This window comes from Cottoperca gobio, chromosome 3 (genome assembly GCF_900634415.1).
Source record: "Cottoperca gobio chromosome 3, fCotGob3.1, whole genome shotgun sequence".
In the NCBI taxonomy this organism is placed as follows: domain Eukaryota; kingdom Metazoa; phylum Chordata; class Actinopteri; order Perciformes; family Bovichtidae; genus Cottoperca; species Cottoperca gobio.
In genome coordinates this window covers 16,939,594-17,011,682 of record NC_041357.1, presented here as the reverse complement: position 1 = coordinate 17,011,682, position 72,089 = coordinate 16,939,594, and the positions used below count along the sequence as shown (strand labels likewise).

The window sequence follows — 72,089 nt, the reverse complement described above, 5'->3', positions numbered from 1 at the left end:
CAAAAGCCTTGAATCGCACAATGTAACATTTCCAGAGGTGAGTGTGTGAGGGCGGGAGGTGGTTGGGTTACTGCAGCTCTGCCTTCGCCCCAGTCAGCCTCCACCAGGGTGGGTTGCCAATTAGAGCCAACACATATGACACACTTGACTCCCCCGCTTGAACCATGGCTGGAGATAATAGGCCTCTTCCTGCAGCTCAATCGATGACATACTGTCCCAGGGTGGATGTCTGCCTCAGTACACTCACTCACACACACACACACACACACACACACACACACACACACACACACACACACACACACACACACACACACACACACACACACACACACACACACTCTCTCTCTCTCTCTCTCTCTCTCTCTCTCTCTCTCTCTCTCTCTCTCTCTTTCTTTCCCTCTTATCTGTCACAGAATAAAATGTGAGCTTTTTGTTTCTCACACAGAAATACACAAACAACACGTACACACCCACAAAATGGCTTTCTTTCGCCCTCTTTTTCAAACCATAAACAATAACTTCTAACCACACAAAATAGATCCTGTTATTCACGGTGAGATAACAAACTAGTGCAAAAAAAATGTTGATGCCCAGTGAAGTTATGTGTACATAAATAGGTAATCCATCAGCTAAGTGTGTTCATACGTCTAGCTAACCCCACAGGAGGCGTCTGGGCTGTGTGAGGGCATCTGAGTCATGGGGATTACAGACATTACGGTAATATATATCTGCTGTGCACAGTAATAGGCAAACACCTTGCTCTCAGTTGTCAGGTCTCGACATTGTTGTTTCTGACTTGCATCTTGATTCGGTTGTTAGACCTTGGCTATCGATATGGCTGGGTCATAGCTGGCTAAGCAAAAGCATAAACATTGCATCAGTACACATTTACAAAGCTCTAGGTGATGCAAACCCATCATCCCCTCTGTGCTGAGCCTGTAATGCTCACTTTCTCTGGAAAAAAATGTGTGTGAAAGTGTGTGCGTCTGTGTATTTGTCTCAGTGTTTTTGTGTATGTAGACGAAAATGACTAAAGGGAGAGATTTTGGGAGTCAGTGCTGCTCTTTGCATGGCCGGGGGAGGAGGGATGAAGAGAGCAGAGGCAGCTGAGGGACGGGGAATAGTGGAGGAGGGCCTCTGCGTGGCTTTTTGGATGGGGGGGAAGAATTGCGGTGAGGGGTGGGTGGGGTTGGTTGTGGGGTGGGAGATGGTTGACAGTTGTGTGCGTGTGTGAGCTTAATCTGCCTCCATCAGCTGTCAGAGTCAGGGATGTCAGGGCTCCTGGTCCTCTCTCTCTCTCTCTCTCTCTCTCTCTCTCTCTCTCTCTCTCTCTCTCTCTCTCTCTCTCTCTCTACTGGCAATGTCATGTTGTCAGCCCACATATGCTTGTCTGCGGTGGAGGGGGTTGGGGGCAGGGGGTGTAAGGGGGTCGGGTGGAGGAGACATAGGCACATGGGCAGCTTCCGTCTTTTTCCTGTCGCTGTCGACACTTGTCTTCTTGCCTGTTTGCCGCTGACGTTGTCCTCTCTCCTCTCTCCGTCTCTGTGCACGGATAACATCAGAGGCAGGGCTTTTACTTCCGGCATGATTTTGTCCCCCTGCAGCTTTCTGTTTACTTAACATCACAATAGAGTTCGTAGCCGTTATTTGGGCAGCAGGGTGGTGTATTGAGTACGGGTACTGTCCTGTAGCTGACCCTGAACTCTGACCTCCCACTGCTGAGGGGCAGCATGGGGGGCATTTCACCATGGGAGGTTGGAGTACTGGTTTCTGGTTGACAAAACTTCCAGTGATAGTGTCCATATAAAGTCATAGATGTCGCTTAGCCTCAGTTTGTGCCACTCATGATGTATTAACATTACATTTGAGTCACAGAGACGAGCATCTGATTTTCGATCTTACCCATAAGGCTGATAATCAACATCTGCCTCTGTTCTGAATGTATTTCAAAAATCGTTAAAGACTCTTTGTAGTATTTGGATGACAAAATGTTCATTCTGCTACATGATAAAGGTTTTGCCTCTTTTTTCTAATCCATAAAGAGATGGTAGCCGGTAGTGACATGCAGTATCTCCTTGCTCAATTTGTACAACATCAACCAAAATTATTTTTTTATCATCATTATATATATATATATAATAATATATATAATATATATTCATATATGTATTATACAATTTTCTTTTCAATATTGTATATTTTCATATAAAATAAAGCATTAATATTTTGCTTGTGTTTACAAAAACGTACATTTTCAGTGCTTTGGAAAAAACACATTTTCATTCACCTCAATTTAAAAACATCTTAAAACCTTTTATTTTTCAATTATGAATCTCAAATACTTTGAGATATAGTACAATCCAATCTGCGGTGTTTGTTTTTTCACTGATAATTTTCTGCTATTTTGTCATTTTATTAAATTAAAAGTGGTGTTTAACATTTTTGATGAAAGATTTGTTTGCTTGTTTTAATTAGTTTCATGTCTTCATGTCTTTTTTACACCATACAGGGATTTAGGAACTATATAGGTCTAAAATGTCGTTTTCTTTGTCATTTCCCTTTCCCTTGATCTGTATGTACATTGTACAATGCAAGCAATTTCTTTGCTGAGTTAATTGTATGTAACTGAGACAATTTCATAGCTTTGAGTAATACATTAAGTCTCTATGGAGCCTTTTAACATCTGAACAGGGACTCAAGATGAAAAACTGGCACATTTTACAATATTTCTGCGCATCAATGTGAGCTGTCCCTGAAAGATAAATGATTAAACTAATAAACCAGCACTACTGAATCTCTCTTCTCTGTGGAATTCTGTCATCTTTTTTACTCTAGATGACAAACCATTGGGCTCATGTGTCCTGAGCAACGAGAGGCCCATATGCCAAAGACAGCAGTCAAGCGTTTATATCTATATGGGTAACGGTGCTCTCGCCCCAGTGACCTGCCCCTGGCATTTGCCACAGGGGGCTTTGAGACTACCTGTCAATCAAACTCAGATGACCCCCTCCCTCCTCCTTTCTTAGGATTCACGATGCAAGTCTTGGCTAACTCATTACCTCCCATCCCCCCCCCCCTCCATCTCCAACTCACAGATTCCACACAGCGATGATAACTCTGTACGTGCCCACTGGAGCGCGCCGCCTCCCTGTCTCTGCATGCATGTTGCATGTTAACCATAAATCCCATGTACTCTGTACAGTATGCTGCATGAATGGATTAGAGTTCTGTAGCACGTTCAGCCACAGGCGGCAGTTGTGGTTCCTTATTGAGCCGAGTTACAACCCTGTCTGAAGATTTCTAGTTCGCAGGATATTAATGCAGAGCAGCTTTAACCAGGAGCAGGTCAAGTCTCACATTAAAGCCTTTGCAGACTGCTCGTGAAAAGAGTGATTTGTATTAAAGAATTAGAGTGCTGTGCTGCCCTCAGTGATTCCAGAAACTAGGAACATGTCTGGATCAGACCGAGAGGTATTTCTAATTAATGTTAAAAATGTAGCCTTAGCAATAATATGTATGATTCATTATGTGGGATCAATGGCATAAGCTTTCGTGAGCAAACCCCTTACATTACATTTGCACACCCACACCTGCACGCACGCACAGGAAGTACAAATTGGCTCAATGAAAACTCTCCCTGTCACACACTGACACACACACACACACACACACACACACACCACACACACACACACACACACACACACACACACACACACACACACACACACACACACACACACACGCACACACACACACACACACACACACCACACCTCCTGGCTATGAGTACCCTTGCCCCGAGTGCTCCCTTGCTGTAGTCTCCATAGCAGGTAGGGAGACTGTCTGAGTGCTTTATGTTTGCTGTAACACAGAGTCATCACTGTCAGAGCCATTGATTTGTCAACAACATAGTGATACACTGTAGATAGATAATGGCCCATCTTGTGCACAGTTGCTAAAAAATTTCTGGACAGCCAAGGAGCATCTGCTATTGTTGTTTTTTTTTCTTCCTCTCTTTCCTTCCTCCTCCTCCTCCTCTTCTTAAACCCCCCTCTCCCAACCCACACACACATCCTTGCAGTTTGAAAACAATAAAAGAAAAGCAATGTGTCTTGTTCAGCTACTAAATAGCTGTCTGGTTTGTGTCTCCTGAGGTGGCTGCACATCAGTGGCTAGCCCATCTATCAGGCCAATGCATGGCCCTCAAACCTCCAGGTATAAAGATGATAAATACCCCACCTCCTGAAAAGGGCATGGAAAAAGATGGATGGACATAAAAAAAGAGAGAGACAGTTAAGCATATTGAAATGGAGTGATTGAGGGAGAAAGAAATGTGAAAATTCAAGAGGAAGAATGAGGAGAAATTCAAGATGAAATAGAAATTGAAGAGCAAGAAAGACAAAGACCTTTAACCTCAGCAGGAGCATGTTGCACCCACTCTCTCGAAGTACAAACTTAATCTAGTTATAACTATGTCTTATGTAGAGTGTAACTGTAACCTAGCTACATGAACCAACTGACGAAGCCAACGTTAGCCTACTGTGTATGGCTGTGTTTGAAATACGTACGCATACTACGTACCGCATACTACGTACCGCATACTACGTACCGCATACTACGTACCGCATACTACGTACCGCATACTACGTATCGCATACTACGTGACAATTAAATATTTCTGTTCACACTGAAGTAAACTCAAGCAAGACAGTCACATGACTGTATCATATGAATGCAGCTTTAATATCTGCGGCACATGTGGCACATTTTCACACAGGCGTTATTTGGATAAACTGACCACATATTGGATGTAATATGGTAAGGTGCAATCCAATTTAGTAAATCACTAGTTTGAAGCTAGCTAGTAGGCACTAAGAACTTAAGAAGAGCTTTACACACTTGGATGTGTGAATAGCTGGTATATCTCAGTCCCCCTGCGCTTATTCCCTATTCCCTCCACTGTTTGATTAAACAGTACTTTCCCCACATTCCCACTTATCTGGGTTGTCACTGCATGAAGGAGCTATCTGCTGTGTGACTGGCAGACTACTGCCTGCTGCCTCTGATAGTATTCCACTTTGGTTAGGTAAATAGGAACTTAACTGAACTGAGACTATTTAAACAGTCTAAATGTAAGGAGATTAAAACTGGCCAAACAGAGGTTGAGCACAGGGATGCATCGCTGCTAGTTATGCACTGCTGCAAGAATGAATAACACACATGCTGGTTTGTGCGCGGCAAACACACACATTTCACAAAGTCAAACAGAAAGACACAAGCGTCAGAGACGCTCAGCAAAAGACGCACAGAGCGAAAGGACACATAGAATCAGCCTTTAGTTGTTTTTGATGCCTTGGTGCCCTCTGACCTATAAAATCACTGTCTACACTCGCAAAATCGCCACACACACAGATACAAATGACATGAGGCGGGCAAAGCAGGATGGACCTGGGGACAAGTTTCCGCCTGGACGCCCTCATATGCGAGCCAGTCCTGCCCTGCTCTGCCCACAGGCCTTTCCAGACTGGCCAGTCGAGTGAGCGACCTACCCTGACTCTAACACTGTGTGGCAGGGGGACCTAGAGACAGATGTTCCGTGCCACTGGCATGGTGCAGAAGAGGAGATGGTGCCCCATGTGCACACAGTATATGTGTCTGTAAAGACGGAGGGAGAGAGAGACAGAGAGATAAACTGAATGCTCAAATGGCGTTGTTGGGAGAAAGTAGGAGCAGTGGTGGGTGCCTGGGTGGTGGAGCTGGTGAGTGGGGGTGGGGGGGAGGGGTTGTAAAAGGAGAAATAAATCAAGTCAAAGCAATTTGTGGCAATGGCTGCTGCAGTGTCATTAGGAATCCCGTCACGCAGCAGCTCCTCTGAGCAGTCAGCAGACGCAGGTTGACAGCAGGCCAAAGAGGAATTTTAATTTTCCCCCTGTCTCACAGCTCCCACTTCACATACATCTCCTAACTACTGGCCCACCCTCCCAATAGTAGCCTTCAAACTCATCCTCAACGCTGCTGGCCCCTCCTGGATTAAAGACTTTGTGAATCCACTAATAATATATAGAGAAATATGGTTACATAATTATAAAAGCATTACATTTTCTTGTAGAGTTTCATTCAAAAGTGACAAATATTTCAGCCAAAGATCATTTATCTTGTTTGTAGTCCAGCCTCTGAATCAGTAATTGTCAATATATTGAATACCAAAGATGACATTCAATATAATGATGATTAAAGAAGAACAAAAGAAAATCTTTCTTCGCTTTATTTAACAAAGGTTAAGGTCCACATTGACTATCTGCTATGTTAACTACTTATTAATGTCACCATTTTTGCAGTAAAAGTTGCCTGTATACAGACATGCAACGCTGTTTTATAAAAACAAATTATGCATAAACACAAACAAGAGACATTGCAAAGAGCCGGTGTTATCAGGTGATGTCATTTTGATATTCTGACTTTTCCTCATTCTGCCTCTTAAATTACTTAAGTGTGCAAAAATGATTTCTAACATTTCCCCAAATGGTTTCTGACACGGTAAACGTGGGTGAAGTAATGTGTGAAGAAATATAATACATCCATGTCACAGAGATGAGTCAAAAGCTGCAATAATTGACAGCGATGTTGTTAGAATTGGAATAAACTGTCCTTTAAACCAAAAGTAATCTCACACAAATAACTCAAATTACCGACATTACACGGCGCATTTGACCATTAAACAAAAAATCAGTTATATGTGATAGAGATAACATCTCTTATCGAAGCCGTGTGTGCTGCCCGAGCAGAGCAGGGCAGAGTAATGCTGAACATTTCTCTCTCAGCTGCCACTTTAATGAGCAGACAAAATGGCCACCGTTGAATAATTAATATGCGGGTCCATTAACAAGGCATTAGAATGCATTCTATCTCTTATTGATTTTTTCCTGTTTTTTTTTTTCTTTGTTGAAAACTTTTACTCCGTAGACCACTCTGCGTCCAGCGCTGGCGAGAGTGAAATATGGCTGCTGCTGTTTAAATGTCAGCTTTGTAATTACACATGGAGCCGTGAGCTGGGCAATCCCACGGCCTGAGGGCCTCTGATTTATGGTCAGGCACTGATGGCAACAGCACAGACACGTAGAGACAAAACACATTCACATTAAACATCTCCTCTCCCCTCACACGTACACACAACCAACATAAACTCACATTACGCCCCTTTTTATTTACTAAATAATTTATCCATTAAGTTAATGCTTTCATGTATAAACAGTAAACACAACAGTGAGTATAGTTGATCTAAGACTTATTATTATAACTCATTTCATTTGTTGCTTACCCTTTCATGCCTACCTCGGGTCTTGAGAAACCTTGAATTTTTTTCTTTTCAACAAATTGCTCACAATTTTCTGAAAAAAAATGATGCTTATAATATTATTGTTTTGGTTATTTTTTCTCTAAAAATCTTATGCAAGTGTCTTTTTTTGTGACCGTGACTCATTTGAATAGTGATAATAGGGAATGTGTAACACAATGCAACATGTATACAAACATAAAACATAACAGGCTACATTGGAAGATATTTTTATGCAGTATATTGTTAAATGATGTCTTCAGAAAAGTGTTCATTTCATTTGTATCTAAATCTGTGTTACTTAAGTTTCTGGTCTCTTAAGGTATATTAAGGTAGGAATGTTAGAACAAGGTGCATTCACCCACATCCTGAATCAATAAGTCATTTTAATCAATTCAAATCAATTTTGATAAACCATTAACTGTTAAAATAATTTATCAAGCAAAATTGTCGAAGCGTATCTGGTTCCAACTTCTCAAATGTAAGGATCTTCTGCTCTTCTGTGTTTTTTATAACACTGTGAATTAAACATATTTGGATTGTAGACAGTTGGTTGGACGTCGAGAAGTCGGCTTTGACCCAATCTGGAAATTGTGATCGGCCATTTTCTTTAAACTATTTTCTGACATTTTTACTGAGTAGACTAAACGACTAATGAATCCAACTGTGATAATGGTTGCAGCCATACACACCTTTATCTTTGACACTGCATAGATTCAGAAACTGATAAAATGTCACTCTTCCTCCCACTGTCTGTTAGACTTGTATAAAGTGTAACCCCCCCCCCCCCCCCCACCCTCTCCCCAGTGCCTTTTGCTTAGCGGTCTAACACACTGTAGTGGCATGTGGGACACCCTGGTTCAATACACCCTCCCTTACGCTCTCCGCCCATCAGTCAGATTCTAGGCACAGATACCTGCTGGGAAAACCAATCTATATCTGGACCAATAGAGGAGGAGAGGCGATGCTAGATCAATGTACAGATATTGATACACGCAGCCATGCGAGGAGACTACACTCCTTCTGAACTCATTCTCTCTCTCACTGAAAAGATTAGGAATCGAGATGTACTGCTGAGTAAGGTGTGTGTGTGTGTGTGTGTGTGTGTGTAGATGACAAAAGAGACACTGTAACACACTGGCAGATACTACAGATAGAGCAGGGAGAAAGAGGAGAGATGAAGGAGGGAGTGCAGATACGTAGTAGGGACACAGATTACCACCACAGGGCTCAGTAATGGTGTGAGCACGTCAATAATAAATACCTCCCATTACAGCATGGTGGACTGCTGCAGCAGGCTGTACAGCACGACACCTGCTGACTCCCTGATCTACCTCAAATTACACCGATGCTCTCACACTGAGCTTCTGTGGACGACAACACACACTGACTGCATTAAACACAGAGATGTACGCACAAAGTCATACACGTGGCAGCGGCGCTGAATTCATTTTCCAGCACAGTACAGAGGTTGAGCGTCAGAGTTTGATCCCCCTCTGACGACTCCCTGTTGGGCTCTGGTTATTTTTTTAGGCCCTCCCTCCCTCTCTTCAAAGAGACAAGGCTTGACATCCAGGTGTTTTATAGTATTTGTGGCTCTGATCATCCATCAAGCCGATCGATCACTCTCCCAGCAGCTTTTATTAATGATCTTGTCAGCCAGCCTGCTCTGGGGTGTAGCCGCTTGTCCAGGATGATAGATCATTAGCTAGTCCGCCTGCTATTTATTCTCTCATGACCTTGTCTCTCTCTATTGTTGAGTGGGCCGAGTTATGAGAGCTAGAACATGATAATTCACTATTGATTCAGTATGTTTTTTTATTTTTTACAAAAAAGTTTTTTAGCTGTGTTCAAGTGCAAAGACACATTCAGGGGTGGAAGAAGTTTATTTAAGTAAAAGTAGCAATACCACAAAGAAATACTGCAAAGGTCTTTTAGTCTCATATTAATATATCTTTGGATCATTATTGCTGATGTATTAATATGTAAGCAGTATTGATGTTGTAGAATCAGAAGGTCGAGGTGGAGCTAATCTTTACTACTTCCTACAGTTTATTCTATAAATCCATATGTTTACCATGTACAATCTTAGTTTGAAAAGTAGCTAGTAACTGCTAGTTTCATTTAGTGGAAAATGAAACGGGAAATTCTCAAGTAAAGTACCTTAAGTAAACTGTAATTAGTTACTTTCCAAAGTAGTGGTTTAGATTAAATATGCATGATAGCTCGATTCGTCACCGCCTTCATTTAAAAACATGTTGTGGAACATCACAGAAAAACGAGACAAACATAATTAACAGATGGTAGTAAGGGACAGACAGGAGAAGAAAGGAAAAAAAAGAGTGGTAGAGAGCGAGAGAGAGGGGGAAAAAGGTCAACAGAGAAAAAGGCAAAGAGAAAACAAAGAGCGAGTCAGCGGGAGTTTCACAGGAACGAAGCCCGAGGCTGAGCCAGTGAGGTGTAAGTAGCTTTAGAATAAACATGAGCTCCATGTAAACAACAACCTGCCACTACAAGCATGGGTTACGCACCCGCGCGGACCTGGTGGGGTTCTGGATTCACTGATGTGTGTTTGCGTGTGTATGTGTGTGTGTGTGTACTGTATACTCAGGGTGTCCCTGGGGCTGAAGAGCCTTGCCTGTCATCCTCCCATCACTCCTCTCTCTACCCACTTACATCCATAAAGCTTGTCATGTTGATCAAGTAGCTACAGGCCCGGAGCCTTCTGTGATTGTCAAAAGTGTGCACATGTAAATGTTTGACTACATAATTGTAGCCTTATTTCCTGTTTGTTACGGCAATGCACAGACAACAAACAGAGCAGCAGTGTATAAGTACTCTGCCACAAATTCAGAGGCCACTGTGCTTCTGTGGCTCATTACTTCAGTCTGACCTGTTTATTATGCAGTCAGTGTTCAAAGAGAAGAGGGAGGAACTTCTTTCTCCTCCAGAATCATTCATGATGGACGGCTTTCATGTTCACAGCAGAATGACGGGCAGGTTGACACCTCTGTGGAGTCAGAGTGACAGAGGATGAGCTTCAACGTAACGTACTGTATGCACAAGTCAAAATGCAAATCCTCAGAGTACAGGGAGCAAATTACAGTGTTGACCTCTCTGCATTGACTGCATATATTGGAATAGTTTACTGGTTAATATTAGATCATCCGATTCAACTGACATTAAAAACGAAACAAACACTTTTACAGTCTCACTTATATTCCCTTTGTTTTTCTTAACTAATGATTTTGTTTTTATAATAATTACATTGCTATAAGAGATCCTCAATACGCTTATTTGCTTCCTTGCTGTGAGTACGATGAGAAGAAGACTGTTCCCTAAAATGTCATGCTATTTCAGCAGCATCACTGCTGGGTGTAGTCAGAAGGCTTCTGTTGCACCTGTAAGCACATCCAACGCCTACAGTGTACCAACATACCCTGGAGGTTAAATCACTGGCGATCAACTGGTGTTCAGTTGCTCTTTAATTGCTTTTATTCTGAAACCCATTTGAAAACAACGAGATGAGCTCCAACACTCTCTCTCACTTACTGCTGAAATGTATATTTGGTTACAACGTTTGGGTCTGTCGGACCTACATCGGGTATATGGGCAGCGTCACAACACACATAGACAGAGTGTGGGAGTTTTTCTTGTTGTTTTCAAGATTGCACCTTCCTCCGACGCACCTGTCACACAATCAGGTGTGCAGAAGTTTTTCTTCAAAATAATCTGAAGCACTAACTTTTATTAGAAAATGTCCATCTATAGATAGTTCATGCCCGTCTCCTTGTGTCCTTTGTTTTGTTTATAGCAACTTAATTGACTGCCCATAGGTCTCTGTTAGCCCTGTGACGAAGTTGCAAACTGTCAAGCTTTTCTGTCTGCCTTCAACCAGGTGTATGCTGGGATACGACTCCTACGACAAAAAGCAGGTGCGGAAAATGAAACAATGATTGAATGAACTGGCATTCAATCATTGTACTCGATGTAATATAAAAATCTCACTTTGAAATGTAATACAATTTCAACCCTTTGTTAGTTTGTGATGCCAGCTGGCTCCTCTTATAACCTAATGTGTCCATCATCTGAACAGGAAGCTAAACTAGTCTCGAAAAAGTAAATCACTATTATCTTGCAGGCAGACCTTCAACAAAAGTGAAACTGTGACAAAGCAAAGAGACACCACGACAACTATACTCTGCCGTAATCTCTTTATAACATCACCTGCTTCTTTTAAACCTTTGCCATACTACCCAAACTCTCCACTTGTCTCAAACACAAAAACAAAATCACCGGTGTCCCCAATAACCCACCCTCCAGGACCCTGGGGCCCAATAAGCAGCCATCTGCAGACAACCTCTTCCACCATGCTCCAGCAAACACAGGCAGGGAGTGTTTGAACGTGTGTGTGTTTGTGAGAGGGAGGTGGATGTGGTTCAAGGGCACAAGTACTCCATCAAGCTCAGTCCAGGGAATATCCACCAGCCTCCCATCCCCCTTTCATACACCAGGGAGGCACTGGAACCCTGAGTGCCCCCCTAAACACACTCACCTACAGTAGAATGTATCTATTACAGCACACCAGCTTCACTCTTCACTTTTGACCCTCTGCTGCTATCGCTACAGCCTCGGTGTGGCAGGCCCAGCCTTCTTGCCCGTGGCCCTGGCCGACTCCCAGCTATGGCGTGGGTGGTTGGGTGGGGCGGCGGGGGGATTTGGGGGCACTGAAGCTGTCCTCTGGTGCTCCTGCAGCCCTGCCTGCTCATCCATCCTAGCCTGCCAGCCCACAGATCGATAGCTCTGCTCTCTTAATCAGGTCTCTGGTGACTGTGGGCGGACAAGTGTGTGAATGTGTGTGTGTGTGTGTGTGAGAACAGGAGGTTGTATCAGCTGGGGGTTGCACTTGTGTTTCTTTCCATCTTCAGTTCTCTGGCTGTTCATCACAACTGTTTATCTCAACCCTATTTTAGTGCTTTTCTTCTTTATCTCCAAATTCCTTTGCATATCACTTGTTAAAAACCCTAAGCGGACTTTCTTCTACACCTTCATTTCTGTCATCCCCCCTCTATATCAACTTTCTTCAGCCAGCTCTTGTTAAGGCTCCAATCTCTCCAACAGTCCTACTTTATATGTTTGCTCCTCTCTGTGCCTTTTCTTTCATCTCTTTACACTCTCAGTCTATTCTGGCAGCACGCCAGGGCTCATTCAAAAGGAGTCCTTACAGTCAAGCTGGTCCCGGTGCCACTGCAATCTGTTTTGACTTGTGAAGAAGACAGAAGAGGTGAAGTATTGGAAAAACGGAGATGAAAAAAGGATGAGAGTCGAGAAGAGTGAGCGGAGTGAGAGGGTTAGTCAGATGGAGTGCGGGGCATCCAGCTGTGGTGTTGTGCCTTGCTAGAGAAACCGCCTTCAGGCTCTTATCACACCTGTGTAACCACAGCTGCAGACACACACACACACACACACACACACACACACACACGCACACACACGCACACACACACACACACACACCATATTAATGAGAAAACACCACATTGTTTATTTTATTTTGTGCGGTTTTAATTAACCCTGATTCAAGATATCACACCACTCTACCATCAAAAGTCATTCAGTATTCTCTGATCTGAAAGCATATTCACAAATACAACATCAGAACTAACCAATCAGAGTATTTGAAACACTCTTCACCAATAGGTATAGCTGTGTTTAAGTATGTTTTTGTGAAACAGATAAATAATACACGCAATTATTCATTAAAATCAGACTAAACTAGCTGTTGCCATCTCAATAAAGCAGATTGAACAATAGATCCCGTAGTTCTTCTGCGTGAAGACGGTTCATAAACAGGGATATTGACTTTGAAGTAACTATAACACACATTTAGTCCCAGTTCTATAGACTAATTGTATAAAGTTTGTACTGTTTTTGGCTTTAGTATACAATAACTCATAACTGCAACATACCTCACTCTTAACCTGCTTAGAATCCATACAGTATGTACTAATGACACCACTACACGTGCAAACCCTACAAAAGTGGGTCACATTAGCTTGTACAACAATAAACAGTACTTGACGTCTAAGATATAAATTTTTTTTTAGAAACTCAGTTGCAATTTGGGCACGCATTTTGTAAAGTTCTGTTTCATACTGCTTCAATAAATTACTTATTAAAAGTGATGATTTCCAGACCTGATAAACAATACTTGAAATAATTGGCATTCAATGTAATAGAATTACCTTTGTAGCAGTGTTCGTAAGTGTGATTAAGTTATCTCAGAGGTTAAGTCATTTTCCATGAGGTGTTTTCCATTACTTAGTATTTCCTCTGTACACTTGTCTGTGATGTGCGTCTGATCTATGGAGCAGACGGCAGTCGGGAAGTGGCGTGCATCTGCAGTTCTTCACCAAGAACCTGTATGTTGTCAAGGTGGTTCGGTCATGGGAAGAAGAGTCGCAGGAGGTCCTTCTTGTTGACCTTGCCCATCTGATTCCTTGGCATCTCGTCCACCAGCACCAGGCCTGCGGGGATGATGTAGGGTGCCATGTGCTCCCTGCAATGAACACTGATGTTAGTACACTGAAGACTTGCAGAAAGGAAGATAAACACAGACAGGCGTGCACAACGACGCGCACAACACTGATCAATGTGCACACATGGATGGGTGTATGCAGAAGCACACAACAACGGGAAAAACAAAAACAGAAAACAATTGCAAAACAAAGGCTCGCCCTGTGGCAGAGTAGTGGAGATAAGAAAAGAAATGTCCTTCATACACTCTGCAGCTCTCCTCCCTAATATCCCCAATTCGCCTTCCAGACACAGACAATTCCCTTCATACAAAACAATATAATCACTGTGAGATGAAATAAAATTAAAAAAAAATAATAAAAGGAAAAACAGAAGGCTGGGATAATTAAAAGTGTTTTATTTTTTTGGTTTTGAGTGCATGGTTGTTACGTCAAGTCTTGAAGCCTGGAGCTGTTCTATTATCTTCTAACCTAGTTTGTTTGTTTGTGCCTGGGTGTGTGTGTGTGTGTGTGTGTGTTACTGTGTGCATGCTTGTGGTGCGAGTGAGCATAATGACTCATACTGCTGCCATCAAACACTCCTTTCAGCAGATGTCTCCGTCTCCCTGACTCAGTGAGTAAAGTGTGAGTGAGTATATGTGCATACATACACATCTCTGTAATGGGGCTTGCTCGTGTCACCAATTTCTCCGGGGCAGTGTTGTTTGTGTGTGCGTGAGTGTGTGTGTTCAAGGCAGTGTGAGGGTGTGAGAGAGATTCAGACTGACAGCTGAAGCCAGGGCACTGAAGAGTGAGCATCCATCTACTTGTTTATGTCTCATTTTATCTCCTTCTCTCTCCTCGAGACCCTGGCCTCAGCAGTGGGCTGTGTGCTGGCACTGCCTGTCTGCTGGCAGCACCCCTGGCTGCAAGCACTGTGTGTGTAAGTGTGTGTGTGCAAGTGTGTGTTAACCTGGGTCACAAGCCACAGTAGTAATCCACCATGCTGGACCAGCAGGCCACAGCAGTAGGATCTAAAACCCCCACGCCATATGGGGCCCACAGCCGTGACACACACACCCACACACCCGCACACACACTAAATGCACTCGTACAGAATTCAGAGGTGTGAATAAATTATAGAGGTGAGTAGTAGAAAGATAGTGTAGAAGACAGAAACAGATGGTGAGAAAGGGAAAAAGAAAAGTGGTCAAATTAATTAGACAGAATTCCATGTAGAGGGTGAGGAAAACTGGAGGAAGTCTTTGTGCCTTCAGTCACTCCCAAGTCAAGGGCTGCATGTCACCTACAACTGTCCGCGTTAGACAAAATAAACTCTCCTGACATTTTGAAAGGGCAGATAAAAAAAAAAGCACGTAAGACAAAGCCCTCCGAAACAAATCATTTGTTCGCTTCCTCCACATCTTCCTCTTTTTCATCTCCTGTCTTTCCTTCAGCTCCCCTCATTAGTCCAGATCTGGCCTCTCTTTCTCTCACATCCCTTTACTATTGATCTGCGGACTTCAGGGCCGCTCACTGGGGATGTGTGTGCTGAACTGCAGAGTCTGCATTAGGAGCCTTCATTTGTTTACCACAAGACTGACAAAGAGCTACGGAAATTGTCTTCTTAAATCAGCGTAATAAGATTTACCAAGACAGGGTCAGCACTCCTTTGTAATAATGCAATATGGTGCTCTTTTTGTGTTTGGTTTTTGTAAATTCAGAATCATGGATTGATTGTAAGTTATTCAGGTCGCAGTCTCCACTGGTGCTACGGGTTGGGAGACCACCCGCTGCCGCAAAGAATTTTACAAACGAATCTGATCTATGTGATCTAATTCTACCAGAAATGTGAACTTACGTTGCTTCAAAAGTTGAGCCAGGTTCAACTTTTTTTGCTGGGCGACCCTGCATCATTTTTTGCCGCAAATAAATGATGGGGTTGTGTTTATCTGAACACAACCTTAGACTCAAGGATGCAGGTTCACGCCTCTGTGTTAGCAAGCATCTTTCCTAGTGCAAAAGAAAACGGGAGCCTCCACTAACCCTGTAGCCTACTCTCCACAGAGGAAAACATGATAACACGCTTATAAAGGTCAGTTACAAATGTATTATGAAAGAGTGTCATTTAGCATCATTCTGAAAAAACAGGAATACACACCATAACACTCAAATGTAATTAAGCAATTAACCAACAGGCAGTTTCTACTAAGGAAAGATTAGCTGAAAGTCACAGTACCTTGCCCAGGTCTTCATCTCTGGCAGGGTCATACTCCGGCCGTTCTTCAGCTGCACCACTGCAATGACTTTCTGACCCCAAGTGGCATCTGAGACCCCAATCACAGCCACATCTGCAAGGTTAAACATCCATCAAGGCAGTCGTTAAGTATCAACTGCTCAATTATTATCTTATCTTATCTTATTATCATCTTGCAGTGCAGCGCTTAAGTAATAAATAGCTTCCACATTTATTGTTGTATTGGCTCTGTACTTGGTTTTTAAAACAGAACAATAACTAAGGGTTGAAATGGCAGACTTATCTTTTAAGTAAAGGGTGTTTACGCACAGATGAACAGTGTGGGAAATTTAGTCTTTCGAGACAGTCAAGAACAGTCGTATTTTCTGTATGTTTAGGATCATTGTCCTGCTTTATTGTCCTAATTTGAGGGATTATATGCTGAATTGAAAGAGCTACAAGTCCTTTAAGTGTTGATATTGATATGAACAACTTCAAATTCCTGGATACTTCAATTTTAATTCAATATGCTAGAGAGTGAAAAATATTATTGCTTACAGATTAATCCTGTACAGCACTCTTACCTATGATGTCTGGATGAGCCAGTAGGTGACGCTCCACCTCGAGTGCGCTGATCTTGTAGCCACCACTCTTGATGATGTCAACACTGGTGCGGCCCATAATCCAATACACACCGTCTTTATATGCCGCTGTGTCTCCTAAAGGAAAGAAAGAGGCAGTACAAATTCATTATAAAGGATTTTTGTTGTTGTTTATGAGCAGGTTAGAATCAGAAAGTGTGAATTTATTTTTGTATTTTTAAACAAGACTAAAAGTCTGCAGCCATGCAAGCGGCACTGTGAGGCTGTACTTAGACACAATGGTGCTTTGAGTTAAATACTGACCTCAGCATGTTAACATGCTCACAATGGGATAAGCCACCTGCTGATGGTACTACATGAATGGTCAGGGAATTACCTGACCATTCATGTATTATAAATCATTTGGATTAATCTTCTAGGCACAATTTTCACAGTGATCCATCCAACAGATGTTGAGATGTTTCACGCAGCTAGCATGACTACACATTTGCAAAAAGAAGTCAGCAGCTATTTAGCATTTTATCCAAAACATTTTTAATTCTCTTTTATTACTTGAAGCATATTCTGAGTCATGTTTTCCCCAATACAACCTAATTTACTATAATTGCAATGAGCGGTTTTGCAACTACATTTGGGTGTGTTGGGAAAAATCTGTGTGAAAACAATTAAACTGAACAAAAAAACATGTATAGAAGTAACATTCATATTACCTTTATGACTAGATACAAAGAATGTTAGGTAAGTAAACATGGTTGAACACCTGTCCCCCAGACACCTATGTGTGTGTGTGTGTGTGTGTGTGTGTGTGTGTGTGTGTGTGTGTGTGTGTGTGTGTGTGTGTGTGTAAGCATGCATGTGTGTTTGAGTTGGAGTGCAGTGGATGGATGAGTGTTTAAGATCCCCCCACATTACCTTCCAGACACACACACTCCACACACCCACACACACATAGGTGTCTGGGGGACAGGTGTGGGGGAGGATGAGTACAGTATGTGGGATGAGGGGCTCAGCTGGGCCTGGGGATGACGAGCGGAGGAAATGGGTCAGTATGGATGAGTGGAGAGAGACGGAGGGGGAGAAAAATGGACAGAGGAGGGAAGAGAGGAAAACCAGGAACAGGAAGGTGTCCTTTTGGATTATTACAGGTGGTGCGTCCACAGCTGGGACCGAGGAGGGAATGGATGTGTGAGTGAGTGAGAGTGTGTGTGTGTGTGTGTGAGACGCTGTGATAAGGTTAAGCGGACGCTGTAGTTAAGATTGAAGGGTTGAATAAAGGTGGTGGACTGGGAGGTCAATAAAGGTCAGGGACAACTGAGGACAATTTATCTGCAGTCTCTGGAAATTGTGGTGGATCTTAAATCTGACTATTTTTGTACACAGTAATGCAAAAAAAACAAAAAACAAAACGTGTGCACACTAGAATCTGCACATTTTATTTAACAATATTTTGGTTATAAACCCTATGGGTGAATTAATTATTTATTTTTTTACATCAATTCAATACTCGGCATTGTGGATAAGCATTTAAACCATTGGCCAGGGAGATGAGATTTACATATAATACATACAAATGTAATGTAAAAAATATGAGGAACGTAATACGCTCATTCAATGTGGATCAATCTTCTCCAACTCTATGTAAGGGAGTGAATAAGTGTATTTCCCAAAATGTTAACTTCATCCTTTATAGGAGCGATGAGGTTGCACGGGGAGACTTTGGACTCACTCCCTCAGCATTTCTAAAATCCTGAGTAAGGCCCTGCCAGTTAAGCTGTGCGCGTTTTACTACAGCAAGAAAAAGTCTACACCTGAAATATGAAATCAATAACACAAAAGGACTGGCCCTGCCTCACCAAGAATCAACACGATGAAGCATTTTAAGGAAAAGGGTTATAATTTGATGGTGGTCTGTTTTTACTGCCATCTTCCGTCTGTCCTCTACTTCATCATTTAATCTAATTTGCTCTCTACTCTAACCCTGTATCCCTCTTATCCATCTTACATTTCTTTAGACTTTTTCAGTGTCAGCCAAACACACACAACTACGGTTCCTTCTTTGCCCTCCACTTTTTTCCCACTACCTCTGGAGCATCTCTCATCACATCTCCCGTTTCCTTTTCTCCACCCATCTTCCCTGTATCTTCTTCCCCCTCTTGCCTCTCCGCTTCTGCATCAATAGAGGGCCCATCTGTTCCCATACATCACGCACTTCATTTCAGTTTATTAGCTGGGATAAATCATAAATATTTCATTATACATCACGGGCGGCTGTCGCCTGCACACCGACAATTTATCATCGCTGCCCTCTCTGCCGGCTTGCCATGGCGGCTATAAGCTTTCCAGTCTATTAAACAAGATTGATACAGTGTGTAAATTTAGATATTGGGAATTTCTTCACAGACCACTGCTCCGCACTGATAGGCCAGGGTAACAGGGGGGGGGGGAGAGGGAGGATGGAAGGAGAAAGAGGGTGAGAGCAGAGGAAGGTGGGGGGAGTTAGTTAGTTTCCCCTATTCTCATCCTCTTGTGGATGAAGAGGAACAAGAAGATAAACTGTAGGAATAATTTGGTTACAGCTATGTAGCTCTCTCATCATATGCAAATAGATATGGGTAAAGGAGCAGTTTACATGCACATTGATACGCTGTTAGTTTGTCCTGTGTGTGTATGCATGAGCTGAAACTAATAAAAATACCATATAATTTGTCCATTTGGCTGCAAATGTTTAAGCGTAGAGGAAGGAAACGACATTAATGAGACAATGTTTGACAAAAGGGTTGAAGAGAAACACTCAGACAACATACTTGAATTAAGTTTGAAGTACTTATACAGGACTATTTGACCTTGTCTCTTTGAGGAGGAGGAAATAACGAGGGAAAGAACAGCATGTTTGGAGAGAGGCACACGTGGGAATAGTGATTGGAGAACACAGACTGATAAAAGAGGAAAGAAGGGCGGGAGAGAGATTGTTGGGAACTGTGTTACTAGGACGCACACATACACACAAGCTTATACAGATACGCACATACATATTGAACGTGCACACACCGTGCAATCATACACACATACGCACACAAACACTAGTTCAGGCATCAGAGACTCTCTGCCATTATGTGTTATGGCGTCGGAGGCAGATATGGCCGAATGGCTTTCTTAATTAAAACGATAAGAAGCCTAATTGCACTGGGCTTTCATCTCATTCTGAGGCATTAAAGAAAGTGAAGGCACAGAGTGGAAAAAAAAGAAAGAAATAAAAACAGATCAAGACTTTTACTGGAGGGTGGAGGGCAGAGGAAACTTCCATCATGTCTTTCAGAAAACAAGAAACTGACATTAGCTGGCTGTGCACAAAACTTCATTCTATTACAGCGTCATTTAAATTCCTAATAATGGACACTAAAACATTTAAAGCAATTAATTATCCTTGTCTTAACAGGAAAAACAACATTGTGCAGATAAGTGTGTTATCAACAACTTCTTTTAAATTCCAGCGACAGCATTTTTTCAGAGTCACACAATATTGCCTTAAGAGGAATTTCTGCTGGAGTGTAACATTTTAACATTTTAACAGAACCTTGGTGATTGGCCTTCATTCGTGCGGACATCTTTTTGTTTACTCAATGAGTGTCATTCTTGCCAGCTTCCATGGTAAAACATGGCATATTACATTCAACAAATGGTAGGAAAAAAAAAAAGTCTACATTTGTCAAGGTAACTCAAAATACACTATAAAACACGTCACCTCCATTAAACAGCCATTTCATATTTTACTGTAATTGGAAAGTAATATGTAACCTCATTTATAAACTCAAAACACATGTATGCCAAAAATATTTAGCACAATTCTGATCACGCAAAGTCTAATTGATATATAGTTACATGACTGCATGTGATGCAGGTAAGATCTCTCTTGCTGCTCCAGGCTGTTGGCTCTTTACCCATCAAACAAACTGTTTGCCTCTCTCCCTGAGTGCCCACTCATCAAACTCTCAGCGCTGGCAGAGAAGCAGCCTGTGGACTCCACAGTAATTCTAACATTTCTGTAGCCTCAGAAAAGGTGAACTCTGATTTGACAAGATTCAAAAGTACTTATTGGGTATTTTCAATGCTTCCCCCCCCCCCCCCCCCCAAATCATTCATCGCTGTCATCAGTGTATTTCTGATAAGGTTCACAGACACAGATAGTCTGGACATGTTTCTTTACCTAGACAAAAAGTGTGTGAAAGAAAAGGGCAGAGTGTGACATATGACAAAGGCCAACATCACAAAAACACTTCAGCCTGTCTGCCACTAGCGTTGCTGCTGGAGGTGTCGGGGAAGAAGAGGGGCAACTAAAAATGCACAAAAACAGTTTTTTTGTGTGGAGGTGACAGACATCTTCCATTAGTTTGTCACGACCTTCCAGACACATAACAGATTTCAGCTGCTACTGAAATAGATTGAAATAACTGTTATATGTTTGTAATTGAATGTGATTTGAGTCTGACCTTGATATAAGTACCAGGTACTTGTATTCTGCGTGTGCACACCCCACTCACTCGTGGAGAACCATGTAGCCTCCTGTAAAGTACACACTTTGAGTGTAAGCATATTTATATTCATATTATAACCTCAGACTTACTGCACAATCACACTCACACTCTGAAGAAGCCTAAACAAGGGAGAAACACTTTAATCCAATATGTAGCAAAAAGACTCAATTGTGTGATTAAAAGTAAAAAGTCTGGGCTGTATGAGCTACTACATAATACAAATCCACAAACCCATATTGGCAAAGACATAAATATAATTGTAAATGCTATGAATTATTACTGTATGTGCATATTTTAAATAAAAGTAAAAGTTTCTCTGATGAATATTTTAAGTCTTACAAACATATCCTAGGAAATACATATGTTTCAGGAAATTAGAGGAAAATTTCAGCAGATTTTAGAAATTATTTTTATTTATATACATATATCAAAATGTGACAGATCATCATGAAATGTGGTGGAACAGGACGGACACACAAATCATTTTAAAAAAGACGGGGCATTTAGACTCGCTCTCCAAATGTCTTTCTAGTTACTTACTTAAAGGTTTACAACATTCTTGTGTGTATAATGTAGAGGTCAAGTCAAGTTAATATTATTTTTATAATGTAATATCACAGACAACAATTTCAGAGTTTTACAAGTTAGCAATGATTTCCCACCAGCCCAATCTCTAAAAAACAAACAAAACAAACAAATCTGCTTAAAATCATTCAGCCAGCAGCGTAGTGTGTGACTTATACTTCTTTAGGCTCCATCTATTATCGTGTTGCATAACTGCTGTACAGCCAGGTACTAATGTTTAGCGTGATCACAAACCATAGATACAGAGGCACCTGGCTGACCTCGTGTATTCAACATGTTGCACATCTTCAGCTTGCCTCTCTTTGAGATGCCGCTGTCTTGAACAATCGTCACTTAATCCAGAGAGACACAAAAGAGCTTTGAGCCGACAGTTCTTGTGGAGGTTGCATAAGCTGTGCAAGGCTATAACTGTATTTTATTTAGTTAGTAAGTGCATGTATACTACATCTGCAGACACCTAGGCATGGTGATACAGACTTTTCTTTTAAAACCCATCGAATAGTTTCAAATAAATGTCTTTTTAGAGATACTATTTGACAGCCATGTTGTGTTTACGCATGTCTCTGCACAAGCATCACTGAAGTGTTTAACGTGAGCCCGATGAGGGTCTTTCACCACGTTCGGCGTGACCTAAACTCTCACACTGCGGGTTAAAGCCGAGTGTCCTCCATCACTGTGGAGAGGAGAGCCTTATCTGCACAAAGATGAGCGAGGTCTAGATGCGAGTCGTGACTCTACTCACAGTGACTGTAAACACTTAGCATATATGAATATTAATGTTCCACATTAAAGCCCCGATGCCTAGATGGAAGAGTTAATGAGGATAAATAACAGACAGCCAAGCAGTGAAATCCCAACTCTGACATTATTTATCATCCTTAACTTTTGTCACAGCTCTTTGTTTTTAGTAATTAATATCGTACAAGAAAGCACTTTGCACTTGGATGAGTGATCTAATTTGTTTAATATAATGCAATTAAAGGAGCTTGAATTGCTTTATATTCTTGTTGCTGATTATATTCCTTGCTGGGTTGCCTCTCCACCACCAGATAACAAGCTGAACTTGAGGATTGATGTCTGTCTCAGATCTGGCATGTTCATCAAGCAAACTACTTAACTGCCTTTTACATGCTCCTTCACTGCACTGAATCACACACATCTGATAGGAAACCAAGACGCATCGACTCCACTAAACAGCCGTTGATTATGAAGCCAGAACACTAACCAAACCAGATTACAAAACTCGGATTAGTTTTGCCTTCGAAAGGTTAAATATAAATTGTCTTCTTTTAAAAAAAAAATGTTTTCCACAGGACAAAAATATAAACACAGTGGCAGCTGCTTCGCCAGTTTGCCAAACACTCCTGGAGTTTAGTGGCTTACATGAAGCGGTGTTTAACTACATTCACCTGCAACTGGTGTTAATAAAACCTCAGACCACCGTGTGTTGACACCTTGACTGTAAATGTTACAGGGAATGCTGGTTTGTACAAAGTGCTGGGGGCGTGTGGTGTTGGTGAATCCCACAGGGAGCTCTGACATTGGAGTTATGAGGACACAATGTGACTTGGGGTGAAATGTGACATTGGGAACACAGAGAGGGATGGAGGCAGGGAAGAGGAGAGCACAGCTGGGAGCAAAAGAGCGATGCACAAATGACTAGTGATGGCTCTGCAGGATATAAGCCACACTTCTGTTTGTCTGTCTGTGGAGAATTTACCCTGCAGACCTGAAGCTCACCTTTTCAGCTGAGGTTACATGTCTCTCAGTCTCTCAGTCGCACACACACACACACACACACACACACACACACACACACACACACACACACACACACACACACACACACACACACACACACAGGATTTAACAAGAGGATGCACATTCTTAATTGAATGCGTTTTTAACACTTGTGCTTCGTCAAATGAAAACCTGTGTGAAAAACTGAGATGAAAATGCAGCAACAGTATGCTCGTAATATAAGCCTGGCAGGTGCATCTTAAAATATTTGTAGAAATGACTTTAGTTGCAATTTCAACTTGAAACCAAACAATATTTTGCCAAATTGATGGCAAATGGCTCACACAAGTAGGTTTTGTGGGAATAATAATTATTAAAAGTGTGAAACTGAGGTAAAACAACAAAGATTTAACCCCCTAGTTAACTTTTTCTCTTTTCAAAATAAATAATGGAACATCCGATGAAGCAGGGTTAATAGTTAGCCCCCAAACACAGCTTCCGCTAAATCGCTAATGCCTAAGCTTCCTTCTCTTCCCACAAGTCCTTATTAATTTATGTATTCATACATTTATTTATAGTTTATTTCAGAACATCATACTGTAATTCATTCCGAGTGGAGTACCAGGCTCTCTTGGTTGGAAAGCAGCGACTAAATCCAAATCTACTGCACCGATTTTAGTTTATCTCTCACTCTTTTCTCACTGTTGTTGCCTCCGACTTGCTGTTTTTACATGTGTACATCAATTCCAACAACAAAAGCCCCTTTGCAGTCTTGTCAACTGAGCCAAACTTATATTGTAGATGTGGACAGCAGAAAAACTTAACTTTACAATGAGCACAAAAAGATTGTTAAAAAAAAAGGAGATAGGGGATCAATGTGCTCCGAGATGTTTGTGAAGATGAGTGGAAAGAGAGAGCACTCAGGAGAAGGTGACAGCTTCCCTATAGAGCTGCCAGTCATGCTACACAGCGCCCGCTCGCACTAGAAAAGACACCTCTGGCCAGTTGAGAACTTATTGATCTAAACTCTCACGCTCCTTCTCCACTTCTTATACTCCACTTTTCTTCTCTCACCCTTTGTCTCCTCTTCCTATTGGCCTGTCAGTCTCCCCTATACGCTTTATGTACTCTTCAGACTTCATCTTCCACTCGGTGTCAGCCACTCAGCCGAACGGAATGGCTTTTAAGACATTTTCAACGGCAATGGATTTAAAAAAATACATGTTTTTACTGCTCAATGCTGTTCTGCTGGATGATTTAAGAAAATGTACATGAACATGACTTTCACCAACAGTCTTCCACATTTCCAGGCCTAGTCCACCCGTACACACCTATCTTTTTTAAATGTGGTTTTCCCTTCGAAGAAAAATCATGTTCACGCAAGCAAAAAACACAATTGAAGCGCTGTCGATGCCAGTGGGAAAGTTAGACCACACACACACACACACACACACACACACACATAGAAACTTGACTATTATTTCACTGATGATGGAAGACTCATTAAGAGTCTGAAAGCTTCAGCATCAAACTACTGTATGTTCAAGCTCAATGAGAATTGAATGTCAAAAGAACCAACACATTACTTAAAAAATAAGGGGCTAAATAAAATGGTTGTACTTCACTCAAGCCATAAGCTAGTTTGATAAATGGCAACTCTCAGACTGCATACAAACCCACTACAACTGGCAGACTGAAGGAGGGAGTGGATGGTACTTAGAAGGCAAACTATAGGGCAAACAAAGTCCCTTCAACACTTCACTTCACTGCTGTATAAGATATGGTATGTCTCTTACTACATTATCATCTCATTAAGTCAAACATTTGCATTTCATTGTAAAAGTAAAACACACAAAAAAAAGTACATCTTAGTCAGATCCTTGAAAAGCTGTCTAGTGCTGAACACCTTTCATTTTTTCTTCAATGACCTGAAGGTGAAATCCTAGAGGATGGAAAAAAATGATACAGAGAAAGCTCCAAGAAGGTGACAAGAGATCAGCAATAGTCAGAGATGGAGTGTGAGGAGGAGACAGAGTGTTAGAGAGAAAGGTGGAGGTGTGAAACAGGGAGCAGGTGTGAGGGTAAAAATGGCAAGAGTGTGATAGGGAAGGTAGGAAGCAAAGGAGAGGGTTAAGTCCAAGGAGTCTCCTATCTAACGCGTCCCTCAGATATCCACACCGAGAGTTTGTGTGGAAATGTCTTCGAGCCGATCTATAATAAATCAACTGTATGCATGTATAGAGTTGCGAAGTGGGATTAGCTTTTGGTTGCAGAAGTATTTTTTTCCTGATAAGACATTCAATGTTCCACAACAAAGAAACACAGGACAATTCACCAGTATCATATGTTAACATGATGGTCATCAGCCAGTCTAATAGATTATATGGCTCTAAACAGTCTTGGCTCAATTCCTTTAACTGCCACCTAACATTGTCTGAGCAAACAAAAAATATCAGAACTTTCACTCTTTCACACTTCAAAAAAATGTGTGTGTTTAAATTGGCATCAGGGAACACAGGCAGGTGGGTGGGCGAGGAATGTGTCTGATAGCTTACTATTGGAGAAGTCTGCGGTGTGTGTGTGGCTCGAGGGACTGGTCTGTGGGGAGCTGATTGCACAGGCTCTCATTATGTGGCCAGTGGCTGTAATGGAGTGTGACAGCAGCGTGCTGTGCTCTGGATCTCTGTCCTTCCAGCCTGCAAAGCCAATTAAACACACTCTTCCCTGCTCTCACACTGCCTCGCCCAGCTTTGCTCTCCATCACTTGCTCCTTCCTTACTTCTATTCACCCCCACGACCCCTCCACCACCACCAGCTTTCCATCCCCACCTTATCCATCCCTTACTCTCTCTGGGGCCTAACATGCCATCGTTTGGTTGCTGACTCTCTCTAACCCCTCCACCACCACCACCACCACCACATACTTCCAGCTCTTACCTCACTCTTTTAGCCTCAGGCTCTTATTTCCTGTTGTCTACATGACAATCAAAAGCTCCAATTGCTTCTGCCCTCCCTCCTGCGTCCCCCAGCCTCCCTTCATTCACCCCAAGCCAACCAAACGCTAGTCTCCCAGTGGATTTGCAGTAAAGCAGAGCTCCTTTTTTTTGGGGGGGGGGGGGGGGGCGGGCAGAAAGAGAATTTATGGGCTGCAGGTAGAGAGAGCCTCTGATGACAGCTTCCCTGTGTGCTGCCACACATAGAGACTAAAAATGAGAGAGAGAGAGAGAGAGAGAGAGAGAGAGAGAGAGAGAGAGAGAGAGAGAGAGAGAGAGAGAGAGAGAGAGAAAGAGAAAGAGAAAGAGAAAGAGAGAGAAAGAGAGAGAGAGAGAGAAAGAGAGAGAGAAAGAGAAAGAGAGAGAGAAATACTTGGTTTCTCAAGACCCAGAGCAGTCACAACCACTTAGGAGGAAAAATGCCCTGCAGCACCAAAAATACACATAGTCCATTTATCACTCCCTTATAGTCCCCCAAAATGTGCACACGCACACATACATTACACACATATTCAATTTCGGAGTGTGTGTGTGGGCTTCCTGGACAGGACTCCTGGTTTTTAAGAGTTTAAAATCAAGCCCTGAAAGTGCAGTCTGTAGCAGAGATGAAAAAGAATCTTTGGAGATCATTCCTTCTTGTGTGAATCCCTCTGACAGCACAACTCATGTAGATGCAATTAGTGGCAGACTTCACTCCCTCCAAGGAACAGTATGTGTGCATGTACAGTGCCGAAGTGTGAGTTAAGAGAAAAGGGCAGAGGACAGGAGGGTTTGGTACCTGTTTTGAACCAGCCGTCATCAGTGAAAGATGCTTTGGTCTCTTGAGGTTTGTTCCAGTACTCTTTAAAGACTGACGGACCTCTTACTAGGAGCTCTCCTTCTTTCCCCTCCAGACCTGGACGTACCTGCGATACATAACAGAGAAAAGAGGAAGAGACCAATATAGATGAAGTAGACAGTTTAACAGAGTTGAGTGCACTATCCACTTGATGCTAAGTGATGTACCAGCCAGCAACAGCAAGACAACGACACATGCTTAACTGGATCTAACCTGCATGCAGTTATGAGAGCAAAAGACTGTATTTCCACTGGTAATAAATACAGAAAGAAAATAGAATATCCCATTTGTTACATTTATTTCTGGAAAATATGCAGTCACACAAGTGTTTTTCATCCACTGTCTGCAGATAAATAGTCTTCTAAGTTGTAATGTCATTGATTACCTGAGTCTCGCGGTGATTGCCCACCACAATGGTGGTGTTGATCGTGTTATTCATAACAATCTGAACATCCACACTGGGAAGTGGTAACCCCACAGCCCCTGTCAACAAACCAAGCAGAAACACAGACAAAAACACATGAGTACAAATGGAAGGGAGTCTATTGAAAGCAAGATGGGATGATTTGTGTCCCTTTCAGAGAAGTTGAACACTTATATAGACAATAACCGGCGGAGTGATCGTCAACAACCTTTAGTGCAGTATTTCTACCACAGTGGGAGTGCTCTCTTCCAAGATGGCATTAACCTCCGTCCGCAGGGCATAACTAGTCACTGAATGGTTTGCTGAGCTTGTAAAACACTAAACTAAAAGCCATTCGTCTCACTCATCCCAAGTCAGCTTATTTGTACAGCAATGGAGATTTTTGGGGCAATGCCTGATGCAGCTATTTTCTCCAACATCAAGTAAACTCCCAATTAGAGAACTCTTAAAAACAGATACCAGGCCAAGAATACACTTCAGTACGTTGCGATCTATCTTCTCAGAATGACACTGAACTGCAGCATGCTCGGCTGTCAACCTAAAATTGTCAAACTCAAAATGTCACTCTCCTCCGAAGCACACAATGCCAATAATACTTGCACCATGCACCTCCGTAACCATCCACTGAAAAAAAAATCTCACTACTTCTGCACCCATTTCACACTGTTTCTGACTTCGTTAGAATTCAGAGGTTCAGTCCAAAATACTGCTGGCGCTGAGTGCTTGTCAAGGCTCTCTTACTGCAGCACAGGTGCATAACAATTAATGCATTTTATGAAATACAATAAGAGCATCAAACCTGTAACTGTGATCTCTAGTAATGTTTAAGTGAAACTATTAATAAGAAATGTGTAAAAACAAATGTGTTTCAAATTGAAAATCCTAAAAAAGTACTGACAGGGGATGTCGGCCTCCATATTTGTGTGTGTGCAAGTGTGACCTCCTGAGTTAAGTAATTATAGCAAAGAGTGCACAGGGGATGCACAGAGAAGGTCTCAGTGGTGTTTTGTGTGTGTGTGTGTGTGTGTGTGTGTGTGTGTGTGTGTTTGTCTGTGTGTGTGTGTGTGTGTGTGTGTTTGTCTGTGTGTGTGTGTGTGCCTGTCTTAAGGCTATTATGCCATTTCACAGACCACTGCTCTCCCAATAAAGAGCAGGTCTGGTCCTGATTAAAGAGTGATTCTCTCACTTCATATTGATCTAATCCACTTGGGTCCTGATTGGCAATGTCTATCACACGCACGCACACACACACACACACACACACACACACACACACACACACACACACACACACACACACACCATTACTTGCATTCAGTGCAGCAGGGAAAACCAACTGACCACAGAAGTAACAAGACTGTTTGTCAGTGGGCAGTCAAGAAAGCGAACAAGCTTGAGTCAGAAGGTTAGACGAGCTGAATCCTGACAAGTTATAATGATGAGTGCATCCTGAACTGCGCTGGACGGTGCCAACAAGGTTAATTGAGACCTAAAGCAAGAAGTGCCTCAATATCTTATTTTTTTATTAGAGTGACAGTATGGAGGATAGGATCAGGATCAGCTGGAGGACGATCACGTCTTGCTCAAAGACATTTCAGCAGGGTTAAGCGGCCAGTGTGCTTCATCAGAGCTGCTTGTAGGACGGTTGAATAACTTTGGAAACCTCCTCCTCCCACACCTTTCTGACTGGGACTGGTGGGGCTGTGTGCGACCATCCCACATCAACACCCACTTTACACCGTGATTCACCAGCGTGTGTATTTGAGAAAGGAGTTAAAACAACTACAAACATGTTGATTTCTGACGTGTCATACAAACCAGCTCTTTTATTCATTCTAGCAATAGTCAATCCTTAATATCTCCAAAAATGGATCAAGGGTTGATTAAGGCTGTCAGGTTTGTACTAATTAATGTCAAAGATTAGGCAGGGAGTAAGTTCATTCAAAGTTATGTTTCTTTAAAGGATAAAACTGGTTTAAATTTGCGGCTTATACAGAAAGTGAATTTGAAAAGCTGGTAATAAACAGCAAGTTTGTATAATAATACTGTTCGTATTTGTTTCCAAATATGTTTGGCTGATGTGTTTAGTTTAAAGCCCATCTAATGATCGGATACTTTGTGTTTCTGCCCCGTCAGACTTTGTTGCCACATTCCCAGATCTCAGAAATGAACATGGTGAGTATAATGTTATTAGCAATTGGAATGATGGTTGAAACGATGAAAATAATACTGAAGGCCTAAAAAACTGAAATGATCCCACAAAACATAGGTCTTCAACAGGGGGTGTCGCAAAATTATTTGTAGATGAAGCAATTTATTTAGATTTTGCTTTGCGTATTCCGTCCTCCGCTGTGTTTCGCGAAGGGCGGGACTTCGCTCCCGACACGTACACCTACAGTCAGAGACAGAGCGGAGGAAAGGAGAGGCAAAGAAATTTGGGCTACGTACCCCACCGTCGCACAGACCTCATCCAGACCAATTATCACCTCTCCCCCCCCCCCGTCGCACAGACCTCTTCAAGCCTCTTCTATAAAATATATACAGTAGGGGGGTCCCGGCTCCACGCCACACCAGTTTGGTGTGACAAACGTTGAAGACCCCTGCTTTAAAACAAACCTTGTAAATAAGAAATTAAAAACCCAAACAAAAAAAAGGTAAATCTGAGTAATCTTCCTGGAGTTCTTCACCCTCTCCAGCAAAAACACTGGCATCTACAAAATGACAAAAACAGACTCCGTCAATGACAATGAGTCCAAAATCCTTTTACGGTTCATCTCAGGGAATCTCTCTCCCCGTCTATGCCTTCCTCCATCATCATTTTTTTCCTCTCACATCAGGAGCTGTAGAAAATGTTGGAGACATGTAGCATTCTGGTCTCGATGATTCGACAAGATTGAGTGCCATTTTGAAGAGTACAGCCAGGTTATAAATGCTACATGCTGGGTGGGAAAAGGTCTGCGCGGAGTGGAGAAGGAATAATGGTCCAGATAAGACTGTTTGACAGTTATTCTTCCAAGAAGTTATGAAAGACATAAAGCTTTGGCTGGACATCATGGGAAAGACAAGACGTAGAGTGGGAAGGTCTGGCGCCGTCTCTGGTCTCTATGTCAGTAAAAAGATTTAAAAAAAGGCTGAAAAGTATAAAGAAAAAATAATCAAAAAGATGAAAAGGGGCAGCAGAGCGAGATCATTATGAGATGTAAAGAACGAGGATGAACTAATCTCACATATTTACATCCCAACAAGGGCAGTATGACCTAGAAAGCCACAATGCAGTTAATCTGGAATGCTCCAAAACTGTAAACTACACAACAAAATCAGGCCAATTAGATGCCCTAAATACAGTAGAAAAGTATTAATACAATTGCTGTCAATAAGGATATTAAGAGCTGAGTTGTCTGCTACTTAGTTGGCGGAGGGCAAAGAAAGTGAGTGTGTGTGAGAGAGGGGGAGAGATGGTGACTCTACTCCACTACTCTTCTGAGAGTGTTTCCTGTGGTTGCTATTGATCCATTTTAACCTACTTAAAGACAAGACAAGAACACACTGACTCAAACAGGCACAAGCTCATGCCTGTATACTCTACACACCTACACACATACGTACACACTTCTTCCACAAAAGTCTTTGTGCTGCAGCGGAAACATCAATAGAACCACAGCCACTGTTAATAATCACCAGAGAGGAATCAAACACCGCCTGCTCAGTTTATGCCAAACATTATCTGACAAACAAACAAAACAATACCCCAACAAAACAGCAGACAGAGGACTACCCAATCCACTTGCAAGCTCATTAGCTTTACCTGTAAGAGGAAGAGTTGGCTGGGGAACGGGAAGGGAAGGAGAGAGAGAAAGGGGGGAGGACAGGAGAAGACGGGAGAAGAAAGCAACCGCCACTATTCTGACCTCATTTCCAAACCTAGCCTTTGTTTTTGCACGTGTGAGGGAGGTGTCGTTGGGATCAAGGGGTTTTACCTGACACCACACCAAAGAAAAGTGCCAACGATCAAAACAGCAAACATGAAGCCGAAGTACTGAATCAAACTGGTGAGGGAGGTAGAACAATATCAGATATATTGGAATCCTCTGCTCCGTAAAGTCATTTGTGTTTTAATCAATCTCCATGAAAGCCTGACGTCTAAAACCACACTCCCTGCCCATGTTTCCTGGACACAGACAAAAAAATCAAAACAAAAATCTATTTAAAGTGATTATGTTGGAATAAATCACAAGTTTGTAGAGTGATAATCAAGAGCTAGCAAATTCTGAAAAGTAATGCCAGCTTCACGTCGGGCTTAATTACTACACAGCAGCGACAGACAAAGAAGGTCACGTCAATGTTTTTTCTTTTCTCCCAAAGCCAATGATAACACATTTCAAACTAGCATTTTTAAAAGTGCATAATATCCACATTCACATTCGATGTATTACTGAAATTACCTTGGTACCTTTATTAATGTTCATACCAGTTAAGAGCAAATGAGGAAATGTTGCCCTTGGTTTGTTTTGTCACAAAAAGGTTTCTAAACTGGATTAACTGCTGATTATCAGATGTAAAACATAAAAATAAAACTTCATTTCCTGCCGTTGATCCAGCAGTTGGCATATGACCTCACCAAAGACCTGCAGCTTCTGCTGCCGTTAGTGTTTCGACACCTGAGGTTGAATGAACGTTGTCCACCAGAGTGAAGGAGTTGGAATAAACCACTTTGAAGCCGTTTTGACTTTAGTTTACTATTATCTTACTTTTACCGGTTTCCCTCGATATGTGATTTTCCCATACTGACTACGAGTATAAAAGTGTGTGTGGGTGGATGTAGACTGTAAGTGTATTCAGTCAGTCAAACTTGTGTACCTGGGATGCGTGGGCCCTTGAGAGGGTTGGACAGTGCCATGCCGATCTCTGTCATGCCGTAGCGTTCCAGCAGTGTGTGTCCTGTAATTTCCTCCCAGCGCTGCAGAGTGGGAAGAGGGAGAGCGGCCGAGCCCGAAACCATCAGCCTGGAGAGAGAGAGAGAGAGAGAGAGAGAGAGAGAGAGAGAGAGAGAGAGAGAGAGGAGAGAGAGAGAGAGAGAGAGAGAGAGAGAGAGAGAGAGAGAGAGAGAGAGAGAGAGAGAGAGAGAGAGAGAGAGAGAGAGAGAGAGAGGGCCGGACATGAAGGTTTCAAATAACACATTCCTAGGTTATACTATAATATTGTTTTATATTTCCCATTCAAGAGCACCTCCGTGCTACAGAGCCCAGTAATAAAAAATTGTCAAATCATATTTTACTTGCTTTTTGTAAGTTGAAAACAGATTGTGTTAAATGGACATACAATATTGTCGCATATTGATCGCAGGCACCGCAGGAGTTGAATCGTAACATCTAACAATGTAAAAATGAGAAAAAGATGTTATGTGTTATTACATTTTTCCTGGGCATCATAGAGGGGCAATAAAAACGCCGTCTGGAAACAACAGTTAATCGCTATTCTGATATGTATGCACAGATACCAGCTTCATTGCTCATTGACATATTGTAAATTATACACATCTCTGAAACTCTGGAGCTGGAGGGACGAACACCGTTCTTCCAAACGATATTCCATTATTAAATGTTTTTGATTATGAAGGTGGTGGTGAGCTCTGTCCGACACTTTCGTCTAAAATAAAAGGTGCTTACTGTGCGTGAATGGTTATCCCTACTGACAAACTGACCTGTGTGGTAGCCACTGACTCTGTGAATGTGTGTGAACTGGCTGAATGCTGACATGTGTTGTAAAGCGCTTTGAGTGATTGCAAAGATTGTAAAAGGGCTGTATGAATGGAGTCCATTTGCAGACCATTTACATACAAGTATCCACACACACATCAGCCAAGGAGTAAGCTGTCCATCATTGATCCCACAGTCAGTACCTGATCCTCTCTTTGCAGATCGCTTTGACAAAGTCCTTGACGTGAGGCTGTGTGAAGTGCTGATCATAGTACTGGATCAGCTTAGAGTAGATAGTTGGCACAGCCATGAACACATTAACCAGGGGAGCCTTGGAGCTCAACATCATCTGCCACACCTGGGACAGAGACAGGCAGAGAGACAGAGAGACAGAGAGAGAGCGAGACAGAGACAGAGACAGGCAGAGAGACAGAGAGAGAGCGAGACAGAGACAGAGACAGAGACAGAGACAGGCAGAGAGACAGAGAGACAGAGAGAGAGCGAGACAGAGACAGAGACAGGCAGAGAGACAGAGAGACAGAGAGAGAGCGAGACAGAGACAGAGACAGGCAGAGAGACAGAGAGAGAGCGAGACAGAGACAGAGACAGAGAGGAGGAGGGAGAGAGGGGGCGAGAGAGCGAGAGAGGGAGAGAGAGAGAGACAGAGAGCGAGAGAGAGAGACAGAGAGAGAGAGACAGAGACAGATACGAGGGAGACAGAGAGGGGGAGAGAGAGAGCGAGCGAGAGAGAGAGACAGAGAGCGAGAGACAGAGAGAGAGAGACAGAGACAGATACGAGGGAGACAGAGAGGGGGAGAGAGAGACAGAGAGCGAGAGAGAGAGACAGAGAGCGAGAGACAGAGACAGAGAGCGAGAGACAGATACGAGAGAGACAGAGACAGAGAGGGGGAGAGAGAGAGGGAGAGAGAGCGAGAGACAGACAGAGAGAGAGAGAGATGGAGAGAGAAAGACGGAGTCAGAGAGAGCGAGAGAAAAAGAAAGAAAGAGAGAGATGTAATATACAGTATATATATATATATATATATATATATATATATATATATATACACACACAAACACACAAAAAGGCATATTAACAGTAAATTCATCATGTACATTTATAGATGTCTGTTGTAATTGTCATTATTCATACAATGCTTTGGCAATACTGTATGTCGTTATAGTCATGCTAATAAACCAATTAGAATTTAAGAGGGAGAGAGAGAGAGAAGCACAACAAGTAGCTGAACAGGGAGGAAGAGAGAAGGAGATAAGGAGGATAAAATCGGCAAGGCCATGAAAACTAAGTTATTACATTCAGATTCCCTTAGTGCATGTGAGAGTGCCATTTATTTGATTTGATGTAAATGGCAGAGCAAGGTCTAGACAGTAGCCAAAACACCAAAAAAAGACAAGAAAAAAAAGTCAAGATTTGTAAAGGTCATAAGGAGGAAAACAGCAGACTGCTGTAGGGCAGAGGCGGCTTGTGGGCCACTTAAAAGGCCTTCACACGTTTGACAAATGTGTTTTCTGCCCGTTACAGGAGGAGCTCCGCTGCATTAAGCGTGCTCTACGGGCGCTAATGTACATACACTTACATCGTGAACTACATGCGCATATAAAACATATTGTTCAAATATCACATAAACTCACTTGTTCAAGGACAAAGCTACTTTACACATCCCGCCCCACCCACTCTATCTCCTTCCCGCTTACTCACACACACACACACACACACACGTACACACACACACAGTCTGGGAACATCGCAGTAGATGATGGGAGGATGGGACGACAGCATGAATTAAGTGAAGGTGAACGACAGCTTCTCTAAGTCCCGTCTCCCCCCCCCCCCCCCCCCTTGGGAGACAAACGCTCCTCCCCAGCTGTCTCCCCTTCCCCTCCCCTCTCCGTCTACTTATCTTCACTTCTTCTTCTTTCATTCTACCTCCATTCCCAGAAAGCTTCTTTTTCATTCTCTACTTTCATCTCTGACCCCACATCTTCCCTTCATCTTTCTTTTTCCCCTCTCCCCTCTGCTCCCTATCTCACATTCACTTACCTTCTCTCTCCATTTCGGAATTTCCTGCTTCGCTGCCTCTGCAGTCTCTCTCTCTCTCTCTCTCTCACACACACACACACACACACACACACACACACACACACACACACACAAAAAGCAGTCTCTCCTATCATCCGTCTCACCTACAGAAGCACCACATCCTTCTTAATGTGCCAGCAATTTCTAAACTCTTCCTTCCACTTCTCCTTTGAGTCCCCTCGTTGTAGACTCGCCTGATCTATTATCTATCTAACCTATCTCACATCATCTAGCTCTGATAAACAAACATAACTGAAATAAATAGACAAATACAGTGGAGACTTGTCAACAGTCTAATTGGATCCATATCCCATTTCTCACCATATCATTACAAGTTGATCTAAAAATTGGGGGCCTTCACCTTTACACATACGGTATAAAACTTTGTGCAGAGAGATGGATTATTAACTGAGTGTGCCCTGACTATTCTGGGTGGTGTCTATCAAGTGCAGTGGAGCGCTTCCACCAAGTCCAGTCTGGAGGGAAGAGGAAGGCAATTTATGTCCGTCAAAGAGCTGAACTCCACCAAGGGGACAGGATGTGATGAGAGCAGGGGGCCAATAGCCTGCATCCTAAACAACTCTATGATGCTCAGGCCTCAACACTCATCGCGGGACTCCAATACATTTGCTAATTCTTCCTGAAAAGGGCTGGTTGTTGAGCGTCGTCGTGTCTGTCGCGCTGAGTTTCGAACTCTCAGGGTATCAAACGTTTGTCAGATTGTTTATCAGCTGTCATAATTTTATTTAGGAACGACTTTGTACAGTGTAATGTGTTAAAGGTAAACTTAGTTATGGTATTGGCACTGCTTACAAAATAAGAGCGTGTACTTACTGTACGTCAGCATGTTAATTAACAAGCTCACAATGAAAATGCTAACATGCTGATGTTTGGCAGGTACAATAGTTACCATGATCACCATCTTACTTAGCATGCTAACATTTGGTAATTAGCACTGAACACAAAGTAAAGCTGTGGATGATGTGAATGTTATTCGTTTCGCAGGTATTTCGTCAAAAAACTAAGTATTGGAACAATTTAAATTACAATAAATTCCATAGAGGACAAGAACGTCTGCAACTAAGTTGCACGGTAATCCTTTCAGTGATTCAATAATAGTTGTTGAAGCGTTTCACTTAAAACCACCTCATACTGGTGGTACAGGAAAAGTCAATGGGACTTCTCCTCTGGGGACCATGAATGTCGGAACAAAATGTTGTGCCAATATATCTAGTAGATATTTCACAGGATAAATGAAAACTTTGAGCTGCTGTGGGAACTAGAGGAGAAGTGAGGGGATTACCAAAACAGTAGGCTTTATCCTCTGACCACCATAAATGTCTGTATAAACTTGTATGGGAATCCATCCAATAGTTGCTGAGATTTTTGAGGACCAAAGTGGTGGACAGACCGACGCACAAAGCGACCTCCTGTATAGAGACTGTGCCATCTCCCCCTCCAAGTCTTTGTCCAACCTAAACTATTAATCTTTGAATTATAATAAGAGGCATATGTGAGTGTGTCAGAATACTTTTAAACTAGCAACTCATCAACCAGTATGTTTGCCTTTACCTGATGCGTCATCGCCCCCTCTTATTAAATATCTCAATAATGTTTGTGATAACATATTTTGTAATGTGTGTTAATGCAGAATTTCCTCGTGGTTAATCAAAATATAAGTTGCCGTAATGAAGTAGTCAATGGGGATTCACACAAAAGAATCTGACCAGCGCAGAACCCCAGAAGGAGTATCTGCGCCTGTCAGTCTGCAGCAGCACACTTGAAATAGACATATGTGCGATTTACTGGATCACAATTCCTGCACTGAAGATTTTTGTCACTATCTCGATGCGAAATCAGAAAAAAATCAATGCCGGCCTCTGCCGCCTAGGCTACCCTTCAGAGATCTAAGAGGATAGAAGAGACAGACTATCGATCACTTCATCAATATACTGTTACTTCAGAAGGAGGAGAATAAAGGCTTTTTTTCTGGGGGTGAGCGGAGGGGTTGTGTGGTTTGGTACACAAGGTCAGGGATAACAGCTACATACTGATAGCTATTACAGTGTAGCATATCCCTGTTGAAAGATACATATGTCCTTTAAAGACCTTTACTTTCCATCTACCTTCACTGCCATTAAGCTTTAAAGGTCCTAATATACAAACTAAAACATACATTGGAAAACATGTGCAATTGCGCGCACACACACACACACACACACACACACACACACACACACACACACACACACACACACACACACACACACAGCACCCCATCTTCCCCTCCCTTCTCAGAGCAAAACAAGCACCATCATCCTTCAATGTCAGCTCATCGATTGATCCGCTGCTTAAGCCCTTGCCGTGAGTCGGCATTGGTCAGATACAAAGCCACACAAGGCAATTCATCACCGAGCCCCAAACACTTAGTTTGACAGTCAGAGAGGGAGGAAGAGAGACTGATAGGAGAGAGCGAGAGGAGCTGAAGCGAGAAGAAAAGAAAAGAGGGAGGAAAAAAGTGGAAAAGGAACAGGAAACACTGAAAGAGAAAGAGGGGTTGATGAGGTCTTTTTTCATTGTCCACACAGGACTTATGAATCTGAAATACTTCTTAGCCTCACTTTCAATTATAGCCTGGCACTCATAGTCACCGCCCGAGCACTACAGCCGTAAAAAACCGCCTCTTTTGTTCAGGGGTGTTAATGAAAAAAGGTATACTGTACTAAGAGAAAGAGTTAGAACAAGAAAGAGACAGAGTGCGGTCGAGACCTTCTGAGGCTGGAATTCAGGCAGCATAACGCAGGTGGCGCCGACCCAGAGTGGGCACAGTAGCTTGTTAACAATGCCATGCACGTGGTGGAGCGGCAAAATGTGGAGGATGACGTCATCTTTGGACCACGCCCACTGTGAAACCAGACACTGGACCTGAGGGTGAGGGGGAGACAGGGGAGGAAAGAGAGGAGAGGGTCAGCCACCTCAATCAGCTTCCACTGTTGCAGACATTTGTTACGACAGTTTTTGGTGTCGAGGTGCAGTTTAGTTTTATAACTTTTTACTCCTAAACTGCTGTATTCACACTTCAATTAGTCATTTCCTGCTGCTGCAAGAATGACTTCTGACAACCCCTGTGAACAATAAATTTGGTTGCAGTTGGAGAACATAATAATAACACAAGATTATTATAAATCTAACTGCATTATGGTCTAATAAGACTCCTGTTGGTGGAGAAATCTGTATACATCTCTTCAACAATTAATTTCTCACTGCATGATATGCAAACTGTAAGTATAGAAAGAACACTAAAAATCGGATGTTTATCACTCATGTTTTGAAATGCCATTATTAGATCTGCTGTGAAATGGGATATCTCAGCATGTCACGACATTATTTGCTTTTATTACCTCCGACAAGGACATTATATGTTCGGTTGGGCTTGTTGGTCTGTTTGTCTATCAGCAGGATTATGAAAAGAATACTGGGACGATTTTCATGAAACTTGGTGCAAGGGTGTAGCACGGGCCAAGGACGTACGGAGCCGAATCACGAGGCAGATACGTGCATTATTCTTCACTTCTGGAAACAGCCTTGGCAGAGGTGCTGCGCTCTCTGAGTGCCCTTTAGTTGTTTAGGTGTTTGATTTATCACATTTAAGAAGCAAGTTGTTATTAAGCAATATCACGTTTAAAAGTGTTGTCACACAATGACTGAATTGTCGATAGTGGATTGCTGGACTATTTCTTACAGAAATTGAGCGCTCAGTTACTTTAGGAATGAAGGATAGGAAAGTCTCATTTCTTCTCGTAAAGTCAATTTTATTTATATAGCTCAAAAGTCATCAATTAATCTTGTTGTCTCTTGATTCAAATATCAACCTGACTCACCATTAAGGTTAATTTAGTTTTGATTTGATTATGTAGGGCATAGAAACTGATTGAACTTCATCCTTGTGCACCTGAAACAACTTATGATATATTGCTTAGCAGTACACTGGGGGATTGTGTCTGTATAAATAGTTTTATGTTTGTGACTGTGAATAAGAGGTTTTGTAGGAATATGTGAAATGTAATGTTTTATAATAGGCTTAATCTATTAAACTAACTACCTTCCTGAAGTTATGATTCAACTTTTGTTGAACTAAAACTGATTATTTGTATCCTAGAGATATATTGAATTGCATTAAGAAGGGCCTAAAAACCTTTCTCATTTCCGTAACCTCTTATGTCTGTTGTCGTTTTTGTTGTTGTCCTGCATCATGCTTTCAGCTTTGAAAGGCGCTTTACAAATACAATTTATTATTATTATTATTATTATTATTATTATTATTATTATTATTATTATTATTATTATCATCATCATCATCATCATCATCATCATCATCATCATCATCATTATTATTATTATTATTATTATTATTATTATTATTATTATTATTATTATTATTATTATATTATACAGGTGTCTTGGTTATTGTGCCTGGTTTATTAACAGTGAAACTTAGTATGTTATAACAATTATATTGGCTTATGTTGCCATTCACTGGGAGAAAATAGCAGCATTACCGTCTGTGTAGGCACTATCAGGTATTTACAGTATATACCCAAAATGATGCAACAGAACATTCAGTATATATATATATATATATATATATATATATATATATATATATATATATATATATATATATATATATATACACATACACACACAGATTGTCAAAGACATCAAAAAATGGTGAAAAATGAATATTGGGATCAGATCTTAAATCCAAGCTTAAATTTGGAAGTTATACAGCAAATTTATTTTTCTTTCAAGATTGCCTCAAGTCTTCATTCACATTAACCTGACAGAGGAGCTTTCCAGGAACTCTGACAACCTGATGTTGTTGCCTTCCAGGAAAACAGACAGACTCACTTAATCATTCACTCACTCACTTCCCTGGCCCAACCAGAGACAAATGGAGCTCTGCCTTCTTTCAGAGGGATTTAATTTTCCACACTATTGGACATGTAGGTCAATTTCACTTAAAAATATACAGGAAAATCTTCAGGAGTTCTCTAATGGCATAAATTAGTGATTATTCAGAAAGCTCGACTGGAACAAAAGAAGAATGATGCTAATTAGGAATTTAAATGTGGGTGTGGCCATTTCTAAACACTCAGAAACATGCATACATTTTATGTGTCTCCATTTCTTTGAGCTCGGGATAGCCACCTCATAATCTCTGCCTGCACTGCATGAAATATCAAATGCCATGCTTTAAATAAATCAAACTCAGAAGACAAACATGCAAAAGATAATGTGAATGTAGCAATTTCTTGCGTTGTAAATCAGAAAAAAATGTAAGTTTAATATAGTCCCTTTGTAAAAATGTAATATGAACTAAAACAGAAATTACAGGACAATTAGGTAAATTATTTAAAGCGGGACTTTTACATATATGAACGTCCATAGCATTCATGCCCTTGCCAAACAAACTCACGCAATGCGGATTAAGCCTATTGCTGCTGGGGACAACTCTCTACATGTTGCAGTATACCAGAGTTGTGGTGTCTGTGGCGACTTTCCCGCGCTGGCGCACGAGTGATGCATTTTACATCAACCAGCCAGAGCTAAAGGGGGCAGGAGGTGGGGTGACTATATCGACAGAGCAGCAATTAGGAGTATGGTGGAAGCTATAGCGGAAAATACTAAGAAGCAGAGATGCTCCAGATTATTTGGTGTTTTACTTGGTGTTCAGAGTAAGGATGAAAATCAAAAAAAAGAAAACCCAGTCAATTATTTATGCCTCAGTCAGAGAAAAATGGGATTCAACAAGCCATCAGATTTATCTCCTCTTCCTATGTCACATGCAAGGTCATTAGAATATACCGCCCCCCATCTGAGTATCTCCACCAGCGACCATTGCTATTTTTCTGTTTGGGAGTGGGGCTTAAAGCGGAAAGTTTCAGACGGAGGGTGAATACAGGTACTGTATATTCAGACAGACAGTATGAGAATATTAAAGGATGTAAACATGTTCTAGTAGAAACCAAAAATATAAGTATGAACTTGAAAATGAGCATATATCCCCTTCAAAAGGTTCAATGTGCAATTCAGAGAAAGAAATAGGGGGCAGTATTTCACCTTTAACTGGGTCCATACGATCTCTAATGTTTATATTTTAATTGTAGTAGCTTGGCATATTTAAAGTATTCTAATGTATTCTATATATTGTGTATTGCATTTACTCCTGTGTAACGCCTGTCAGTCAGTTAGTGGGCAAGAATGACAAAAATCTGTGTTTACTGGGGCACGAATGTTAACCGACTGTAGTCTGTGTAACGTTACGTTAGTTTGTTTATTGGACTAAATCCAAAGTGGCAGAAACTAGAAAACGACCCTCATATTCGTCTCGTCTTCCCGATGGCGGTGCAGCCAATAGAGCAGCCCGCCGGGGAGGAGAGAGGTCGGCCGAGCCGGAACTCGGCAGCCGACTGTCAGACCGAAGAGACTTGAGCTCAGCTAGAACAAGCCCCAGCGCCGGCACACAGCGGGATGCTGGACCTGTGTAACAGCAGTAACAGGGAGTCTGCAGTTCCCCGGTGTTGTGGCTGAACCCGAGCTAACTGCTAACTGAAGCTACGCCGTTTACCGGGGCTGCCGACAGCTATACACTCGGTGATGAAACAGCCTCCTGGCAGCTGTGAGGACGAGGCAAGAAAACAGACTCGGAACATGACTGTAATATTTACAAGCGAGTCAGACAGCTGTACTTCTTCTCCCTCTGTACTGAGGGCAGACTGGAGCTACAGTGTCTCACTATCGCCACTAGAGGAACAAGTGGTATTACAGACTGGACAGAGCGCAGCTAGTCAGTTAGCATGCTAACTTCAGTAGATATCTCTGCAACACAACACACAGACGTCTCTGACATAACGTCAACACTGTTAGATCTTCACATTCTGTTGATAATGTGAGTTCATTGTTTTAATCGTTTAAATTCTGGCATATCTCACACATTGAACCTTTAAGCATGCGTCAATATTGTTTGTGTAACAGAGCTCAACTGCGACATTCATATTCTGAATTATAAGATATTATTTTTTATCATTAGCCACTATGTCATAACCATCCAAGGTAGACTTAGCAAGAGCAAATGAGAAACGATGGTGTATGCTCGCGTAGAAGCCCAAAGCCCGTATGATATCAACCTTGTTATAAGAAAAACAAGTTTTATTTGTGAAGTCGGCTCGGTTGGAAACTTTCTCTTGTATTAGAAAATAGTTCACCAAAATGTGTTTCTGAAAACATTTGAGGCGAGAAATAAGCCATGCAGTCGCTTAATCTGTCTTCATTTTTGATAGATAATGGTTAGTTTAAAAGTTTTTCAGGAGTTTCCAGAGGTGGCAAAAAAATAACATTTACCATGGCTTGGATGCTGCAGTGTGTATGTAGAACTCCCTTGGGTCTCCCTGTGGTACCACTGGTGTAGATGATCATAGCCGGTCGATCAGCCCAGTCTGTGTCGTCTCCTGTCTCCTTCTCTTGGATGTCTGCCCCATCTGAGGTGCCCAGGTTAGACGTAGGGGGCAGAGTCAGGCATGGCAGCCCCAGCCTCTGAGCAAGTGGCTCAAGTGTTTCAGCATAGGGATGCCCTGCCACCAGCAGTGAACTCTGGGAGTCAGAGATGATGTACTCCAGCTCAGATTCAGGGTGTTTTTGGTAGAGTGGCACCGCCTGTCCCACCACTCATCCAAGCTGCCCACTGTGCCACTGTATAGGAAGCATCATTAGCACACAGGAAAGAGATTCGTTTTCCTTCCAGATCCCCAAAGTCAGAGTTGAGAGCAGCACTGATTCTACCTGCAAGACCTAAGCTGCTGCAATACAGTTGCTTATAGCTGTGGCTGCCACTGCTGTCTATGATAGCAAGCTTATCTCCAAATGCTCGAGCTCTGGTAAACACTGGCTTCTGGTTTATTCTTGATGATGGTGCTGTAGCCCATCTATGAGCCCCTCTTTGAACCACAGTTCCCAGTAGCCATTGCCCTGGCTTTGATGGGCTATATGTTCTGTGAAGAGTGGCTTTCAAGTGAGACGGTGTCCACTTCAGAGAGTGGCAGGAAGCAGCAACAAGTCCTGACAGCATGTTTGCGCTGTTCAGACCCTCTAGAGTGAGAACCTCATGATGGCTCCACCCGTAGCCTCTTCCATCTGCTCATATCAGACATCTGTGAGCTGACAGGGAAAAAAAAAGCTTAGTTTTATCAAGCAGCACACCAAATTTGCTGACAACTTCTCCTAAAAGGCAAATACCAAATGAATCTAAGTATCCCCCTGACATTGGTAATCTCCTTCCACTTTCATTCATCTAGAACTATTTTACTAACATAAATGCACTGCATGTGGCTTAAATGTATTGTTTCGTCTATCATTTTTTAACATGGTGAGCAGAAAAAGGAACACATTGTAAAAAATGATTAGTTGATTAAGAGTAACATTAAGGAGCATTCAATCAAATAAGTATTGCACTTTTACCGCTGCGGAAGTTTGACATATACATCGTCAAAATCGAAGCAGCAGAGTCTGAGAAACTCTGACTATTAGTCTTTAATATTGGTCAAAATACTTCATCCTTAATTTTCCATAATAGACCTACAACTCATTGCAACCCACACCTCCAATGTGAAACGAACTCGATATGGACATCACAATACCATTTGAAGGACCAGATGCGCTGTGTTTAGTGTTTGTTATTATGCCAATTTATGCCAACAGTCCACAGGAGGCTTTAAAAAAATAAAATAAAATACATCTACAATATAACACCACAAATATATACACAAAACCACTATCTGTGATCTTATAATCTATTGTTAATACCATGTTTACTTTATTTTTCAGTAACTTCTATAAATATGCGTCAATTGCATTTAAAAAAGTAGATTATGTGTACACTTTTCACAAGTATAATGTATAAAGTACAATGTCGATTCAAAACAGAGACTGTTCTTTTTGTCATTGCCATTAACGTTGTCTGATTCTGTACTGCTGACCGTTAACGTTACCGTAACATTTGACATGTTAACATTAAGTTAACTAACAGTGACATATTGAAGACGACCTCCACACTGACGGGACCTCAGCCAAACATACGGACAATTAAAATCCCGTTTCTACAGCGAATAATGTACGAATATTTCTAAAGTAATACCAGTGTACTGCGTGTAAATATATGTCTTTAATTCATAGTCCTCTTACCCAAAACATAAACCGGTACGTCTTGTAGTGAAGGACGGTGCAACATGATAACTCTTCCGGCATGAAACAAATGTTGCCTAAATGGTTCCTGACTGGTAAGAACACAAGCTCTTGTGTGGCGGCTGAGACTTTAAAAATACTGTTTTTAATTGTCCGAGAACATTGTGTTTCGTTATTTTGATGACGTTTAACTTACTTGTATTTTACTACATGTAATGATTTAAATCCACATCTCTGCAGACAATTATTAAATTGTATTGCTTTTAGTATGAATTTATTTAGTCTGTTTTGGATCATTGAACCTTTTTTGATATTTTTAAGTTAAAATGTTACACATGATCTGATGCGGCAATTTGTACAAGATGCAAGAGGCCACAACTTTTTAAACCTCCTTACAAGTTTCATAACAGGCCCACAGACTGCTAGTTTCAGATATACTATATGTATCATTGATTACAGAGCTACTGGCATGACTTGTTGTTGTCTGCCATCCTGTGGTTCTTAACTCAGCTTGGTGGTTGTTTGCAAGACCCACCCCCATTTTTGAGGACCTGCAGATTCAATGGAGATGCTGCACACCAGAGACAAGGACAGGGGAAGGGAGAATGCAGCATATATGCAGCTACCCCATACAGAGCTGTGTTTGGCTTTAGATCACATGCCAGCCCTACCACTCAGTGTGCCAACTAGCTTGGCTGGATTCATCATCACATTGCAAGTGGGCACATTCAGCCGCCAGCTGGCAGTCGCGTGCCTCAGATAAGAGAATGGTACAGACATGGCACACGTTCAAAAAGTTTTCACTTCCCTCCCCAAACCCCCTACACTGCAAACAAGGATGGCATGTTCCTAGCGAAATTGGAGCCTTTGTTTCAGAGAACTCCCCTCCACTCTCAGGAATAGTATCGTCAAAGACCACTCGTTCCCATTCGTGGAAACGCTATTCAAGGGGATGCTATGCTACTCCAGCAGCTATGTTTTTCCCAGAGACTCCTTTATTTGTGGGCATTTGTACAGTCTTAGTCTTTTTTGATGCAGATGGCTCTGTCGCATTTTCTATGGATTCACCCTAAAAATGACCGAATGTCGTCTCCGATGAAACGAAATAAGGCACACACGACCGATGTTTTTGGATTTGTTTTCTGGAAATTGGCCATATTTTTGATATGCGTTATATTGGGACTTGAATCTGAGCCATTGAGAGTGTTATCTCCAGCTACTGGAGACAGCAGGGATGGATGAAGAGTGGAAGATGATAAAGGGCATCACGTACTGCTTATGTCTGTTTATCAAGGGTGAGAGGACGAGACATGGCTACCATAAGGAGTTATGGTTACAGTTATTGCAAAAAACATGATTAGACAGAGTATCTAGCAGAAGCCGGCATTCTGTTGCAATGGCCTGCTGCCAATACACCATTCAGCAAAGACCACCTGAAAGGATCTCGCTACTGATGGGCAGGATGGCCGCGAGCAGGCGCCAACTCCCATCTTGGCAAAGGATTGCATTTGAGGAAAAGAGAAAGAAGGAAAGAGGGGACCCCCCCTAGATCTGTGAGAGAGGCTGAGATGGTAACACAAACCATGGGGAGTACCCAAGCATGTGTCAGGTTGGCATCAATGTGAGAATCTCTTGGCAAGCGCTCCTTTCTCTCCCCTCCCACCCCAGCTCACACACAAACACACTGTTGCCCTGCTTGGAACACATGGTACATCAGCAGCGGCATCTGGCCGCGCTGACTCCTGCCAGCTGCGCTTCGTCTTCGCCAGTTGGGAGTCTTGGCACTGCCACTTCATCAACTACCTGTGGCTCCTCCTGGGTAAAAAGGCAAGCGATGAATTATTCCGAGGCTGCAGCTGCAAACTTGACTTTCATCCAAGAGATTCACTGTAAACATATGACTGCCTCACAGAGCACATGCCACCCACATACTAATGCACGGTTGACAACATGGCATGTATGTATTCTGCGCATAACAACTTGGGTGTCCTCATGTGATGGCAAGGTTCATTTGAGGTGATAGAGGAAGAATGTTCTGTGATGATTCTCTACGTGTTGTATCTTTGTCAAACACAAGTGCTTTCAAACCCACAGACAACTGGAAGCTCTTGGTTTACAAAAAGTGATACAAAAGGCATCAAATCAACAAAAGCGCAGTGTTTAAAAGACAAACAAGATAAGACAAGATAAGTGGAAATAACATAACATTTAGAAAGGATATGCGTTTTGGGCTCTGTGCTCTTCATCAGGCAGAATTGGCCTGTCTCTTTGTGTTGAGAAATGGTGTTGAAAGATCAAATCAGAAGACAGCCAAGGATTACACTGAAAGGAATTTCCCTCTGATTTTAATAATGAACCTATGGACGAGTGACCTTTCAACTCTGCAATTATTGCCTCACATTCCATTTACAATGGAGGTTTTGACAACCAAGGACATTTGCCTGAAGCGCTTTGAATATATTTGAGCTGTGACACCTTGGATTGGTGAAAAAGAGTAGGACATCTTTGTCTGAAGATTACCTTATTATTTCAGTGGCACTATATTTAATTTTTTATCCTTTGTCTCGGAATATACCACCTACTGCTTTGGATGATTCCCTTTCATCACTGAGGTGCATTAAATACCAACTCCTCTCCATCTGTCCATAGATGTGTTTGGATCCTCCTGCACTCTCAATTGATTTTACTTGTAGAGAAGCCATCACGTTCCCAGGGCAAAAACCCAAAGCTTTCAGCAGCACATTACAGGGTGTTTATTGTGATCACAGTTACAGTATTAAATGGCAACCATGAGCATTGATTCAAGTTATTTATCATATTGTTTCGGCTCTCTATATAAATGAAGTAAAGTCGAGGGAAGAGAAGTAAAAAAAAGAAGCAGAAAGCCAAATTTAATGTTTGGATTTTTGACATCCACTGGATTTCTTTAGAGTTTGTGATTTGCTCTCGGCTACTGGAGCACAGCATGACCCAATTTGAATTCAAAACTTGTTGTGTTAGTATTTATTTCTAGCCTTGTTTAAAGAGAAATGTTGGCAAGCTGTTAAGATCTGTCAAAATCTCTCCCTTACAAACACACACACACACACACACACACACACACACACACACACACACACACACACACACACACACACACACACACACACACACACACACACACACACACACACACACACACACATTTTCCCTCACTTTTTTCTGTGGGTGTTAGTCATCTGACAGTGACCCAGTGGGAGTTTTTTCTCCATCTGTGTCGGTCTGACCCATTTTAGCCCTCGGCCACGTCCAACTGTTCCGTTTCCCAAACATATGTGCAGTGGCAGGGGGATAAGCGAACCGTCGCCGCGCGGGACCTGCAGACACACACTGCAGATATGACACTGGACCCTGCTTTCCTGTCTGTCTGCTTCCTGCAGCATATGTCATCATCAATACTGGCCCAGAGGATTCACACCTTAGTGATTTGACAAAACGCAACTAATACTGCTTCTCAAGGATGTCTGTTGTGTTAGAAATGTGATTATCAGACGAAGTGAATCTGGATTATGTGTGTTTATATTTATTATTTCTGTTAATGCACTCTGTGTGTGTTTACTATTAGACAATATGTGCTTGCCTCCACTGATTTGAGTTGTCCTCATGACTCTGCATCTCATTCATTGTTTAACCTCTCTTAATCAGGTATTCTCATGTTTTTTGTTTGCTGTTTCTACTGGCGAGCCCTTGATTAGGCACTTAACTTGGTGGACAGACTGGCTGCACTATCTGTGCAGATCATAACATGAGCCAGTGAGGCCAACCAGAAGAGGGAATGGTTTTTTTTTCCAAGTGGTCCATGTTGGCAGAAGAGATGGTATCAGTGCACAGAGCCAGGACCCACAAGGGACTGTGGGGTGTGAGGCACATATGGGCAAACAGGCTGCTGATGAGCTGCTTACACGAGCCTCTCATCATGGCCTTAGAGAGAGATGTCTCCACTAGAGGATTTGAAGTGGCTATATGCTGTGGGTCTGCATTGTTTGGGTTGGCACAGGATCTCAGATTTAGGATACTTACTGTTTAAAAAACCCATATTTGTTTGCAGAGATGCTCTCCCTTTATTTTTTTTCTATAACATGTCATTCAAATACATTGGGGAAAACACTGTATACCAATAAAGGTGATATGAAAATGCATGCAACTTGTTATTGTAATTTACAAGTTCTCTGAATAACTGAGGCAGACGGCGTGGTCAAATGGACGGAATAAAGTTGATTTAACTGTAGTCTTAAGGTAACTCACCTTAAATAAATTATATCCAACTTCCTGACCTATTGGCTGAAATAAGCTTCAGATCGCTGCAGCATTTTTTGATGGCTTTCCACTAATGCCTTATTGATTCTCCTCTTTCCCTTTTAACTCACACACGTGAAAATGGAAAACTATTCTGCTAGACAGACGATAAGAACATCCCCCCCCCCCCCCCCCCCCGCCGTCCAATTCAGCTCACTCACTCTGTCCTGCATCCTCAACAATTTCTGAACATTGAAAGGGTTATAGCACCTCATTCAAACACGCATGACAAAGGTGCATATCGTTGCACTATATTACATCCAGATGTCAAGTGAAATATTTAGTTCTTCCATCTTCTATCACTTTTTTATTAAAGCATGTTCATGATACAGCTTTGATAATAGAGTTCACTTCAGGAGAAGTTTGTCATGGTTAATGTCTGTTTAGCTTATGTTGATGTGAAAGGGGAAAAAAATACATTTTCCATACATCATCAATTTATTTCTTCTACCGTGCAAAGAAACTTGGCAGGCACACACACACACACACACACACACACACACACACACACACACACACACACACACACACACACACACACACACACACACACACACACACACTGAGGCTGCCAGGCTGCTTGGGTGGTGTGTTGTTCTCTGGGAGACAGAGCCATATGTTGTCTAGCCTCCCAGGAAGAGCAGAACCTACCGCTGCACTGTTCTCCTGACTCTTAGTGAAGCCCACTGCAGTACAACTCCTCACCCACTGGTAGTCCTAAAACTCGACCTATTTATGTTTATGTTGTAATGTTTATCTTGATACCTAAAATGAAAATAAAGTATATAGGGTTCATTCAAAATCGAAATGTATATTTCCTTTCATTTATTTAATCTTTATTGGGAAGACACAACAAGAAATCTCTTTTTCAAGTGTGCTAACAGTGTTTTTATTTTCTTGTAGTTTTTCAAAGAAAGAAGGCATACATACAAACATACTGTGTGCACTTAGTTCCCAGCATCCCTGTCGTGTTGGACGATAGGAAGTGCTATCAGCAGCACAGCGTGAACACTTCTGGCAAACTGTAAACAAGCAAAGAGCTGTTAAGATGGATTCTAGACAAAGGCTAACCTTGGCTTGCATTGAGAGGACATGTCAATGCCTCTGCACCGGCAGAAGTCTTGAAATATTCATTATAGGCAAAGTGAAAAAATAAGCTTTTGTTTTGCTGTGCAATCTTAGGTCTTTTAGAGTCCTTGGATTTGGGGTTTCTTCTCATTTTTAATAGGAGTGGAAAAGAGAAAAAGTGCAGAGCAATTAAAGAATGTGTTTGGATACCTTTAGTCAAGAGTGCGGGGGGATGTGTTTGTGGAGAAGCGGAGCAAGGAAAGAGTAGTTGTAAAGAGTGTGTTTTGTGCATTGACTTGAGGGGTAGGGGATGCATGTTCAGAATTTATCTTATGTGTGTGTTCATTACTACTTTGCATTTCAGGCAGAGAGCTTGGGTGCTCCACTAAATCGCAGGAGGGATTGTTAGACACGCGTGTTATTAATTTTTTCAGGGTCCCTGTGGCGTCTGTATGAATCTTAATGCTGCTGACTGGGCTGCAGCTCTATCGACTTTCTTTAAAATATGAAGAAGCTTTGCTGGAAGCGCCTGGGGTCATTAGCTGAAGAGTAGGCGCAAATCCCTCACCGAGGCTGCACTGGCTTCGCCATGTTAAATGTGCTCTTAAAATATTCATAATCATACTCTTGCCTGCACACGCACACGCACGCACACACACACACACACACACACACACACACACACACAGACACACACACAGACAATGCACCAGGGACATAAGGGGATCAATATTAAAATGTATTCCTGTTTTGGTGCGCGGTTAATTAGCTGCGGTTCTTTTAAACCATGAAGTTTGAGAACAGATTAACCGTATCTTTTTGTACACAAGCTAATATTTACTTCTGCTACACCCATGCGGACATATAAATGCACATCAGTGGATGTTGAAATATGGAAACCACTGAAAACAAGGATTTTATTTATACAGCTGCTTCTTTAATATTTTACAAAAGCATTTGAGCATCATATTATGATGAGTGAAATATGCAGTGGCTTCTGTTTCACAGACACACTGAGACTTCTTCTACACTGCTATAATTTGTATATTTTCATGTTTCTATAATTTAGTGTGGGTTTGCATTAAATTTGCATGAAATGTTCACAAACTGACATTTGATTCACTGTAATGAAATGGGGGAAATCATGTGTTTCCAGTTAGTTCATTGTCTACTTCTTCAACCAATCTGTTGTTATTATTATCTGTACAATTTATATATTGAAATAAAGTAAAATAAAACACTTTGATTACTGCATTGAGTAATATATAAACATTCAAATAAAGTGATGACGTGGACATTATTACAGTTTGAAACTGTATTATTAAGACGGGGTGTATTGATCCTTTCAGTATTGACCTTTAATCCGTGGGAGATTAAAACTGCTGTGATTTCAGACAAATTAAGGGTCTTTTGTGAAGCCTTTTTGGAGCACTGTAACCCTTCATAGCAGCTAATGATGAATAACTCTGTACGCCAGAGACTGGTGTAGATACCAGCTCAAGTCAGCTGTTGTGTATTTCTGATTGTTACAAGTGTACATATAAGTTGAACACATGTGTTTTGAGTGCTGTCTGGTTCCTCTTTGAGAACACTGGCTCCTTACAGCCCTCTGCTCTGGCTTTCATTATCCAATCACGCTCTCCACTTCCTGCAGTCTTTGTTGGGAGAGTCTTATATGTCAGAGTTTCTGACCAAATCTAACAGAGGTAAACAGTCACATTATGGTACTATTCAGGCCTGGTTACTGAAGCAACATTGTATGTTTTAACAGCATTTCTAAAGAGTACAATGCTTTTATTTTTATTTAACCTTTATTTATTGAGAGAGTATATCTGAAGAAGTTATCTGCAAAGAATATTTGACAAATGCAGGACAGCTTCTTTAGCCGTGGCAGTTTTATCAGGAAAGCAAGGAGTGCAATAAATGCAGTTTGACTGATCTGTGTTTTTGGAGGCTGGTGCTGACATTTGTGCCAATACTCAGTTCCTTTACATTTAAACATGGCCCTGTCAACAAAAGCAAAACAAGTTTCCAGCAGTATCTACGTATCTTTTCTTGGCAGTATAGAAACTTCCCTAAAACAGCATTCAGACTGTGGAGAATTAAACTTCTTTGCTGAATCCCATTTCAAATGTTTTTTGAGACAGTTTAACAATACCTACTCAAGTAAAGGTACTGCAACTTTACTGACGTTTTACTCAATTCAATCTAATGAGCAAAACTAAACTGTAAACTAAGCTTTGTTAAAGTCTTTGTTCATGTTTTCCAGTAGTTAAATTATATGACTTTAAATCTCCAAGAATTAGAAGCACATACAATCTATATAACTAAAAACATTATATAAATAAGTGAATAGATGATGTGTGTGACAATGGAATAACATTTTAGCATTTACATAATCAATTTGAAGCCATATGTCTGACATTAACCTGATATATTAGTAAATGGACAACCTGTGTGAACTTGATAACTATGATTCAGCGCTCTATTATCAACTTATCGCCTCTCTTTCAGTCCAAGTGAGCTACACAAGGTCTGACCTTTACTAATCTAAAAGCCCTTGAGAAAAGCAGTAATCAGTCCAGTGTGATAGCTGAAAAATACAGACATTTTAATAACAAGCCTTATAATACCCATGATGCCCCTAAACTGGGCTTAAATTAAAAAATGGCAAATGTGTCTTCCACATTGTCCCGTTGTTCATTGTAATAATTTATACACTTAAGAGATCTTAAAGGGCCTACGAAATGATAAACATGAATTTCTACTGATGACAGTAAATGCTATTTGTGGTGTAAAATTACGTGTTATTTATGACACAATGATCGCAGTATTTAATAAATCATGATTTAGTATGTCGACTACCGATGTTTACATTGCCGCTATCAGAAACACCCGATGCCGTGTTCTGACGTCACAAGTAGAACACAGTGCACCAGTTGAATACACAGACAGCACGGCAGCACGGCAGACGTGGCGATGTCGGACTCTGGCTCGGATATTTCGACAGAATCGAGTGACAGTGAGTCGTCAATAGACTTGTTGCACCTTCAAGAAGAGGAGTTTATTGAAGAGGATGCCGGTGTCGTGGATTTAGATCATGCGGACGAGTTTAACGTGGTGGAAACAGAGCAGCGCGAGACACAGTATTCAAGATGGAGACACAGACGGGAGCGAACATGCGGATGATGGTGACGGTGATTCTGGATTTGGCGGAGATCCTGTGCGACAACAGAACACAGACAGGTATATACATTTGACTATAGTTCATAGAACTTCTCAATATATAGTAAATACATCATAATAAAACGTAACATTATCCTCGATCGTAAATAGATCGCAAGCTATCGATAGCTTGCTAGCGAATCAATAGCTTGGTTTCCTTGAATTGTTATGAACCCGACTAGTTGTCCACAAATTGCTCGATCCCTAAATATTCAATTTTTTCTCTACTTGGACACATCGACGTCTGTAAAGCTTGATAACTTGATTCTTTCTCGAAGTTTCTGCGGTTGAGGTTCTATCGTTGTGTCTGATGTCTAACGTAATTTATTACGAGGCTGTATATAAAGCATTAGCTATTAGCTAACAAACAGACCGGAGGACAACGCTGTTTTATAAAGTATAGTCTGTAGGTGAGACGGTCTATATATATATATATATATATATATATATATATATAGACGTCACTATAGCCTATAGTAGCCGGAACACTTACCAGATGTTCATGGAAGTTACGATGTCGTAACTTTACGAGACTTACATGAAACGGGTAACAAGTTGCTACTAGATAGATCCGACCTCTGTACCACCATAACAAGCTTATGAGCTGCTTATGAGCCTGTCGTCAAACACAGGCATATAAATAGTATGAAATTAAGATGACGTTAATATTGACCTTTTTTCTGCATATTGTGTACATGATGAATGAAGTGTAATTAGCTAAAGTTATTAATACTACAAACAATAACACACAGATATCGGCTAGGTCAGGGGTCGGCAACCTTTACCACTCAAAGAGCCATTTGGACCCGTTTCCCACAGTAAAGAAAACACTGGGAGCCACAAAACCCTTTTGACATTTAAAATGAAATAACACTGCATATAACGTTTTTTTTTGCCTTTATGCTATGTATAAACAAACTATAATGTGTTGCATTTATGAAATCAATGAACGACTGCAGAGAAAACAAAATTACATTTCTGCATGCAACAAAACATTTTGAGCTCCGAAAAAAAGACGTTGACGTTGGGTTGAAGGTTACTTTCAAGTAAAATACTCAATGTCTATTTGAGTCCTTCTTGTATTTGTGAGAAAAAAACGCTGAACTTAAATTATCCACCGTCAGCAAACCAAAAATGCCGTCCTCTCTCTGTGTGCCGTCATCCTTTTACTGGCGCGTGCAGTCAGCTGTCAACCTGAAAAATAAAAGGACTATTTCACTGAACAATGAAAAATATGAATATGTGCAAAATAATAGGCAATTAAAATATTTATCATACTTGGTTAATGTGATTTCTGCTCCTGAACCTCAGCGCACAGCGTCTGCACATCAGGGCTGTATGCCGTCACCTTCATCTTCACACAGGATCGTAAGCTGTCATCTGTGAGGCGTGCGCGATGTTTGCTTTTAATAAAGTTCATGTTGGAGAACACCTGCTCACATACATATGTGGATCCAAAAATCGACAGGACTCCAAGTGCATACTTTTTCATGTTCACATAAACGTCGGGGATAGCATTCCAAGTTTCGAACACAAGTTGGTCCGTTTTGGGGAGGTTTTCAATATCACGCCATTTGTGATTCTGAGCAAGAACGGCCTTCTGACGGGCAACATCTTCAAGGTCTGCTGTCAAGCGTTTAAACTTGGACACCCATATGTCTTTGTCGGCTATGTCGGCCAGTTCCATCTCAAGATCAGGTTGACCCACACCTGCCAATGCAGTCGTATTATTATATATTCTCCATCTGTGAACGGCTTCCCGTGCCTGACTATTTACTGAGCGGCTACAAAACTCGCATATGTTGAATTTGCAGACTTCATCCACTTCTTGAAGTGATTTTTACTCAGATCAACCTTCCGCATCAGTTCCGAAACGGCTTTTTTTCTCTCATCTCCATCCGGATATTTTTGAGCAAAGGCTGCATGTTTATTCTGGAAATGTCTTGCGACATTTGACTTTTTGTTGTTTCCTAGTTTCTCATTACATATTAAGCATACTGGTAAACCAGTCTCGTCAGCAGTGAAAGCAAATGAATCTGTCCACGTACCATTGAACGTTCTGTTTTCTTCAGACACTTTTCTCTTCTTAGAATTCTCCATAGTTGTCCTACCTGGGATTCGAAAAGTTCAAGAAATCGCGCGCTGGCGGGTGTCGCACATTGGCGGTTGTGACGCATAGTAACAGCGTAACAGCGACACAACATTTTTTAACACGTTTTATTTAGATGTTGCAAGATCACCATAATCTTCAAATTGAGAATTACATTTTAAAAACGAACAAACTAAAATAAAATACATTTGAATTAAATACTCATTAATTATTTTCAAAAGCCACAGGGAGCCGCATCAGAGGGAGCCGCGGGTTGCCGACCCCTGGGCTAGGTCCTGGTGTAAACTCGTTATATACAGTAGGCCTAGATGGATTATGGCTTTATGCTTGAAACAGTAAATACAGTAAACAAGTAGCACGGGTTACCTTCGCTCTCTCCCTTTTGGCGAATGCATTTCGTCGTCTCTTTGGTGGAGGACTCTGCACCGGCGGACGTGTTTGAGTCGGCATGCTGGCTTGTGCTGGCTGGGATCTCGGCAGTATTCTTAGGCACAGCATCTGCGTTCAGTTTTAAATTATTTTTGAATCTCATTTCCTTGGCGAGCATAGTTTGTTCGAAACACGATCTCTCAAAATGCTGCCCACAAATCGTCGGTTTCATCGACGCACTTGTCTTGTCCATAAACACGACATTTTATCCTCTTTTGGCCACAGAAAGCTAGATTTGGAGACGGCCCCACATCCCCATACAACACATCGCTTCACAATTATCCTTGACGATCGATTGTTGTCCGTTCTTTCTCGTAATACATCAATATTAAAAATATATATATGGCACATTTCACAATAGATATGCAACCTCTATCATATACCAAGCCCAATAACACTGACAAAATATCATTTCGTAGGCCCTTTAACAGAACTAATCATTAGCTGAACACGACCATGCTATTTTTTTACCCCTGGTTAATTTGAACAGGGGTTAAGTTACGTCCCATCAAAGGACACCAACATGTGTGAGACAGGTGCTGCGATGGAGACCAGGCCAAAACAATCACATCGCTACAGAAAGGGACGGCCTGCCTAATTGATGCCTGTTTGTGTGGCACGCTGCGGGACAATGGATCAGGGCTGGCAGATGTATCAGGGGGGCAAATGATACGCACAAATCCACTGAGAACAATACCACAGGAACAATGGGAGCAGGCAAGCGCACGTGTCGGTTTGTGTGTGTGTGTGTGTGTGTGTGTGTGTGTGTGTGTGTGTGTGTGTGTGTGTGTGTGTGTGTGTGTGTGTGTGTGTGTGCATGGGTATCCAGAGAGAAGCAAAAAGGTAGAAAGAGGTAGGATACAAGAGAGAAAGTGAGGGGATTCATGACTCACACTTAATATTCTTTATTGTAAATGAGAAATACCATATTAGAAAGAAGTACTGTTATTAGAATTTAGCATTTCCCATATGTGAGACTCTTATGTCACAGTGTTTCAGAAAGAAATACTATACTATATTATTATCATTTACTTTATTAATTATGTGATGACTGGATTCTTAGTTCATCATGTTTTAACAGTTGTGTGCTATAGCAGTGCAAACTCTAAATCATAAAGTGAAAGTAGCAGTAATAGAGTAGAACTAGCGAAAAGTAAAAAGAAATGTTGTACTTTGTACTGCAGCATATAACGGATTTAAAGGTCATCTGCTACCTTAAATAGTTTCAAACAATATGACAACTTCCTAACATGAGTGCAGTGCAGTAGTGAGATCAAGCAGCACCTGGAGCAGCTACACCGTAACAGTGCTTCTAAAAAATGAACACATTAATATTTAACAACTTGGAAGGAACCAGTCCTTTGAATGATTAATTTTAATAAATTAGTTCAATGTTCAGTTAATACTTTCTTACTTTTCCTCAAGTAAATGAATGAGTGAATGAGTTTTTAATTTAAGGTTGCTTTAAGGATATTCATTATTTCTTTCCACCACTCATTACCTGTTTATTAATATTTTGACTGCTATAAGATGAAGCTTCTGTAACGTCGTCTCCTGACCTCTCGTCAAATATGAATATCTATAATTAGTGAGCAGTTCAATTAAAGTGATGTTTCCTTCTCAGATTGTTGAATCACAATAGTTTTAGAACTATTAGTATTTTACAAAATATAAATGGAAAAATTCCAGAACAATATTAAAATACATTTTATAGCAGTACTTCTCTTTTCATATTTCCTATCTTGTTATTTATCTTTGGATCCCTCAGTTTAATGTTTTGATCTTTGACCCCAAGGTCAGGAACAACTGCTGTAGTTATACAGTCATGAATACTTATTATAGCAAAACACAAATGCATCTTCCGCAAGAGGCGTTTTGTTTTATATGTTTTATGTCCTTTAACATTTAACTTTCACTAAGGAAAAGGCTTCATCATGATATCACTCAAGATATTCCCCCCACCCCCCTTTCCAGTGGTATGTATTGATCTGTTTGTAGCTTAATGTTGGTCTTTATGGCTACACTGCGGTTAGACAAGCCAGTAGGAAAACGACTTACTCCAGCCCACCGTTATAACTGAATCAATCCATTAGGTGAGTATTGAAACTGTGGTTACCCTCCACTATATGTAGTGATTATATATGCCTACAAATTGAATTATTCAATATGCAATGCAGTTATGAGCAGCATGTAAAAACCCAGATAGAGATGGATGTTTTCCTCAGACCACAATGCATTATATCTATACATTAAATTGAAAATGGGAGCCATGACAGGAGAGCTATGGGACGTAATTACCGGGCGTTCAAAAAAAAGTAAGGCTTGAAATAAACAGTGTGTGTGTGTGTGTGTGTGTGTGTGTGTGTGTGTGTGTGTGTGTGTGTGTGTGTGTGTGCGTGTGCGTGTGTGTGTGTGTGTGTGTGTGTGTGTGTGTGTGTTTATGTGTGTGTGTGTGTGAAAGACAGAGAGAGGGAAGCAGTGTGTGTGTCCCTGGGAAAGTGACTGCTGTTTGGCTTGGCCCCTGTCCCCTCTTCCAAAAGACTGTGAAATCAGAAATTAAACGCTTCACCATCGTGAAGCAATTCAGCCTGATACGTCTTCCTCTCTTGTAATTGTTTGTTTATTGGACCCTGTTCAAAAGCAATATTGTGAAGGTCTCTGCAGGCTCTGGGAGCCAGCTTTTATACTGCTGGAGGAAGGTCACACCGTGTCAGTTAGCATAAGTGGAAAGATAGCAAAGACATAAAGAAAGAAAGCAATAGTAAGAAGAAGACATGAGAAAAATGCATATTTTCTAGCATTCAATAATATTTTAATATAATCTTATTTGTATATTATCCACATCTTCTTTATATTGTTTTTGTAAGCCTGCTATGTATGTGGCTAAATTAGGGGGCAGAGAGAGGTTGACCTGACCAGCAATAACAAGCTGCTGAGGTGGTGGCAGCACAGACCACATCGCTACTAACTGACCGCAGGGGTCATGACCGGAGTGACCTTTTAACCTTTTGACCTTTTTACTTCGGTGGTCCATTGTCCACTTTTATTTTAGTCCATTTGCTCTTCCTTGCTCCTCTTTTGTTCACAGTTTTGCAAAATATGAGGATGGGGGGGGGGAACATGGCTGGGCATAACATTTCAGCTAATGAGATGACAGAGAGAGGAGACATTAAAGATCTGAGCAAAGAGATACAGCGATTTAACGATCCAAGGAGAGGGGAGAAAGGCCAGGGAAGAAGCATCATGGGAAGCAGAGGGCAGTTTTGCAACATTTTTTTTTGTTTTTAATATTTTCATTGGAAGCATTTGAGCAAAAAAATCCTCAAACAGAAAAACGAACTGCTTCAATTTTTACATTATTTCCAAAAATGATGAAAGGAAGAGAAAGGGATAAACCCGTCAAGTTGCAACATACTTTTGCTTTAGTATTTTCATAAAAAGATGATGTTTGAGGCTTTCTGGAATTATCTATGACTAAAAATGCATTGTTTTCCAGGAAGGAAATATAGAAATGTCAATTGTTACAGTTTTTGTAATTCATTAATGAATTGTTATAAATTTAGATATTCAAATATCAATCAAAAGAAATTGTCATTCTTAGTTACTGTGACAATAAATAATTAAATTCTGCCTAGGAACTTCAGTAAATGTCCATATATTGGCTGTAATATTAATACTACTGACGGTGGCAGCAGCTGTTGTAGCAGTACATAATGCCAGTGTCAGCTTTTCAATAACAGTCTTGATTCAGTTTGATTATTGAATTAAAAGTTTTTCATCCTGATTATTGTTTAATCCAGACAAATATAATTACATTTCTTCTATAAGCATAATAATGCACTCAACAGGCATCATTTGCAATTGATGCATACTTGTAAGGAATGAAACATTAAACCCTTAATAAATAGACAGATAGATATACAGACAAACTTAGTGACAGCTGCAGGGTCTGAGAGCAGGTGTGATGGATAGAGGAGACTAATTTAGCCACTCACGTGTGGTGCTAACAGGACCTCTACCATGGGCATACACACACGCACACACGCACACACGCACACACGCACACACGCACCCCCCCCCCCCCCTCACACACACACTCACAACATAGTACCAATAATCTGTTCTCAACCCCTAACACCTCCCACTATTCCTGGTCGTGTGTGCGTGTGTGTGTGTATGAATGTGAGTGTGTATCCAGGCCCATGTGTCATATGGACTCACCTAGACACCTGTCAATTGAAGGTAGAGAAGAATGGCATTGACGTGTGATGAATAATTCAACTTTAACAGCAAGTTTTCCTGAACCTTCACAGAGAGATCATTGATTCTTACATCTTCTGTCACTTCATTCTTGGACATCACGACAAATTTGTCTGACTTTAGAAAATACTCTTTTTGCGCACCTGGTGTCATTAAGAACTGCTGAATATTTCCTTTTCAACAAATATCGGTTTTATTTTCAAGCAATATACATAAAACTCAAAGTACATTACATTTTCTATAAAAAGAATCAACATCAGTTAATTGTGAATGAAAGGATCAAAATGTTAATTCAAGCAAAACATTTCTTTACAAACATTTTGATGCAACTAAAAAGTGATTATTCAGACAGTCTATTCAAGTCATAAACTCATAAGATTCTCAATATTCAACTCTTCAAAATTAATTAATAGTTTCAGGTTTAGCTTCTTTAAAAAAAAAAATCATACTTAAATGTGATTACTTTTTGACTGTTGAGATAATCCTGTTCCCAGATTAAATGGTACAAGGAGTCCTGAAAATAAAATGTCTGCCTGTCTGTCTGTCTGTCTGTCTGTCTATCTATCTATCTATCTATCTATCTATCTATATATCTATCTATCTATCTATCTATCTATCTATCTATCTATCTATCTATCTATCTGTCTGTCTGTCTGTCTGTCTGTCTGTCTGTCTGTCTGTCTGTCTGTCTATCTATCTATCAATCTGTCTATCTATCTATCTATCTATCTATCTATCTATCTATCTATCTATCTATCTATCTATCTATCTATATATCTATCTATCTATCTATCTATCTATCTATCTATCTATCTATCTATCTATATAAATAGATATATCATAACTGCCTTGTCTTTTCTGCTGTTGTAAAGGGTCTGTGGATGACTTGAAAGGTGTTTATAAATACAATGTATTATACATTCACTACATTAAGCACTGTTGGGTAATTCAGCCAACAACTGATTCAAATAATAAAATTGGAAATCTGATACATTTTGTTGTTATGTGAAATGTAATATTAATAATAGTTATTTTAGCATGTATGTTACTATTACAGTACAGTGGCTATTCAAGCTTGCACTTTATGTAATCCAGAACATCCTCACTATCACTCATGCGATGATACACTAGCATAAGAACAATTATGAAACATGTTCGCAAAACACAGAGCTACTCTGTCAAACTGTTGTCAATATGCCAGGAATATATAACATGCTTGTTGCTTTGTTTTCTCTCTTTCAACCAAATATGTCCCCTAATGACAGGCAAGAGAGTTGGAACAACGTGTGTGTTCAGTGTTTAGAGAGACGATCAAACTGTGTGTCCTACTGTATATAATGCTTTGAGCTACCCTTGGAGAAAGCTATCTCCCTCTGATGTCCCATAGTGTTTGAGTCTGTCAGGTCTTCTGTGTAGCGTCACTCTTATACATGCAGTTACAGTTCTTTTCAATTGCTGACACACTAAAATGACACATGAAGCTCAGTTTTTGAAACTGACATTGAAGGAGCAAAACCTCAGCCCAGATCTGTACAACTAGAAGGGCATTCTCAGCTTCCCCCTTTTTCAAAACACTGAACACACAGAAATTTAATTTTATTAAATTTAAATTTAATTATATTCATATTTAATTTAATGTTGTCACTTCTTTGTAATTTCAAGGCACACTTAAAGGGTACGGTGTAGACGTGCTCCTTATGAAAAATGTCTTGAGATAACTTCTGTTGTGATTTGGCGGTATATACAGTATATATATATATATATATATATATATATATATATATATATATATATACTGTATATATAAAAAAATGTGCTTGCCTTACGTTCCGATCCAATTGTTAAAACACGGCCAAGGTGCTTACAGTAATTGTGAACTCACCTATCAGGTTTTTGTGTTTATGTAATATATTATAGAATATGTTTAGTTCTGAGTTCTACCCTTGGAAATCCATATTGACTGATTTTACAAAGTAGAGAGTCTTGTGTGTGTGGTTGTGTGAACCGTGTGTAGTGTTTTGACAAAATGAGCCCCGTTTTCAAAATCGTGCTTAAGGAATTGTAGAAAAACTGTAAGTAAACTTCAGTAAACTAACAAGTGCAAGGCTGCACACAATATAGCTTTGCGGTAGTGCGCAAACACCTACAACAAACTTGAATTAAGAGTAAATGAAAATAATATTAAACAAAAGGCCCGCGAATGGATTCTATATTCATTATTTGCCAGCTCAAGACAATCCAAGGCCATACAATACACACTAATGAGTTCATTGTTGGAAGCCTGAACCATGGAAATGAACGCACACTGGGCTGTGATGTGTAAGAGGAGTGTGAAATCTGATAGGAGACAGACAGTCAGTAGGAGACTGAGCCCCAGGGCCCTGAGATCTCACCACAGCACAGATGTAGAACAGGGAGAAAAAGGTGTTGCTGCAAACTACTATGTGCTACTGTGTGTGTGTGTGTGTGTGTGTGTGTGTGTGTGTGTGTGTGTGTGTGTGTGTGTGTGTGTGTGTGTGTGTGTGTGTGTGTGCTTGTGTGTGTGAGGGGTTAGCTGTGGATGGCAGATGTCAGACCTCTCAGCCCCACCCCCACTATGGGACCACCTGTTGGACCAAGGCCATCTGGAGGGGGGGCCATCTCTCCGGACTGATACTGCCAGGGTCTGACCCAGCATGCTGACCAATGATACAAGATCACATGACAAGAAACGTCCCGCGTGTCTAGTGCTCGTCCTTCTGTTTGTCTGTGTTTTATCTTTCTCTATTTGTGTCTTTATCTTTCTCTATTTTCAGTTTCTCTCCCTCTGGCTGTTTTGCTGTAAACTAAATGTGTGGTATAAGAGGCATGAAAACCAAACATACTAAATAAACAATAATAAACAAATACCCCTATCAATTATACTGTAAACATAGAGATAGTATTAGAACATATAATAACATATGAATTGTATTCACAGAGAGTGTGCATGAGACCAAATTATTATTTTTTATGCACTGCCACCACTCCTCATTGGAGGACAAATGACTCTTCTCTTTATTACAATTACCACTTCCTCTTACTTTGAAATTATTTAACTGATCCCTAAAACTAAACAATATAAATAATAAAAAGTGGCATATAATGCCAGAAAGAATAGAGCAAACATCCAATTGTGTCAGTTGTTTTGTCAGTTCAATTACAGTAATTCTTTGCCAATCTTATTTTTTCTTCAAAATAATTTTCTATACGTCACAGTAGGAAAACACAGATGTAAATCTAGAAATTAACGATGGTATTGTGCATGCTGGCACGCGTTCACACTCCCATAGGACATCTGAGTAGAACCTTGTTAATGTTATTAGTAGCACCTGGGCTTTTGTTGCTTAGAAAAAGGCTTACACATAAGTCCTATATGATTTAATGGTTTATGCAATTAGTGTCTCCCCCTCACTATGATGTTTTACCAAATATTTAACTAGTCCAATTTGTAATTTATCCCCCGCTTTTGTCTTAAAAATCAATACTTTTTTCTGGAGGGACAATCAAGCTCAGCACAAGACATAACCTCTTAATACTTTCACATCATTTCATCCCAAAAGATTATTTGTGTTTTAGAGTTTGCAAATTCTTTCACCCTGACTTTCAAATGGAGAAATGACACTCAAGCTGTTGACTAGAAGCATGTTAATATTTCCCTTTATGCTGCATTTGCCACTTCGTAGGGTGGTTTTCTGGCACTAAACCTTCACAGGGAATATTGACAAGCTGTGGAGATAACAGAGACATCACCCGGACAGAAGGCAAGAAGTTCTGCAACAGCTTGCCTTAATGGGTGAAAGATAAGTGTTAAAAAAGGAGGTCTGTATATTCCAAATTACTGTGCTAGCACTATATTGGTAGCTCAGGTGGAAAGGTTGTGTATGTGTGTGTGTCAAGGTGATTGTGACGTCTTTGAGAACTCCACCTGTTAACTTCGAACCTCTGCGGTATCACGCTTTTGCTGTAACTGGGGGAAAAAAATAAATAATAGTTTTGGAATGTAATTAGATATATTGAGCATAATCTTCTCACCTTTCTGCTGAGAAAAATGACCTTTTACAGATAAATCTTTTTTTATTTGAGTGTTGTGATTCAATACAAAGAGCAATACCTTCACATTTCGTTATCATCATGCGCTGTTAAAAGTTAATATAAGAATAGTTCAACGTTTTGGGTTTTGGAATTTTGGACAACGTTTCCTGTTTTCAGTATTTATGATAAGCTGGCTGTAGCTCTATATTTAGCATATAGATGGAAAATGGACCCATTTATATAATGCTTTTGTAGTGTAACCCACTCATAGTGCATTACAACGCATTCACTCACACATTCATGCACTGAGGCTTATTATCAGGAACGGGTCAAGGACACTTTGACGCTCTCTGAAGGAGCCGGGGATCGAACCTTTCAATTTGTAAACAACTGCTCTGCCTCCTGAGCCATGCCCCCCCCCCCCCCCGATATGATCTAGCTCTCTGAAAGGAAACGAGGAAACTTATTTTCCACAATGTCAAACCATGTCATTAAAGAAGCCAGTGTAGACAAATAAATCAAATCAATAAAAAACATAAAAATAAATAAATAAAACAACAGCAGGTTTCAAGTGGTGCAAAAGAGTCCACCATTAAGCATGTGTAAAGAGGGCTTTATTATGTGATAGGCTTGCAATTATGTGGAATACATATTTTGATTTATTACAGGAGAGGTGACAAGCTCAATGTTATCATCTTGTATGTTTTTGTTCTGCCCTATTTACCCGCTCGGTGAATCATGCCCCCCTCAGATGCACAATAACAGGACTATAATGGGTCAAATCAATAGTAATGAATTGAAGATTCTGACCCGGGAGAAAAAGGCCTGATGTTACACAATTAAAAATTATGCTCAAAGTTTCGTATATTTTTGGTTTCACAATACTACCATGCTCTAGATCACACTTGACACTGAGGCTGCACGAGGAGAAATAATAATAAGGATTTCTATAATAGCACTGCTGAGTTTTTCCATGACTTTAAGGTTTATTATTGTACCCACTGATTGCTTATGAAGATGCTAGTGTGTCATAATATTCACGCACACACCCTTAAGTGTGCAAGCATATGTGTGTGTACGGCGACAACAAGTGTACTGTACATGTTTTTGTGTGTGTGTATGTCCAGCTCTGCCTTTGTGTGTATTATCGCTTGTCTATTTTGGGGTCATATTTGATAAGCCCTTAAGTGATGTGGCAAGATGAAGTGACAGTTTGTCAGAAAGCGGGTCATGGGGCAGTCACTGTGTAGGCGGCCCTCTGCGTCCGTGTACCGGGTATAATTAGGCACTCATTACCATATCAGTCAATTACCAACAACCACTCTGGGTGCTTTCTCTCAGGAATCTGCCCTTCTGGACACCAGTTCCGAAAAAGGACAGATTTTTCCTGGCTGCAGAAGTAATTATTTTCCCTGTCTTTCTCCCTCCTTCCCCTTATTATGATTGCTACTGGTAAAACAATGGCTTAGGTTTTGTTGTGTTGTGTTGCTGCGGGCACCATCTGTGGTGGTGAGGGGGAGGCACAACAATACCCGTCCATATGGTCAGGGCATCAGCAGCGGGCTATATCTGCTCATCAAGTCCTGTCATTGTCATCAGCCACTCTGCTCATACACTAGTCCATGTTCATCTGTCACACTCGCACACACACACACAGACACGGGACTGACACAGCAAGATATGGTCGTATACTTATTTATGAAGGGAAGATGAGGTTGGATGAGCAGCTGTCTTGTTGCAGCAGCGTATATAAATGTTCTCCTCAAACACTTAATTTTAAGAAACACTGCACAGAATTCCTCACTAGAGTCACATCTTTTGCCTGATTATGAGCAATTTTGCTTTTCACCGTAATCCCTCAAAGATTTTATGAGAGGACGAATAAGTCTCGTTATAGTTTCTGTTAATAATTTTTTTCACTTGTCTAAAAGTGACACTAATGTGGTGTGATTTTGATGTCTAATAATCAGTTTTCATCTGCACCAATGAAATAATTTGCCACCTCAACATCAATCCCAACCCACAATCGTTGATTGGTGTTGGGAGCTTGGGGCTTTTTTAGACATTCCCATCTGCTGTCTCGCACCTCCTAATCTGCAACATAGTGCACACACACACACACACACACACACACACACACACACACACACACACACACACACACACACACACACACACACAAAGCCATTACTGGTGCCACCATTCTGTTGTACATATATTTGCTCCAGCAATATGTTTTTTCCCCTTAAACTTTGCATTTGTATATTTTTCCATTAACAATTGATAGACAATAAAGATGAATATAAATTGCATGACATCTGTCTTCATTTGCATTCATCTACGTGGAGGACCCATCCTACTGTAATAGACAGAATCTGTGTAATTCTTCCAGGTGAGAGGCAGGGCGCTGGCTGTGCTCATCAAGATAACAAGATGATGAAGAAAGAAAGAAAGAAAGAAAAGAAAAGCTACATTATACATACACTGTATAGAAAAGAGCCGTGAGGAGATGGTGAGATATGGGTATTTGATGCAACATACCAACATAAGCATGTTATATTGAAATAGGACATGAGGACATGGGCTTGAGGAAAAACAGATTACTTGTGAGAGATCTAAAAAACGATAGAAAGGCAAAGATAGAGGGAGCGGGAAGGACAAAGCTGAAGGCATGTGAAAGCTGAGATAACCGGTTATCACTGCGTCATCACGGTTTGCGTTTATCTTCGTCTGCCTTGTGCCGTATCTTTCCCATCTTCCAGTCTCCCCAAATAATACAAACCTTGAAACAAAAGCCCAGTGTGACTGTAGTTTTTAATTGGTCTTCAGAATCCATAATTAACACAGCACCTTAATGTGCAGACAACTCACTGCCTGCCATTGCTCTCGCATTTTCGCATCTAACTCTTGGGATTGAGGAAAATTATGAATGCTGCATTTATTCCACTCCCCACTGGATTTAAGGATGATTCATTTGGTGCTTTGTCTGCTTAGACAAAAAAGAAAATAAATAAATCAAGTGTAAAAAAATAAATGCAGTGGTGTCAGGACATGGAGGGAACTCTAAGAGATGAAGGAAAAACAAAAGGTCTGGAAACTGAATATCAATGACCCTGTTATGAGGAAATGAAGAGGGTTTTTATAAATATGGCCTGTTTACTTTGGCTGGTTTGTCTTGCTGTTAAGCAGAGAGGCCCGTATGGATAGGCTAATACTCAGCAGATCACAGGGATTTGGATATTGTTTATAGGATCAGCTGAACAATAGCAAGGGGAGCTCTCCTCTGCGCTCTCTATCTCTGTTTTGCCTCAGGCTGTGAAGAAGACTGCCCTGCCCTTCTCTCCCTTTACTCCTTCAAACCAACACTTCTCATCATCTTGACCTCTCCCTTCTTGCTTTTCACCCACTGTTCCTGTCCTCTTATGTCCCCTTCAATCTGTCCTCTTCTCCTCTGCAGTCAGGGACATGTTCAGGGGCTGCTTGTCTTGATTGTTGTTGTAGACCAATTATCCTCCAGTGCTGTTTGCTCTCTGGTCACCTGGCCCCACACCACAGCAGAGGGGATTTCAGGCTCACAGTTGCCCCTGGCGAAGCAAAAACAGGCTGAGGGACAAAGTGGGTGATGGGACAGGAGGGAGGAAGGGGGGAGGCATGGCTGCCTCAATCAGTTTCAGCCCTGGGAGACAGCTGGACTCCCTCTACCCTCCTGGCTTGTGGGGGTCAGCAGCCATAAGGACCAAATCCTTGGCCTGGAACATGACCAACGTCTATGGGAAGAGAGGCCTTCTACCAAAGCCCAATTAATGTAGATCAGAAAACAGCCTGGGACTATAACTCCATAGGTCGCTAGTTTATCTACACAGACTAGCGTATTGTTGCTTGTAATTAATTCATATCTTATTGCTATGACCTAATGAACAGAAAACAAATATCCTGAAAACATTAAAAGACTGAAAGAAAGAAGAAAAAAGACATTCAAGGAGGAAGAAAAATCAATGACCCATAAAACTTCTTATTGTATCTAACTTTCTAAAAGTATAGCACAAGCTTGCAGCTGTGTTTTGCATCTCTAATTGTCTTACACATATTTCCTTTTTATCAAATTTTATGAAAGGTGTAATTATGCCGGCCCCCTTGAAATATCCCCGGTGTGTTCGCTCGTGTTCGTGTGGTGCTCAGCACATATAATTTAATTTGAATTCATTACTCCCCCTCCTGTCAGTTAATATATTCATGACTTCCAATTCCCTCAGAGCTGTCCCACCACCTGGAGTGTCCTCCCTCATCTGTGTCACTCCTCCCCCCTCCTCCTCCCCCATCCTTCCTACTCCTCACCCCTCCTAGCCCTGTGGGATCCCTGGGGGCCCATGAAGGGGTGTTAGGGCCAGGGTCACAGAGGCTGGGGGGCCCGCTGTCATTAGGGTGCAGTGGAATGTGTTAGCAGGGACCAGCTGGGACCAGCCAGCTCTGTCCCGGCCCCTTCTCTGCTGGTGCTGCTGGTGCTGGTGTGTGTGTGCATGTTTGTGTGTGTCTACTATGTGATAGGGAGTTGGTGACGCCTAAAAATGACAGTCATGAGATGGCAGAGGTGGGTATTCACACTGCTGAACATTCTTCTGCAACAACTTCTGTTTTTGTTCAGTCTTTGAAAAAGTCCAACTGAGAATTGAGTACTGATTTGTGAGTGGATGTTACTTTGTTCCTATTTCTATTTCTGAGTTGCGATTTTGACAGATGCAGGGTTTGGAGTCTCCAGATTCTCCCTTTGATGCATGAACTCAACAACAAAAGAAGCTCACACTATTGGCAATCTGTGTATTGTTGGATTGTTTAAGTAGATATTGTAGTTTTACATAGCGTGTAGCGTGTTTGAGTGCAGGGTCTCATTTAGAACAATTTCCTGTTTCATCTGTTTGACTTCTTCCACCTCTTTGGGAATAAGATGAATTATTTATCCTCTGCCAAAATATTACATCATTCAATAAAATGCTAACTGAGTGGTCATGTTTCTTTGCAGTTTCATGGTAGAAAGGACCGAGTTTCAGCTTCAAAATGCTCCTCTCCTCCTTTCATATTCTCTCTGTCTTTCATGTTGCACCTTTGTACCAGCCTCTCGACCGACACTGACTGAATATGTCCCTTCTGTGTGGTAAATATTTCATGGCGGGGAGCAGCTTGAAGTTTGATCGTTGCAGGGTGTCGGTGTAGGAGTTCAAAAGAGACGGTGGGTCCTCTGACAGCCAGCCAGAACAGAGTGGAGGAGGAGTAGAGACTGGGGGTAAGACAGGAGATGGGGGAAGAGAAGAGAAGGCAAGCGGGGAGGGGGAGCAAGGGAGGGAGGCACTGCCGAGTGCTCAGTTTAAATTCAGCACCACCAATTTCCTGGACAGCTCCCTCGGTCTTCAACACTGTGCAAAACAAGAGGTTGAGCAGTTTTATGTTGGAATATTTTGAACCAACTTCTATATTGAGACTAAATGTACTTTTATTCATACATATGAATAATTATGTAATTGAGGGAGCAGGAGCAACAGACTTCTTCATCGCCAGTCGTTAGAATTAAATGAGCATGTGTGTGTGTTACCCATACATGTGCATCTTGCAGTGTGTGTGTCTGTGTGTGCATGTCTTAGTATAGCAGTGTGTGTGTATTAGAGGGAGTCGAGGGGGGGGAGGGGGGCTTCATTATCAATCAGAGCCCTTCCCTTAGTGTGAGAACTGCTAACACTCCATGGCTTAATGACTGAAAATGAGCCGTAATTATGGGCTGTCAGTCCAGCCCCTGGCACCCCCTCTGCTCCTCCATCTCATGGGTCCATGTCCTCCCCGCTGCTGCACCACACCCAGACTGCCATTACTTACCACCATCACTTATCATATGCAGTATGTCTGAATTATCTACCCCTACATAAACCCTATTCCACAATTACACCAACCTAAAGAACACATTTAATGGCAAGATTAAGTAAAAAAAAAAAATTCAGATGACAAAATTCCTTTATTCAGATTGTGCTGTTTATCAGGACCTTATCACCCTATATTCACCTTACATCTTACGTTATAAGACACAGGAGAGTAATTTGCTATTAAGAATGTCTGTTTCAGTCATTCAAAGCTGGACACATGATCTGGGAAACACTTTATTTGGGAAAACAACATACTTGAACAGAACATCCGGCCTGCAATGATACCAACAAATTAAGGATGGATGCGTGATGGTTACCACTGCTTAGTATATATATATATATATATATATATATATATATATATATATATATATATACATATACCTCCTGTTTTCTTGATATCCATCCCTTGTCTCTTTCTCGTTCTAACCCTCCCTTCCTGTGTGCACTTAAGCTCATCGTTATGCGGCGTGTGATTTGTCAGAGCTGATGATGAATTTGTTTATGAGTGGAGAGAGCTGATTTCCCCTGAGTGGTCTTTCTCTCTCTCTCTCTCTCTCTCTCTCTCTCTCTCTCTCTCTCTCTCTCTCTCTCTCTCTCTATCTGTCTTTCTCTTTTTCTTGCTCGTTCTTTCCTTCTCCTTCTCCTTGCAGCAGTCCAAGACAGCCTTTCTCCCCTCACTTACACAACAGCCCTTTCCATCCCTACAGGGTGCTTCACCCAACTCACATCATGATTTAATTCTAGCCAATTATGAGCTGGAGGTGTTCCTGACCGTTGGACTATACAAAGGAACATGCAGATTTAGATCCTGATTTTCTTTTAATAATGTTTAGAGTGCGGGGAATTATTACATGCTCAGTAGTTAATGCCATCTTTTCCCTCCTGCAGCAGCAGCAACTGTGAAAGAAAGCACCAGGTTGTACAATAAATGGATTGTAGGCAACACACAAATGCAAACTAGGATAAACAGCCACCGTCAAAGAAAGCCACATTTAACAATAGAATCCAACAGTGCCCTGAAAGCTCTCATGCATGAGTAATGTGTTGCTTGTTTAAGTCTTCAGCATCTCTTACAAGATGGCAAGTTTAAAAATGTAGGCATGTTGATGCTACAGACAATACAAACCATTTTGTCTGACAGGTCCCCCTCCTGGGCCTTTCAATATAAGCATGCTGTTTGAAATCTGCTCGCATACACACACATTCATATACACAGGCGGCTTCACACACACCCACGCATACACACACTAATATCCCTGTTGGAGGTGGTGGAAGTGCCAGCTATTATCAATTAATCTTTACTGTGTTTTTTCTCTTGCAGAGAGAGGTACCATATGGTTATCTGTCAGCCACTGCTTTTAATTTACTTCTTGCGTCTGCTGTGAAAACAGACCAGCATCCTATCTAAATTGCTGATTTGATAGAGGGAGTATAAGGAGATGTGAAGGAGAGCATCGTATGTACACACAATATGTATAAAACATGTTGTGCATGCAGTAAGTCATATTAGTTTTTTACACTCTAAATCTTGTAGTACCTCTCCTATACTACAAGGCCCACTGATGTACAGATGCTCAATCTGTACACACAAACATAGAAGAAAGGACACTAAAGCATTCATATTATTCATTCATTTGTTAAGGTGTTGCCACAAAAGAGCACGTACAATCATCCGGTAGGCCTGCTATGTTGCAATAAATTAAATAAAAAAACATTAAAGTAGCTAAATACCTTTGAAACAGTATGTCCCACAAAGCATTGCACAAAAGGAAATAGAGACTGTTGCTGTTTATCAAATGTATTTTGCTGTAATATCTCCAAACCTAACAAACTTTATACATCGAGACATTTTTAAACAC

General features: G+C 41.2%; 1 protein-coding gene across 1 annotated transcript; it reads right to left on the bottom strand.

Annotated features, from left to right (window-relative positions):
• Positions 1-12,892: 12,892 nt before the first annotated feature.
• On the bottom strand, positions 12,893-44,893 carry acsf3 (acyl-CoA synthetase family member 3). Its single transcript, XM_029428539.1, is given in 11 exon segments — positions 12,893-13,898; positions 16,094-16,205; positions 16,675-16,809; positions 27,321-27,447; positions 27,766-27,863; positions 32,662-32,807; positions 33,704-33,858; positions 38,371-38,526; positions 43,006-43,317; positions 43,319-43,818; positions 44,842-44,893. Coding segments are annotated over 10 exon segments (1,767 nt in total). The 5' UTR covers positions 43,730-43,818; positions 44,842-44,893; the 3' UTR covers positions 12,893-13,783.
• Positions 44,894-72,089: the final 27,196 nt, after the last annotated feature.